This window comes from Dermacentor andersoni, chromosome 3 (genome assembly GCF_023375885.2).
Source record: "Dermacentor andersoni chromosome 3, qqDerAnde1_hic_scaffold, whole genome shotgun sequence".
Lineage (NCBI taxonomy): Eukaryota > Metazoa > Arthropoda > Arachnida > Ixodida > Ixodidae > Dermacentor > Dermacentor andersoni.
The window spans coordinates 128,488,522-128,560,610 of NC_092816.1; the positions used below are offsets into that span (position 1 = coordinate 128,488,522).

Genomic DNA, 72,089 nt, shown 5'->3' on the forward strand with positions numbered 1-72,089 from the left:
ACAATTCGAGTAGTTGCCATCAACTGAAACAAACTGCACTCTGTTGGTTAGATAATCGGCAATCCAGGAAATGAAAATACTGGGAAGGTTATTTTAGTTTTGGTATTAGTTTTAAATGACTAACTTTATCAAACGCTTTGCTAAAGCTCATAAATACGGCGTCAGTTTGACCATTATTATTTAAGTTTTTTGAAAACTGTGGAGTAGTGTAACTAATTGTGTCGCTGTGGAGTAGCCTTTTCTAAAACCATGCTGAAAGTTACTTATTACGGAGTGTTGTTCAAAGAACTCATTTATATATTTCACAATAATATGTTCCAGCATTTTACAGCATGGAGAAGTTAGATATAGCACGGTAGTTTTGTATTAGTAAGCGGTCACCTTTCGTAAAGACGGGAATAACTCGAGCGGTCTTCCAGTCCGATGGAAGTTTTGATGACAACAGTAATTTACGAAAGAGCGCAACAAGATACTTCGCAATGATTTCAGCATACCGCCGAAGAAAGACATTCGGTAAATTCTCAGGCCCAAGTGATTTTTTAGTGTTCAATTCCAGAAGCAGACAGAGCACACCATTGTAGCTAATAAAGTTAGTGGTTGAGGGTTGAAAATGCGTAGTGTTTCTTGTCGTCTCCTTAATTTGGTTCAGAGAATACACTGTGGAAATAGTCATTGAATTTCTGCGCAATAACTTCCGTACCGGTAACTATGTTTCCATCAACCGATGTTTCTGTAATAGATTTATTTGCCCTCACTCATGTAATTCCAAAACTTGCTGGGGTCACTTTTCGGCAACGTCTTGTTAAATTAGTAGTCTTTTGATTCATGTACCGCAAATTCAAGTTCCTTTTTTAGCGTTTCGATAAGACAAAAGTGGCGGTTAACATATCGAAAAATCAATGGGCACTTGAGGCACGCCCAGCGCAATTAAATTATTTTAATGGACCTTATTATTATCATTCGAAGGAAAAAAAATACACTGGAAAATAAGGTGAAGTAATAACCTTCGGTACTCAAAAATTGGCACAGGTTAACGCTGCTGGAATTGAAGCAATTCGTTCTCGAGTCTCTGAAACCCATGTCCCTCGTTACCTCTTCGCCATATACTGTTATAATATTTTTTATAGAGCAATCATATAAGCAAAAGAAACACTTCATGCAATAGAAGTTTGCTTCTTTAAATGATAAGAAGTTTTATGTAACTGAAAATAAATAATAATTGTGTTAACGTTAGCGGTCTTTTATAGCGTGCGCGTATATGCAGAAACGGCCATGACCGCACAAGTATGCAAGAACATAACAGCGTGGCTTGCCCAGTTTGAAGTTCTTTGAGATTCACCAACAGTTCTCGAAGCAGATACTAAATACAGATGCACGAGAAGTGCCGCGTAGTTTGTGATCATGGACCTTTGGGTTATTTCGTAGTGGCATCCGCCATACAACGGGCAATATTAACATCACACCCTGATGCATCTACGACGTTCATATCTTAACGACGTCCATAAATCTATCACTTTAAGGCTTCCTTTTGGCGTCATTGGCAAAATGTATTTCGAACGGTTCAAATTAGCGCTTGACGGGCCAAGATTAAACGACTTCGACACACCGCGAGTTAGCAGGTGATGCCATTTGAGAATGCAGTTCTGAAGCCCAGACCACGGACGCTTGCGGACGCTTGCAAGCGTGCGTTCAAGCGCCCGTGCGTGCGTAGACGGAGCGGCATGGCTCGTAGGCGTCGAAACGTGGCGTGATATCAGGCATCAGCTCCTCTCTGTTATTGCGCGCTTGGGTTGCCTCGCGTCGGCGCTTCTGGCTACGCAGCTACTGCGCGGAACATTCAAATCTCAGTAAAGCAGATTTATATCATGCAAGAAAGTGGTTATTCTTTCCATATTGCGCTGATCTAAGAGCTCTAAAAATGTAACAATTACGTTTATAAATATCGAAGCATTTTCAAACACTGTCGATAACGAACTAGGAAGCGGCGCCTGCCAAGGTGTCTGTGAGTGAGCCCAGTGAGTGCGCGCTCTCGCGCGTCTTTGTGGATGAAAACCGCCATTACTCGCAATTAACCGCCAATTACTCGGGAGGAGCGGCAGGCGCTAAGCGCGCGGACGCGAGCTTGTGCGCGTCCGCAAGCGTACGTTTGGTCTCGGCTTTAGGCGCCCATTCCTGTGGCGAGCGTCGGCGTAACCGAGCAAACGAGCACAGTGAGAGATGAAAACGAACGGGGCGCGCGGCGGGGGATGAAAAAAGCAGTGAGAGTGAAGAGGCACGGGGATGGAAGCGGAGAGGAGGGTGCAGAGCAGCAATGAGGCGGAAAGCGGAGGAGGGTATCACGAGAGGGTGAGGAGGAAAGCGGAATGCCAGAGGTGACCAGGCATGCGGCCAGCGCGTCAACAACGCGCTGGCTTGGGCCTGGGACCCACGTCGCTACTTCGCTTGGGGCACCGCCGCCGCTAGAGAACGCGCTCCGCGCGAGCCACGCCTTCCTCGCGTTCCTGCTTTCTTTCTGAACAATGAGCGACCGGCGGAAATGCTACGTCTTCCGCTGCTGCTATCCGAGCTGCCCGAGAAGAAGCTCAGCACCGCAGCCGAGTGTTCCCTGTCGTTCACAATCAAATTCTTTGTCACATTATATTGCGAAATCGAAACATCTAAGCAGCTGCGGCCAACATTCACGTTATAGAGTGTCGTAATCGTGAGTGAACTTTTTGGTAATTAACTGAAGTAACCAAAATTTTACCATTGGCAAACTTTGATTTGTCAGGAGGCTACGTGTTTGATTCAACCAACTAATCAGTGTGGCCAAGGAATTGATAGAATTAAAATTGTCAAATTCTGATTTGCGCATTACTCAAGGTTCGGCATTTTCACTTTCCTGCTGTCATGCACATCTCCATTGTTGGAAAGTAGAAAAATGCTTTTGGCAGCAGCACCACCGAAAGCGTGACCAATAAGAATAAAACATGCTGTGTTGAGAGTCTTTCTTGGCTCACATTTACCATGGCATCTAGAGACTGCCGAAATGCGTCTGTTTAGAGGTGCTCTTTTTTTATTGAAATGAATAATAGGGGAGATTGGCGCCTTTATGGCTACTCCTTGTCGCTTTGAATATGAAATAAATATGCTCGATAACAGTGAATGATGTCGCAAATATTGCCCTCATAAGAACACCAGATGTATAAAACCAATAGGTTCCAACATTGCATGAATCCCAGCTTTGTGCATGAGTTTAGCACGCATCTACATATATCATCAAATATTTTGAATGTCCAAAACACATAACAAAAGTAAATGCACTACAAAATGCAAGTAATTATACAAAGTAATTACGTAATTAGTAATTACACATAGCAAATACATGTAATTACACATAGCGTAAAAACACTATCACCAGATAAATCAATTTTGAATTTATTTATATCAGTGATTTAGTTTATCGCTATAAACTGAACGTTATTATTTCCCCGAGATGGTTGCCTCTTCGAAAAACTTTTAAAAGCAAGAAATTCTGTTTTCTCAAGACCCGCTGTTGGTGATGCAACAAGGAACTTCTTTAGAGGGAATGGTCCTCTATCGAAAAGCAGCAAATGCGCTTGCAATACCCTACGTGGTGAATCATATTTATTTTAGTCGAGAAGCAAATTATTCACACCTTTGTCTTAATGGCCCCAAAAACACTGCGGACTAGAGGCACGCTTTATCATGTACAAGAAGTGTAGACTTAAAGCAGTGCCAAGCCGCAGGCGGAGAACTAATGTTTCGACGTTTATGTTCTTTCTCAGACTTGACGGACATGACAGGCTTATGCATGGGTCTATCAAGTATAACTCCGAGTTCTTAGATTTCTGATCAAACCAGGTAGTTTTTCTGAGAAGACAGGATATCTGTCTCAGGAGCAGAAAGAATTTCACTGCGCAAAAGAGGAAGATTAATTGTTCCTGCGTTATTGTGCGCCCGAATCACAGATGCGTCCGCTGCAGTGTTACAAGCAATACTGCAGTGTCCGGGTATCCACTGCAATACAATTACGTGATTCATTGCGCCTGCGTTTGTGTGTTATTTGAGCGTCTTATGCAATAGCAAAGTGCTCAAAGAAATTATCGTGTTGCTTTGTAGCAATGCGAGAGCGGCTTGCGAATCGCTGAATATAATCCATTTTTCAGCATTTTGTTACAGATGGTATGAAACGCAAAGCACACACAATTGCAAACACTTAGGTCACGGTGGATGATGTCTCTCGTAATAACCTAAGTGTTTACTCTAGTGGCAAATGTCGAATGACCGATGCTGAAGCCGAGGTACTCTTATGACACGATCCGTCTGTATACACGTGCATGTACTGAGGATATAATGAGTAAATTTGGCATAGTGCCAGTTGCAGTGCAGCTACCATGAACCTTTATCTTAGATAAGATCCCTTTGTGCGACAGTTCTATTTTAGGGCTTTTTAACTTCCGAGTAAGGTAACTAACGTCCACTTTGCATAATGCAAATCTTGGTAATATAGCTTTCTGGTCTTGAACAACATCGTGAATTTTGTTTTCATTTCGTTCGCTAAGCGTGAGGTTTAATGGATGCTTGTCGTGTTGTGTTAGGATGCGATAAATATATCGGCATATTTCAACCGTTCGTGTGGCTGAATATGGCGTGTAGCGAGCTTCAGCAATTACTAGAGAACTCGAGCTAGGCGGCGGAACCCTGAAACATTCTCGCAGCCTCCTTGCCAGTAGACGCTCAAGACGTTCATCAGATGCTTGCGATTAAACTTAGACAATAGGTGCCAAATAAGCATTTTTTTGTTTTATGAAGTACGTTATGAACTAGTAATAGTGAAGAGACTGGCTCCCTCATGTTGTGCCAGCGAGTCTGCGAAGTACGTTTATTAAAGTATTGGTGTGCTTTTCAATTGCGCCGGTGCGTGGTGCCCATCACAACTGGCGGTCAAGAATAACTCCAAGGAATTTATGCTCTTTCACAAACATCAACATTTTCACATTAATCGTAAGTTTGAAATTATTCAGCTGTCGTCTAGTGAAAGGAAGTAGGGCTGTCTTTTCCTACGAGAGACTCGTGCATTTTTCTTTTAAAAACGGTGTTGATATTATCGAGACCTTCATGCAGCCTTGTTTGAATGTCTTGCAAATGAGATCCAGAGGCACATATGCAGATGTTATCTGCGTACAGAGAATACTGCAGGCCAGACGGTAGTTCTTGTGGTAAGGCTGCCATGACACAGTGGAATAAAAACGGACTGAGCACACGGTCCTGCGGAACACACGGCGTGATGATGTGATAATTACTCTCACCGTACTCTTTCTGTATTTACTCTTTTCATAAATATTTTTCATTCGTTTAAGAAATTTGAAATTCATCACCGTGTTCGGTCATGTAAGCCAAGCTTTGATATACTAGCAAGGGCGTGAATGCGACTTACAGTGTCGACTGTTCTCTGAATGTTTAAAAATACTCATATTGTCACATTCCCCACATATGTTCATGTTCGATGCAAGTGACAAAGTTATAACATTTATAAGTGATAAGTGATAATATTGCATCCATTGCACACCTCTTTTTTCGAAAACCTGTCATGTAGTTAGGAAGCCAATTTTTGTGTTCACCATCATTGCAATCGAGTGTCTACCATCTTCTAGATTAGTTTACAAAAACAGCTTGTGAGACCGACGGGTCGGTAGGAGTGAAGACAGTAGAGCCCTTCCTGGTTTCAGTACTGGAATTACACGAGCTAATTTTCATAAATCTGGAACAGTCTACCTTGCAGATTTTACGCAGATACTATGCAGATATCACTAAATACCTCCAGAAGAGCCCTTCTACGGGCTGGACCGAGATTGTCTAACATCACATACGTAACGCCGTCTTTTTCTGTAGTGTCTTTGTACGATATAACGTAAGGGCACATTTCAATTCATCTGAGCTAAACTTACAGTCAAGTTGAGTGTGTTGTAACATAAACCACGCTCTTCTGTTCTGCTAGTGCTGTGGAACTAACGTACTGTAGGCAAGTAAACGGAATTCCGGGTCTCGTTATAAGTTGACAGAATTCGTCAGCGACAGAGGTTTGCAGAGCGTCGCAAGCTATGGCAAGCCCTTGGAAAGGTTGGCTCTGGGTAACGGATCACTAAAGGATCGGACAGCTGACCATATTCTAGGAACTGGTGCGAAAGGAGACAAGAACGTGCCCTGTTGTCGCCATTGAGTGGTACCTAATTTCTGTAAGCGTCTGCGCGAACATGATTGAACTTATCCAGTTTCCGCTGCGAAGGTAGGCACGTTCTGCTTGTCTTCTAATTGCTCTTAGACATTCTTATTCCCCGTCAACTGCAGCATGTTCATTTGGGACAATGACTTGCTTGGTGCAGATCTTCTAAGACTCGCACAATGTATCTGCAAAACTATGAAAATTCGGAATTTCGCCCAATCATTTACTTAAATAGTGACGAAAATTTTACTAATTCGTATATATTTAGTAGCGCCGGGTCACTTCACTCCGTATGAGACGATGTTTTATCAGGACCGGAAAATAATCCCTGTCGTGCGTTTCTATGTCCATGGACCATTCAACGCCGTTAAGAAGGTCTTGTGGGCATAGCGTAACATCGATGCAGTTGGAGGGACGAATCACTCCAGGGGTTCGTTACTTCGTTACATTCTGTTACCGCCTGTCATGGCATTCTTACCTCGGAAACTGCCGTCTTGCCAGAAGTATTTTCTGCACACGGGCCTCTGGATCTCATATAGAAATGTTTCGCATGGTGGCTGGGATGAAAAGCGTAGGTGGAGCGAACGTGGAGGTAATCGCTGAGATGTTATACAAGGTCGCTGTGTCAATGATAGGGGTCATTGCTGAGAAGGTCGACACTTTTGGATCTTGTTGCTTGCTGTCGGAACGGTATCGACCTTATTGCTTTAGAGCTGCAGGATAGTTCCACTTGTATGCTTGCTCCTGCTCTTTCTTGGGAGTTGGAGGCGCATATCTTACGGTATCATGGTTAGGGGGGGCGCATTATGAGGAGGCAGCCTTCCATATATCAACTGGTGTCCACGTAGCTTTAAGGCAGTTCTGAGGACACCAGGAGTAGGACACTATATAGTTTGTGCCACAGTTGGCGCATTTTAGCTGACACATAGACTTGCACTCTGAGTAGTTGTCCTCTTCTGAACATATCTTGCAGCGACGTGGACTTCAGCAGTTCTTCGCTAAGTGTCGAAATCTCTGGCAGTTCTACCATCTCAGTACAAGGGCAAAGTATTGTTCTACAGGATGACTTGTGAATCCCAAATTTATTGCTTACGTATGTTGCAGCGACGTGGACTGGAAGAGTTCCTCGCTAAATTCCCCCAATGTCTGGAAGTTATGGCATATCAGTACAAGACTAAGGTGTTCTTCTACAGGGTGAATTGTGAATCCCAAGTGCACTCTTTACAGAATAGTGTTTGCCTGAGGCCGTTGGTTGCACATAGCAAGCTTGGTTTCCAACAGGACGGTGTGACACGGATAGGAAGAGACGACGAATCTACTCTTTACGGGCTACTGCGCAAGGACGATATCTCAACTTAAGGAATCAGATAATTGGCACGGCAGATAAAAAATAGGGATTGCCTCTCTTGTGCTATAAAATGCGTAGAAAATCAATAATAAACATCCAATTGATAGTCGAGCGTGTGCCGTCGTCTCTTGCTGTACTGTCAGAACGTTCTGCAGGAAACCAATTGGGCTGTATACTCTTTACATATCTTGCAGCGACGTGGACTGCCGCCTATCTTCGCTAAGTGTTCAAATCTCTGGAAGTTGTAGCATCTGAGTGCAACACAAAGGCATTATTCTACAGGGCGACTTGTGAATCCCAAGGGCACTCTTTGCGTATCTTGCAGTGGCGTGGCCTGCGGCAGTTCTTCGCTAAATGTCCAAATCTCTGGCAGGTGTAGCATCTCATTGTAATACTAAGGTATTCTTCTACAGGATGACTTGTGAATCCCAAGTGTGCCCTTTGCGTATCTGGCAAGGACATGGACTGCGGTAGTTCTTCGCTAAATGTCCAAATCTCTGGCAGTTGTAGCATTTCAGTGCAAGTCTAAGGTATGCTTCTACAGGATGACTTGTGAATTCCAAGTGCACTCTTTACGTATCTGCAGCGATGTTCACTGCGGCAGTTCTTCACTAAACGTCGATATCTCTGGAAGTTGAAGCATTTCAGTGCAAGACTAAGGCATTCTTCTACAGGCTCACTTGTGAATACCATGTACACTCTACGTATCTCGCAGCGACGTTGACTGCGGCAGTTCTTCTCTAAATGTCGAAATCTCTGGAAGTTGAAGCATCTCAGAGCAAGACTAAATTATTCTTCTACAGGGTGAATTGTGAATCCCAAGTGCACTCTTTACGTATCCTGCAGCGGCGTGGCCTGCGGTAGTTCTTCGCTAAATGTCCAAATTTCTTTGAAGTTGCAGCATCTCAGCGCAAGACTAAGGTATTCTTCCACAGGATGACTTCAGAATGCCAAGTGCACTCTTTCCGGCATTGCTTTGTCTCGTCTGGAATGAAGAATAACGCTTCCAATAGGGTGTGATTCTCTCACCTTTAGTGATTGTAGCGTGCCTTACGACGGGCAATCAAGCAGTTGTTTTTCCGTATATTGAACTTGAACATGGCGTATCTTTCCAGCATTCTTTTTCAATAAGATGCCGGAATAAATGGCTTGACTTCCAGACCATCCATTTCACACATCAAAAGTATATTTCTTGCAGATGAGACGGAAGTAAGGTTTACCGAGAAACTTCCATCTTTCCGCGGAATGACTGCGCCTTTTCCTTTACCGCGGAAACAATTTCTGAGCAGCGCGGTTCAGATACACTTGCCATAAGTTGCAGCCTTCCTTTGAGTGTCGAAAAACAATTAGAATTCCCTCAGGTAACTTCTGTTTATACAAAGAAAACGGTGTATCGTCACCGTCTATGTCTTCTCTTCGCTCATAGGTGGACGTCCTGTCTTAGTCAACCTGCGGTTTCTTGGCTTCATTTTCGTATGTATCGGCACATTCATTGAAGGTGCGCTGGAACGCACTGCAGCGTTGAAAACTAGCGCCGCCAGCTTGATAACATCAGTCTTGTCTGATGGCACTTCCGAATATGGAGCCATTTCTGCGGCACTCATGGGCGTTGGAGCGCGCTGTAGGACATATGGCTCGTGCCAGTGTTCTCTGTTACCTAACCGCCGGGGTGGCCGGAGATACGCTGTAGAGCGTAGCAAAACTGCACGATAATGCGCATGAACTTTAACCCATAGGTATCCCACAGGATGTCCGTTCACTCTGGTCTTCAGAACAATGTCTCAAAGCAGCACTGATTCTTTGGAGAGAACAAAAACTGATATCTAACCGACGAAGCAGCGCCCACTCTTTCAGCTTCCCTCAACGTGAAAGCGCATTTTAACGATACTTCCCCTTTGCAGCAGCTCGTTATTTCTAAGTGCTGTAACGATTACAAACTTCTCATGGCTTTTTGGTTTCATCGGTATTATGCTACAATGAAAGTTGGCGCAGGACAGGGCTTTTAAGTAAATTAGGTAAACTTAAGTAAATTAGGTTATTTCATACGAAACCATAATTACTTCTCTAATTAATTATTTACGTCTAAGATGCGGGACGTCACAAATTGGCGCGCTTTTTTTACATCTCTATCTTAATCCACTCTGATGCACCTTGTGCTAATTTCTAACAACGTTAACCCACCTCACTCAACTTCAATCCACCTTAATTCACTTTAGTGCACCTTAATCCACCTTTCTTAATTTGTACTAACCTTAATCCACATTGTCTTACTTTAATTCATCTTCATTCACTCCACTTCCCCTTAATTCACTTTACTCCACATTAAGCCACCTTGCTCTAACTTGTTCTGACTTTAATCCACTTCACTCTAATTTACCGTGGGATTTCGCAGTGCCAACCGCAGCAGGTCCAGCGCCGGGAACGTGGCGTCATCACTTGGTCACGTGGGTTTTGGTACCATCGGATGTGAGCGCCAGACGCTGGCAAGATTTTTGTCTTCTTGGGGCATATAATGCTGTCGTATGAAAATAGAAGAAATGCCACGAGGCGTTCCACATGGCTTTATGTTGGGCCAAGACGGGGATGGACAAGAGAGCCACTTTTTCGCGCTTCCGGGAAAATGAAATGCGAGCAGGGTTTCTACGCAGTCTTTATGTAGCAAATAGCTGCTTACTTTATAGTAACGGCTAGATGACGAAAAGAGGGGTCTTCCGTATTCAGTATGTTTGTTTGGGTTGTGCGACTACATTCAAGCTACCTATTGACAGCAGCTCTTGCGTCTAGTAAGTGATAGGTAACTCGCTGACCAATCGCGCTTCCTTATATCTCGGCGACGGCTGTTTGTTTCCTTGGGGAATAAAATACCTGATGATTTATCTTTGCGGAAGAGGTATAAATAGGTGCTGCATGGAAGAAGTCGTTAGTTTCGAGAGCACTGTGCGTGCCTGTGGTTCTTGGTTGGACATTGAAAGCCACCTGAAGCTTCGCAAAGTTCGAAAACCAATTGATGGAACTCTGAGCAGGCGCAAACACTGCAAGCAGTGTTTTCTTCGCGTTGTCAGCCACTGCGCGGGGCGCATTTTGCGTTGCAAAACGAAATTTTTTAAATGTTGCCAGAAAAGCAGCCTGATTGTCGGTTCTTCTTTATCGAATATAAATCAGCGATGTGCCGGGTTCACTCTTGCTAGCTGAGAAGCAAGCACACGAGCAGATTTTGTTGCGAACGAGCGAATGAACATTCGTGGCAAGTCGCGCTGCAGCGCAACGAGTACGAACGCGCTTACGTCGATGCTTAGCGAGCCACACGCTCGCTAAGATGTTGCGGCAAATTTTTCTTCCCCGTGTGCAACAGAAATTCTTCTAGAGTAGGAATTGGTCACAGACAGTGGAGCAGTGCCTTAGAAATTTCGCTAGCCGGTGTTCCAGCAATTGGCATTCGGCCGAACGAGGAATACAACGAGGAAAGTAAAGGTTGAGCGAACTAACCTGCATGTGCCTTATACATTAGTGAATAAAAAAATTCATAGATACAGATAATTTAGCAGTCAGAAACTAATCTGTATTTATAGAAAATTATTTCCATAGCGGCAATAATAATCTTGTTACTTTAGTATAGTAGCACATCAAATATGAATTTGCCATGCAAAATTTTTGTGCCATGCTTTCAGTATAAATCCGACAACGATTTGCGGTAACAGTAATGAAATTTTTTTCCAGCAATTGTGCTGTGTGTAAGCATACAACTTACTACCTCCATTGCTATTCATATCACAGCTCCAGCACGGAGAGCACCACCTTCCCTGAATCTCTCTTTCATCTGTGTCTGGGCATGCGAAGCTTGTTGTCTTAAGCTTTTCAGATGGTCTTGCTGACTGATAATATTTTCTATAGGTAATCACAAATAAGTGTTGGGAAAAACGACTTTATTTTTTTAAGATTGCCAAATGCAAAGGTTATTAAAGTGACTTTGCTATTCAGAAATTGTAAGAAGCATTGTTATGTACAGATCGGCCTATAGGGCGTAAATTTTTAGAGTTTAGCTTCATGGCGCCTGTTCCTGCGTTTCGCGGTGCCGTCGTCCCTCGCCGTAACCAAGGTCATCAACCGCGCTCTGCTGTAGCTGCGCGCGTTCCTGCTGCCTTATCTCGCGCGCGGTGCGAGTCTTGCTCTGCCCTTATCATCCGAAGTCGGTCGGTCCCAGTATTCTCGCTTATCCTCTAGCCCCCTTCCTCTGCGCAGCGCCGTGTCGCTGACTCTCGCCACTACCATCCACTCCGCCATCGGCGGCCCTTCTCCCGCTATCACGGCACTTCCATACTGCCAGCAGTAGGCACTCCTTGCAGCCTCGCACGTGATCCACGGCTCTCCGCTCCTCCGTGTCCGCGTCGCTTGGCTGTACGGCTCTCAGCCGTGTTTCTGGTTTTCCCGTTTGCGGGGCGCGTTCCTCAGTGGCGTTTGTCGCCTCTGGCAGTGCTTACGCCTGGTTGTCTTTCTTCCGCCTCCGCTCTGGCCCTATACCTTCCCTTACCTGGCGCAGTGCCGTTGCGATGACTTGAAAGACAATTATAGTGTTTCGTCGCCTTACTTCCACTTGCCGCACCAACTTTGTGCGACCACATTGAGGCTTTTTTAGGAGTGAACGAGTGTGTGACCTCTATTCAATACCCCTGTTCTCCACCCGTTTCGTCAATCCACTTTAGAAGAAACATTAAATAATAATTTCCAATCTCCCCCCACCCTCATCGCGGCGGTGACGCACTATAAGATGGCGCGTCGACGGAGTGCCGGCTTGATAACGGCGGGTCGCGCTCTGGGCTGGCGAATCGGAAACGCAGAACCACCTCCGTTCGGCATTGCGTCTTCTGTATGCGGTTGCCTATTGTTGAAATAAGGCAGCACCTGTGCTCAAAGATCGCATTACCAAGAAGCGTAATCGTCGGCCAGCTTCCTTACTGTGTAGCTATGTATTATTGCTTTGTGTAATGTAGCTGTTGCTGTGCGAAATTTGCTAATCGAAATGCAAAAAAGAGCAAATTTCTCTGCCTTTTAATGTCCTGCCAAAAGGAAGTAGCCGCTTGCTATGAGCGTCGTGGCTCTCGTACTTTGAACACAATAGGGTAAACTTTTAAGCAGCACGGTTGCGATGCTGGCACCTAATTAACACGCGAATCCACATACACAAAGAAATTGTAATTAAGAGAAAGAAGAAGCTGAAAATGACAGCTGTTCAAAAAAAAAAAAAAACGCCTCCATTCCATTGTGTGAAATCGGATATACAGCGAAGCTGTTGCCGACGTTAGGCAAGCCCAGCCGACGTCAGACACCGTTACACGAGCACCAGCACCACATTCGACGTACGTATTGAGCTTGTCCTTTGTGAAAGGTATGCTGTTCTGTGTGTTGTACGCGTGATTCGTATGAATGTATGCACTCTTCGCTACACTTTGCTGAGCGCTTGTAGCCTCTGCCTTCATGTTGCTTGCTTCCGCGTGTATGATCCATTGCTTAGGGGGTATGAGCCATTGCTGACGATGAGAGATGCGCGTTATGAGCTTGCTCTTTTCGAAACGCAGGCTGTTCAGTACGTTGTATGCATGATTCCAATAGATGTATGCGCTGTTCGCTTCAATGTGTAGAGTGATCGTAGCCTCGGCATTACGAAAGAGACGAGCCATTGCATGTTTGCTTGATTAGGGGGTATGTGCCATTGTTCTGGATGACAACTTTTGTTGACGGACGGACACAAAGTGCAGACCAGCGTGAGGATAACTGCTTCACTGTAAAAGCCGCCTGCTTTTGCCGCCACCGCCGTACAAACTGCTTGCTGACTTCAAACCTGAAGCAGGTTAGAAAAGACGCGAGAAAGAAAAATGACGGACTACTGATAAAAAAGAAGAAAAATACAAAAAAAACTGCAGTACATCTAACGAGTTGGAATCAATATGCAATGAAGCTTTGTGTCGCTGCATAAAGAGTCTAAACACGAGTAGACACCTACATACCACACACAGACACGTACACACATACACGCAGGCACACCCACACATACACACACGAACAAACACAAAACGCTTCCTTTTCTGTCTGTGTTTTGTGTCCTTTTGTGTCTTCCTTTTGTGTGTGTTCAATTGCGGCAAAAAACATGTCTTTTACACAAACGCTCGCGCGCACTAATTATACGAATCCTTTTGTTCAACTGAATTGCTGATTACTAGCGAGTATGATGGACGTTTTGGAGGTATCATAGTTTCAGAGGAAGGATGAGCATACGTACGTAGCGCAATTCAAATATCTTCTATCCACAAGAAGCGCTTACTTCCTCATTACCATGCCGCCGCGGATGCGCGAAGGTGAGCTTTCTGGTTCTTTTTGTTGTTTCCCCCGCCCGACAGGCGCCGCCACTGCCGCGTATGGATGGATGAGTAAGCGTCCCGGACGTATGAATGTCCCACCTATATTTAAAAGGAAGGCGGGGGGGGGGGGGCAAATAAAAAGGCAAAAATAAAAGAGGATTGCCAGCATCACGTTTTCTTACTTGCTTTCTTAGAAGCCTGTTTAGAAGGTGAGCGCCATCTGATGTTGCTGCAAGCAATGCAGCTGCGCCCACGGCGCGCGTGCTGCACTGCTATTAGTTGGCCTGTTGGGCAGGGGAATAGCAAGGCCGCGGTCGCGAAACCCGGTGAGGTTTGCAAAAAATGCATTGCTAAAAAAAAACGTACAAGTAATTGCTGTCTATCTGAATGAGCTATACGCAAGGGAAATTTGAACCTGTGACTGTTCATTGACGAAACTCCTATACCGCGCGCGCCGTCGCACGCCGTCCTTCACCGCTGAACAAAAAAGGCTGTGGATCTCCACTGAACTGCTTCACTGCAAAAGGTAATAATGATGTGTAGTCCAGAGTAGCGGAATTATACCCCGCAGCTACTGGTGGTCCGCGAACACTTCGTAAAGCCTCAAATAGGCCCGTCACTTATTTTATGAGAATTAGCTGTTCTAGGCTAAAGCGGTGCACGTTCACTGCGACTGACCTGCGTAGCGCAGGAGTGTCGCAAGCTGGCGTTTGTTTGGTAAGCCGGAGCAAAGTGACTATTCATAAAAAGTTTATTTTGGGTCCGCCCACCAAATAAAAACGTGCGCGACGTCAGCAAAGGCCACCATAGAGATTGGACCCTTTTATTATATTGTTACCGGTAACGGCTGTCACGACTGCGCATGCGTGAAATTTACCGGGCTCCGTTAAATTTACCGCACACTTACCCTAGGTTACGTTGACTCTGAAGCTACGCGGTAACGTTCAGGCTGCCCGCATTGATCCAAGTGCATTGGGGATACTTGCTCTCTATCGCGCAGAAAAAAAAGTAAATTATAAATTCAGTCATCTCTTTGTACCATTTCACGCCGAGGACGAAGTATAAGCGTTGTTTTGTGATCATTCTCTAGAAAGGTTGCTTGTTTTGTTGCTGCTGAACTTATAGGCTTGGCACTAAGGCTGAACGATATGTGGATGTTCATTATAACAGATGGTGCCGCGTCACTACACAGCTTTGACTCTGTGCACTACTGATGGGCTGTGCGCCTGTTCAGCAATTAAGTTCTTTTATCCTTCATGAACCTAATCGTTCGGGCGGCCTATTGTGCAGTTGCTTCTATTATTCGCTGTAATTCTATGCGTATTTCTATCCGTTCATCTCTATGTATGTTTCTCTATGTGCCTGTATCTTTGTGTCTGTTTATTTATCTATCTGTATTTTTCTAGCTCTTCGCAACCATGCTCCTATCTTCACTCATGTATCAAAACGTATCTTTGCGCAGTAAGGGTTGTGAGGAGTTCCATGACTGCGGAAATATCATGAAAGAAAAGTATCACGAAAGTTGTCACAACTGACCAGCAGAAAAGAAGGTAGCAACCTTAATTTAGGATACTAAGCCGAATCAAGTCACGCAGAAATAAAACACATAAACAATCGCCAATTCTAACGGGCCTGTCTCATTGCTGCAGAAGTATACTTTTCCACACTATTGCGCCGCATGCCATTCTGCCAAGATCTTTACGTTCATTTACTTCAAAGGGCACCAGAGTGCAAAGAGGACTTTCGTAGGCTGCGCACGCTAGGACCATTATGCAATGTGCAGGCAGCTGGGGTATCTCTTTTGTTGAGCTTTATTTAGAATGTCGAATTGCCTATAAGCGTTCTAGAGCTGCATCGATGTTGCGCACTGCGTATCAGCCAAACCCAGAGCCCCTCACTACTGAAAAGAAGTAAACTTCTACAAAACCAGTCCCGTCTCACTATGAGAAAGCAAACACGCAGAGCGGTGAGCTCCAGTGTTCGACGATAAAAGCAAAAGAAGTGCTTCCACGCAGAGAGCTCGTGTTTGCAGAGGCCTCTATGAAGAGGCGTTGCTTCTACAAAATGCAGCCTGGCAAGTGCACAGCTTCGATGACCCAAGAGCTGAATGATTTTTCTTACCTTCCAACCATTGTCGTCGAGAATGCTGCTCTCCCCACCATTGTTCCCATTGTGTCAAGCGACGGTGGCGTCATCCTCCAAGAGGCACGAGAAATCCCAAAGGTGCGTATGGCAGGTGCATACAACTAAAAGTAAATGGGAGCTTCAAAATGTGTACATACTTTAACAAAATTATCTACACTGCTGCTTTCACCGCGTGGAAGCCTGAATGCAGCGTAAAAATTTAACCATGCCCTGCCGCATCTATCACAAACCTGATTTGTAAAGCAACTTGAGTTTACAGGAGATTTCAATACAATGTGGATTGAAATTGTGTGCAGGCTAGTTAACAGAAAATACATAGCAACATATAAACGGGAGCTTAGGTTTCTAGCCTCGACCACGCAACGTCTAAATGCTCGTCTGAATGTCTGAACGTATGCTCGGTGGTGGCCTGTTTCAGAGGTTCCGTATTTGTTGCACTTGCACCAATCCCGGGACAATTGTATAAGTTAGATGAACACGATACTATAGAATTCTGTGTTATTTGAAATTAGAATAAGCTTCACAAATCTGCTAATTATTTAGAAAGGCCACGAAACATTCCTACAGGGTTTGTACTGAAAAAAAGACATCTTGCATGAACCTGTCCTTGCGCACTATAGACACCTGTATGTTTTCTACCCAAATTTCTGTAGTGAACAGCATAAAATGCACACTTAGTTCGATAAAAAAAGGACATGCTTTATCAAGCGCCTTCATCAAATTGCGCAGTTACCCTCTCTATAGAGTATCTTTCCGTCCTCTTAAAGTCATGCTTTGCGCTTTACGTCCCCGGTGCTGCTGGCTACTTAATTTTACCAAGCATTCCTTATGTTTGTCTTCTGCCTCCATCCCTGTACAGAGTAATTCGCGTGTCCAGACATGAAATGCAAAGGAGAATATCTGTCAAATCAGCTGGCGCCAGTGTTTTAATAAATGATTTTCATTTCAAACATGTGCCTACAATATAAACCCAAAAACACTTTCAGCAGCTCTCAATAATTACTACTCTAGCACCTTTTATGAGAAAGTTCACATGACACGTGACATTTGTGTACACCTGCACTGTAACACAACGAAATTAAAGTATAATTTGCTAGGTGCTAAGCTAGCTTACAACTGAGTCATTTAAAGTCCATGCAGGAAAATCTGCAAAGCAACCGGCAACGATCCTAGTGGTGTCAATTATACGTTTCCCATTTCTTACCGTTGTACTTTACACCCTAGCATATACCTCACCAGATAGGCCAAGCGATCAACTTGGAAGAAATAGCCGTAGAATTGCCGGTCCGGGGTTCCAGCGGCCTTCCTGTGGTTGGGTCATAAGGGGTGGGCTGGTATACAGCCCCCCCCATAACAACACCCCCTCGCCACGCCCACACTCCGCATCTACTCCACAGAATTCATTACCCATACGTCATACCGAATCGAATAGAAAATTGAAGATAAGATCAAACGCTTACACGAATAAAATAAAAAAAAATCGCACACACATTCCAGAAATATGCGCCAGTTGTGCCGCCAGTAGGAGTCCAAATCAAAAAGCAGACCCTCACTGCCATCATTATCGGAAAGCTCTGAACCCGCCTACACAACCGACAAAAATCGCACATGTCGAGGCGAAAATCGATCCACCGCATCAGAAAATGCTAGCCATACAACAAAGCACCATGCAGCTGGCAAATACGATAGAGAAAAGACGGCTCGCATGAGATTAGTGACACGAGGTTTTGGAAGGAATTGTGCAACAGCAAGTACAGCAGAGGCGCCATGCCGATCCACCCGTACTCCATAATGACTAGCAAAAGGAACAACAGGAACAAAAACCCAGTGCTCACCTAGCCATGGAGTTGTCGCAGCTACAAAGGCAAGTACAGATATTGCGGCAGCATATCTGTAAGGCCATCACAACACCGAGAATCATCGCATTGCATTAAACAAACACACACCCAAGTCAAACTGGCCACTAAACACATACCACAACCCTCTAAAGCCGCGTGGCCGCACCATCAACTAAAACGCTCACTTCAACAAAACGCATTATAGGCGGCAGTGATGTCGACCCCAACGTGATTGAGACCCTACCGCTGTAACAAGGCCGAGAGAGGTTCTCATACAGAATGTCTACAGCCCACCTAAGCAGAAGCAGGCAAATTTCGATGACTTGATCATCAAAGCGCTTACTATAGGCAAAAACAAAATCTCGTTGATAGCAGGAGACTGCTGCGCATCTTCTCAGGCATGGGACAACAGGACAGCCACATCAAAAGGCACTGTTCTCCAGTACATGATACTGCAGCACTGTCTCATCATCCTCACCGATCCCGCATACTCCACACGTCTAACAAACAGTGTCTCCAGAGACAAGTGTCCAATATACGTGCCCCACTTTCTTCAGACATAGACGGACATTCAAATAACATCACACTCACGTCAAACATACCCGCAGTAGACCCGCATCTACTCTACCTCTTGGAGGCCTGTCGAATCCTCCAATGCCCCACCGGGCAAAGGCACACTGAACTACCAGCAACTACAAACCAACACTACAACTACAAACCAACACAACTACAAACCAACACTTACCCCTTTAAGCCGACTACACTCAATACATCCCATACTGTACTCATACAAATTCACCCTTTGCAACTACTAAGCCTCCCTTTACCACACTTCATAGGCATGCTCCAACGTACAGGCAGCGCCGCTAACACCCAACCTAAACCTGAGCGGTGGGAGACCGTGCTGACTATCTCGGACCCTAGTGACAAGCAAAAGCTGGTATGGCTGGCATAGGAGACAGCAAGGGCTACGCTTGCCCAGGACTTAGGGCCCCTCTCCCCACAAGCTGTAAGACACCTACTTGTTATCAGTCCCGAAACACTCTAACAGATTTTCTAGCACCTGCATTGAACGTTGCTTCGGAGTTCGAAAAAATAAATACAAATCAATTTATAGGATTAATTCCCGTGAATTTACTTCGGTTTTTCGGGACGTTACCTTGGTAATTATGACACGGTTCTGCTCAAAGTAGTTGCACAAGTCGCCATCGTATCGGTAGCGAATTCGAACCATTGCTTGCAAAAGGCACAATGCTAAATCCGCCTGCTGCACCACCACTGCACCTCCTCCGAACCACCCCGACCCCGAATGTTCTTTTCCAATCGCCTCAGATAGAACAATCGTTCAAGCCGCTCACCTTGCCAGGTGAGCAATAGCGAGAGCTGATATTTCGCGCGTTTTCTCACTCAGACAGATTCAGCGAGAAAAAAGAGTATCAGCGACAGGTCACCTTCGCTCTTTACGAGACCCACAGTTGCCCTGCCACACCTTATGGATAGCCTGTGGAGCGTGCCTCTGATCACAGCCGCCGCGGCGTTCTTGAGCACAGCGGGCATGTCCACCTACGGATTCTTCTACGTCGTGTACATGAACCACTATGGAGTCACACGCAAGGAAGCGTCCTGGCCCGCTAGCATTCACCTGATTATCTCCCATGTGATAGGTAAGACAAATTGAGCGTTCTTGCGGAACAAAGACCGCACGTGTTCGTTGCTCAAGTGGAATTTTAGATATCTACATTAGTGAGAAGCACAGACGGTCGTTCATCTTTCTGTTAATTGCCAGCAAGGTTCAGATCTTCTTGAGATGTGAAAGCGTCAAATGGCCCAAACGGTTTCTCACATTTCAATAACTGCAACACCACGTCATCAGCGCACCTCGCGCGCTCCTGACGCTGGCTGGCGCTTGCAGGCTCAGGAAGCACGTACCATTATGGAGTCTGAAGCGTCTGCATCGTCGGCGGCCGCAACCTCGGCAGTATCGAAACGTGGCCGTCCACACCAGTACACCGCAGACGAAGTAAGGGAACGGAAGAACGCAGCAAAACCAGCAAAGAGGCAGGCAGCGAAATGTACCATCGTCGTTAACTCTCCCAATACACGGTGGCCGGAATGAGGATTAACGCAAACATTACTCGCAACGCAAAACTCGATGGTCTGCTCAGCGGCGTTCAATTCGACATTGATGCTTTCGTATACATGATTCATAAGTTCTTAGATGTCTTAGGATATTTTTTTGCGTGAGCATGTGTTTGCGAACCCTAGCAACGATTCGTGTTCTCGTCCTTTTGTTCTTATCGATAAGACGATGTGTTCATCTGCTTTCTGTTACATTTTTACGCCCTCTTCCCCATCTTGCACTCCTGAGTCATAAACAGCACAGCGGACTTTGCCTATACCCGACAACCCTGTTCTGATGTCAGGGGATGCTCATTTTTCGCTGCCATTGTGAAGAATAAAGAAGGACAGGCTCTATAGTAGCCGCTTTCTCTCCCCACCGTGTGCATATGTATTGTGCTGTTTCACCACCATGATTTCACGAAATAGCTCGCCGAAGTAGCTTAGTGTCTATGGCGTACTGAGAACGAGATCGCTGGTTTGATCCCAGCCGCGGCGGTCGAATCCGGACAGAAGTGGAATGCAAGTTCGCCTGTTTTGCTTGCTTCGCGACACAATAAAGAAACCAAGGTAGTCGAAATTATTCTGGGATTCCCTACCACGGTGTTCCTCATAATCATATTGTGGTATTGTGTATATCCACTAAATCTAATTTTAATGCAATCAGCATTCTTTGGGAAAGTGACGCACATTTTCTAAGTCCGTATATAGCTCTTTCAAACTTGGGTTACTAGGCATGTACCACTGGGTATGTGCCCCAATACCCAACTTGTTTCACCGGGTATAAGCAAATTGGCATGTGACGCTAGGTATTTGAACATTCGTGGCCAATCTTCTAGAACGTGTATGATCTCTGGGCACTGGTTAGGTGCCCAGAGAGATAAGCAGTACAAGAGGCAAGCAGTCAAGAAGCTGGCAACAGAAATTTGAAGAAATCCATTACAGAGAAGTGCAAAAGTCGGCATTAAAAAGCAGCCGAGTGTTAAGAATAAACGCGTCTACAGTATCGGAAAAGAGCTTGCATTGAGCGAGGATGGTGGACCGCCAGGGCTGCCGTCCCCACAAGGTAGCAGTGGCAGACGATTGGAGGATGAGCCTACACAAACGGGAATAATTTCACAATACGCTGTGTCGTTAAACATCTCCAGTGCTGATCGCCATAAATTGAAATTCACTGCGAGGTGGGTTCTGCTGCAATTTTTTATTCCTTGATTGAAATTCGACATGCGCACCTGTAGCTTTCTGCCGCTATCCAAGATATGAGTAGAGAAAAGAGTGTACAGTTCCGGGCATAAGGCGCCCATGGGTTCGAAGAATTCAATATGGCGTTGCTCCTCCTGGTGACTTGCCCCTTTGGTGGCCGTGCCGACATTGGGAATTTGATGAATAGTGCAACTAACTTTGCATATTTGACTAACTTCGGTGTCTGACAAATTTCTAATGCATAGGAGAATGTGTTGCTATTAATCACTTTTTGTTCTGGCGTTTTGGTTATGTAGTGTACATGGGAAAGTTTGTTTCTTTGCCTGTTTTATTTTCTAGGTCTCATACTCGCAGTTCTACAACGAACCGTATCCATGCACAACCTTACATTGATAGGCGGACTATTCTCTTGGGTGGGCTTTGTACTGTCCGCATTCGCTCCTAATATCCAAGCAATGTCTTTAACCATGGGGGTCATTTACGGTAAGTAATTGTCTTGAACAATAAGTATGCCTGAGCTCATTGTATACCTGCAACATTTCACGGTACTAGAATACACCAAAGCACGGTATTTTTGCAAGTCAGAAGTATCTTCCCGGGAAGCTTCCTTGGAAACCCCCTTTTTATTTTCTCTTTTTTTTTTCACTGAGGTATAAGGTACATGAACTGTTACTGGCAAGCTTGGCGTTTTTCGCAGGGATCATTAAACATTGCTTCAGCTTACGCATAGTGCTATTTGAAGGCAAATTAAGCAGAAACAATAAAGAATGAATAAATTTAGACTGGTAAGATATTGTTTAAGATCTTCGTTCCTCTAACTTAGGCGTTACAACGTTCCTACTTTTATCAGAAAAAGAAAGCGCAACTACCGCTTTCTTATTTTGCGGTGCGATTTTAGTGCCTGTACGCCAGTATACCCCAATATATTTCAATATTTTATTCTCGTATTCGCACTGTTATGGCGAAGCTAAACTTTGAAAGATCAATAAGCTTAGTGTTTGGCTTACTTCGAATTTTTACGCATAGTATGTTATTCAGGTCTCAGCAGACATGGTCCATATTCGAGCTGTCGAGGGGTGCCAGTGTGAAAACTACAGTGTGGCGTCGCCACTGGTCTTGTTCTTGCGTTTGCTTGGACTTAACAAGTTTTATTTCATGATAACAGTGAGTTTATGATATTGTATAAGCGGAATGTACCAATACACCTCACGGCTTCTTTTTCTGGTTAGGGCCCCTTTATGTATTATATGGTTTTTACCAGAAATTGCTGATTCCAGCAAAGGAATTGCCGTGGAAAGAAGATACTGTTACAAAAGGGGGGTACTAATATCCTCGCATAAATCCGTGCCATAGTAATGCATTGCTAAGGAAAAACCTCGCATGCAAACAAGCTCTTGGTTCCAACTTTCCACTTTGTGTTTGTCTACCTTTCTAACGCTGGTTGAGCACTTTTCCCATGCGTAATGCTTTTAACAGAAATTCTGTTTTGTAGCCATAGTATGCAATCTAGATGTTGATAGGAAGCACGTGTTTCTATTTCCGTTGCTCTGCAGCTGCTGATCGCGAACACATAGTGGAAGATCCCTAAGGCCCGTTTCAGTGGTTACCGTTGCGTTGCAAACCTACAGACGGACGTAGTAAGCCAACCTCTCGGTGCAAGTGACAAAGTAGCTGAGTTGTCTAAGCTATGTTTGCGCCTTTAGTTTAAAACTGTGTGCAATAAATGCTTCGCGTATTAAAACTCTACTGAGTATAAGCTTCTTTAACAGGAAGCGCTGAGACATTTGTTCGATTTCGGCTAAGCACACTCGAAAATTGTGAAATATAACATGCAGGTATCATAATTATCAACATGATGAGATTTATCCTCTTGCGGCTACCAAACGTACATAAGGTGAAGCGGTGAGTATCGTACACTCTGTATATACAACGTTCAGCTTTTCAAGTACACACACACACACAAAGAATGCGCCTATACTTCGGCATTTGAGGACCCATGACCTCGGTGCTAGTAATTTTTCATGCGCAAATGGCTGGGAGTCGCTCTATGAAATCCCCTAACTCTAAATTTCCTGGTATCTGACTGCCCTATCGCATAGATGAACTGCGTTATGAGCTGTAAAGAAGGCGCACGTGGGGATTACAACCAAGAAAACTGGTGCCGGCATTCGCCCGTTCATGTCGTCTATATTATTTTTATTTCCTTATACAATAACTACAAAATTCATTTATTCTTATTATCACTACTGATTGACGGGGCGTAACATCACAAGGTAACAGTGAGGTTATTAGAGGTGCCCTATTGGAGGGCTGCCGATTATGCTGTACCACCTATGGTTCTTTACGTGGCTCTGAAGATAAAACTGCGCAAGCGTTTTTGCATTTCGCGCTCACGTTAACACGGCCACCGCGGCAGAGGAACGCACCCGTGACCTCAGGCTTAACAGCAAACCTCAAGCATTATTGTATTCGTCGTGCTAAAGTCCTATGCTTGCAACTACTAATATCAGTACGATGGTTACTTGAGCCCCGCACAATTCTAATAACGAAAATTTTTATCCTACTAGGTATTGGCTCCGGAATCATGGTGATTATGCTGTCTGTTTACAATGCTACATTCTTCATGAAGTATCGAGGAGTCGCCACTGGTTCCAAGTTTGTAGGCTGGTCCCTTTCAGGTTTAGTATTTCCTCCTATACTGACTTTCCTCTTCAAATCCTACGGCTTCCAAGGTGGCATGCTGTTGCTCGGCGGAATAGTTATGAACGTCATGGTCTTCATCATGCTGCTGAGAAATCCGAGACCCATCAACTGTTGCACCACTGGCAGAAAGGAAGCAAGGGGACAGCAGCTACCTTCAGTGGTAGGTTCTGGCGGATTCCTACGGACTTCCTTCTTCCAGTAGAAATTCATGGACAGAGGTTAACAAGCTGAGAAAGCCTTAAAATGATCGAAAGGGGTCAACTAAGGAATCTATCAGACTTGGAGCCAAGGTTCCGACATGGGCACTAGACTTTTTCTGGACCTTGACCACGACAAAGCTCCCTTGTCGAAAAGACGACTCCAACAGGACATCCCTCATCCGACCATTGTTACTGAATTTTTGCAGCGGCTATTTCGATTCGCGTTTGATGGCATAAGTACTGTCACTTGGGCAAAGAAAAACATGTTTGGATGCGTAACATGAGGGTATAGTGGGGAGACGAAAAAAAGCAACTTTCAGGCTGAAACTTAAGAGATGGCTTTATCGACAGCACAAGCAGTAGTGAACAAGACAAATGTGACACACTGCATATGGATTCTCTGAGCTAAACTGTTCAAAATGCTGCTGCAGCGTTGTGCCCTATCACTAGCAAAGTACAATAGTGACTCGAACACGCCTTGTCATTTTACGTTATCCACACCAGATAGCCTGCCACCGTGCACCCAAAGGGCGTATTCCGAAAATGTACAAAAGGAAACTGGGAACATCAGAACATTAAACGGTACGTCAAAATACATGCGTGGTAGTAAGAGACATTTTATTAATAGGTGGAGAGGTTAGCTGAGTGAAAGGCTTGGCATCCTGTGAAGATTCAATATATTACAAAAGGTCGCAGGACGAGAGAAAGAAAAAAGAGAGACGCACACGCTTCCACTCGCACACAAACTCTGGAAGGAGCAGCAATAAGCACCATAATGGGAACAAAGTGTAAAGTTGATCTTTATGGCACTGTCAATAATCAAAATGTTGTCCTTATCTGCGCGTTTGACTGCGCCACCGAAATAGATAACATTTTGTTTATCTATGGTTCCACGAAGCTTCACCTGAAACAATGTTTATCTCATGGAGCTCGCGAGTGCTCATTTCCGGGTTTGTGTGCCAGTGGACGCGTGTGTGTATTTTTCTTTCTTTTCTCTAATCTTTTCACCTATTGTTATATATTATTCTTGCAGTGGTATACCAAGCCATTCGTTGGAGTAACTTCCCAACCCATTATTAAAACTTTTGTTTCAGCAGCGCCCACGTATTTCGACACACAGGTTGATGTATATTGCTTACTTGTAATACATTCTTGAAATACTGGCAGAACGGAAAACAGAGGGTTCTTGATTTTTGCGCATCACGACCATATATTGCCTGCAGACAATGAAGCTACAGAAAACACACGGGGTAACTGGCTGTTGTTGAATTGAAATGTAGAAAAGCAATGAACAAAAGGAGTGGGATGAAAGTAGACCGAATGCCGACGGCGGGCACCGAACCTACAACCTTCGCGTTACGATTTCGTCCCCAGTGGTGGCCAGTATTTCTTCCGCCCAGTTTCCTTTCCTCTTTTCATCATTACTAGCTCTTCTACATTTCAATTTCAACCGCAGCTGAAAAACTCGTATGCATTCATTGGCTTCATGCTTGGTGCTTTATTTGTTCTTGGAAAAGGCAACTTCTGTACAAGCTAGGCGGTTATACGGTGCGAATTACATAACATGGTAGAGCTTGTTGAAGGCACTGCTGCCTTAGACTAGCGCCGGGCATAATGCAGCAGTGACAATCTGAAGAGTTTAGCTCAGAGGTTTTAAATGCAAAATATCATATTTTTCTCTTCACAACTGTATTTCGGCGCTCCTCGAATTGCTTGACACTTTGCTTTCCACAAAATAATTCATGGCGCATAAAATCTTGTCATCACGTTATTGTGCCCGATACGCTCAGTGCAGGGACCTAAACTAATGGGCTTAAGCTAATGATCGGAGTAGAAGAACAACGGCAGCACCATGTATGCTAATAACGGTATGTAATACTAAAATACTCATTGAAACTTACAAGAATATAAAATTGGGCAAGTTGAGAAAGAGCAAACGGGGTTGTATTGTAACCTCTAATCTCGTGGAACATTCATGCTTATCCACCACAAAGATCCCAACTTAATTGTCATTTAATTTTTGTATTTACGCATTCCATCGCTCAATAGCCTTGCCGAAATGCAAATATCAAATTGTGTGAATGAAGTGCTACACATATCCGCGGCGATGCACAACGACCAAGGCAATATGTTGCTAGGTGCTATTCTCAGGAGATGGCGTGGACACTCAGATTTAGTGGGTCATACCCATGAGCTGCCTCTGGTCGTTCAGAGGGCGACTACGTGCCTTGCTTGATCTTGGCTGGCTTCCGTGTTGACCAATACTTGCAGCCCCTTATAGATACGCCGTGTAAATAGTTAACCTACTTTGCTTCCACGTAACAATATGTTGCTTGTAGAGGAAGTTTACTGCACGGGACAAAAAGTTACTGTGTCACCTACGACTAAGAGGTTCTTTCACAACCGCCTATCACTCCTAATTGCAATGGCGGGTGGCGCCAATTGCAGCACATGCAGTGCATTAAAATGATGAAACATGTGTTGTGTGACGGCCCAGCATCCGAAGGAGACAGCATAGTCTTTCGGGCAGCTTCAGGGCAATTAGTTGTCAGGGCTTTCCCAGAAGAAAAGGCCTTGGGACCGCGGCCTAATACGTCTGCTGTGTAAAAAGACGCAAAAGTGCTGGCACACTTCTTGGTATGCCCGAGCCTATATGTCCGCTTGTGATTGACTCAGCGATAAACACTTGATTGTGCGAGTGTCAATGCAAAGTGGGATTGTCACTGTTATTTCACAGATTTCTATCCCCTTCTCCCTCTCACGAGTGCAGCGTGGCCTACCGGGCTCAGCCTGGTTGGCCTCGCTGCATTTCCCTTATGACTTTTCTCTCTTGTCTGGGGAAGATGGGTGATAACAGGTGTATCCACAGAAAAGTACACGTATCGATTAACATTTAACGATTGTTTAGCTCTTGTGTTACAGCGGCGCGTACCCATTCTGGAGGATTGGGCAAGAACGGGCAGACTTCCATTGGAATAGCCGAATGTATATATCTAGGAATATGAATTGAATCAAAGAACCTGTAAAATATGTTTCACGATATTGATAACAGCTAGGTGTCCTTTTTAGTTGTGTGTGAGCCGACACGCTCAGTTATGGCTTTATCTAGGCATCATAGTGGGATGCTTTTCTGTACAATTCGCCAAGAGCAGGCGCTTACCCAGTGGGACCCAGTGAGCGGGTAAATCTAATAAAATAAACTAAATCAATATATGTGTTATATCTAACTCACCATTCTTAACGATTCGATGAGCATTAGTGTAGAATATTTTATGTTGGAAGTTATAAGTTTTTGGTTCAGAAATGAATAACTACATTTTGTTGCATGTACTTGATCAGCATAGAAGAGGTATATTGCCTTTACATATATAGTTGAAAAGAAACACGAAGGAGTAGGGTCGCCATTGGCCCTTATCCTTTCGAGTTCATTTGCAGTTGCGCCATCGCTGGTGATGACTCGTTCGGGCAAAACCACTGGTTTCGTGGCCGTGGTGGCCACAATCCGATGCGTTCGTTCGGCAAGCGTGAACGTCATTTTATTTTGTGGGGTGGCGGCCAGTGTAACCGCCACGCGCTGTCTAGACATTGAACGGCAAGGGGTAATATTGCTTTATTAGCTTTTCATTATTCGTATCATTAATTTAGTCCACTTTAGGGATTGTTCACAGATTGGAGGGTTAAAAGAAATCGTCTACATAACAGCAGTTGCTACCACTGCGTAGTAGATGTAACTGGAACGCCTGAGCCTACACTGTGCCACGCGCAATAAACGTCTCATATATAGATCTTCTTCATTGTTTTTTTGTTCAACTTCAACGGCAACGGCTGGCACTTGCGACGACGGCAATTCAAGGAGCGTTAGCGGAAGAGTGGTCGTATTATGACATCTAATCCACCGGGCTCTCAAATTAGTATCACGAAAGTTGTCTGACCACTGTATATTGCGATAAAAATAATTCTTTTCACTGCCTCAATTCATTGCGCCGCTAACTTCGCTGACATTGGCAATTGGACGAAAGCGGCATCGTCGTGACCAGCACCGTTCGTACAAACAAACAGTTGACATGACAGCCAAAATGCCCCTAGATAGTCTTCTTAGCCTGTTACAATCTCTAGAGAACTGAAGTCGCAGGTGTAGACAAATTACCATCTGCGGAAGCAGACAACGGTGACAGCATTTGAAGTTCACGCTGTAGGATGTGTACAGCAAACATCGCCTGTCGTCGAAGAGACACGATGACGAACTGCCTGAGGGCTCGTTGACGTCTCCTATAATCGCTCCGCGCAATCGCAAGGTGCGGAGCAACTGAAAGCATTGTCTCAATTGATGAAACTGTGTGATCATTGACTGCGGGGTTGAGTCTCCCCAAGAGGACTGTTTTGTTCAATCAAAAAACCACTTAACCTTCACCCTAATAACCGGAGTTTCATCGATACGTATTTCTGGCTATGCTTCAGGCAATAAGTCAACGCAATGGGGAAGTTGAGCGGTCACCAAAGATTGTGCGGTGACTTACTGCAATTCAGAGCTTTCCATTATAGTCCTTTTTATCTGATAATTCCTACAACATGACTCTGTTACAGGCACTGTCTGTCCACAACGCAGAAAACGTGCGTCCACTGGCCGTCGAAATCGATCTCAAGGCGAGTGGCGAATCGCAAGCGGAGCCGTGCAAGACGCAGAGTTTATGCACAGAGTCACTCTGCGCCGTTTTCGCGCCACTGAAGGCCCCGATATTTTACGCCTTCCTTCCGGCGTTTGTGCTGTGCGACTACGGCGACATGCTTCTGTCGACGATCATCGTGGACTATGCCATAGACAAAGGATGGACGATTACCCAAGCCAAGCACATGATCACGTGCATCTCGCTGGCGGGGCTCATCGGGAAACTATTATTGCCACTGGCCGCGGACCGGGGCTACCTGAGCCGCAGCGCACTGGTGGCACTGTGCCACGTGGTCACAGCGCTTGCATGCATGGTCTTGCCTCACGTACACTCGGTGGTAGGCGTGTGGTTGGTCAGCTTCGTGGCTGCGGCGGAACTCGGTTGCCTCGTGACCATGAAGGGCGTCCTCGTGGCAGACTACCTTGGCATCGAGCACATTGCGGCCGCCATGGGCGTCACTGGGGTGGCGATGCTTCCTCTGCTGTTGGGAACCCCGGCCATCGTAGGTAGGTTAAACGTTGCTGTGGTGTCTTAAACACTACATGGTTGCCAAGTTAGTTCTCTTTGGCACACCCATATTGAAAGCAGCGCTATCAAACGTGCACGTATGTTCCAGTCTATTGCTGCAAGATTGGCTGTTAGAAACAAGCATAGCCTAATATTATCAATAATGAGCCCTTCAACACAGACAATAGTTTAAGGTATATTGGCCGAATATTTGCTTTCCGAAATACCAATTATTTCAAACACTTAACATTTGTGGTGAAAACAGTAACATGTTTACTGCGTGCATGCCTTCTATCCCTGTAGCCCTTCTAGCTGTCATTAGCCTAAGGAAGCGAAAAAAGAACAAAAACATGCAGTGCACGGATACTGCGTTAGAAATCGCGCTGTGGGTATGTGCACTTCTCACCGCGTGTCTCGTGAATTTATGTAATTAATTCACTGTGCGTAGTGCATCTTGAAATTCTGAAAGGGCTCAATAACGAAGATATCTAGGATAAGAACACATGGCCTCAGGAAACTTAATTGACGATTCATGGTTCTAGACTTGGGATAACACGCGGGAAAGAAATGCATTCTGGGCATTTGTAAGAATTTTATTTTCTAACTTCTATTCATTGCTCTTGATCCGTCAAGCATGATTCTAGCGATAGCGTGAATGTGGCTTCCTGGAAGTCGGCGACGATGTGCCGGAAGTGTAAGAAATACAAATTATTGCAAGCAAAATGCTGCCTTTTTGAGAGGTGTGCAAGGAGCCGGGAAGTAGACCGATTCTCGAGCATGCAGAGATTTTGCATTAATGTGATTCGAACAAATGTGCGCGCAATCGAGAATATAATAATCCTGCAAATACTAAGCTAACATGAAACCATAGAACGCTCGGCACCGATAGGTTAACACATCTAACAAGTATTGAAGAGGCTGTAGAAGTGTTCAGGGCCGCGAACGCCGTCCCCCAATCATCGTTGCACGTGTGAACCACTATTTGCTCGCGGACCATGCAAGTCAAGCTTTGTCAACGACCCATGAGATGACGCCTTGGTGATTTTTAGCTAATGAAACAAGGAAAGCCCGTGATCATATTTCGTATTTTGGTTACATAAGTTCATTCCCGATAGGCGGTCAGCACAAGGCGAAAGAAACCAAGTTTAGCCCGCCTGACACTTTCTAAATCGCCCTCCTGGAGTCGGAGGCGCTGAGGTCGGAAAACGGCTGCAACACAGAACAACAAAAAGTTTGGAAAATTAGTAATCTCGAGGAGTAAGGCGGAAGTTAGCGAAGTCCCTTCCGTTTCTCGCGTGTCCATATCGTTTCTCATTCTACCTTTGCAAAATATTAACGCTAGCAACGCAGAAGGGTTTTTTAAGAAGAGGTGTCAATAAATACAAATATGTACTGTGCTTCGTGCACAAGCGTTACTTATTGTTGTTTCATTTTGCTAGGGTTCATTGACGTCACTAAGTATTCAGTTAGAAGGCCGTCCTTATTATTATCAAACATTGAACCTGCTTTCAAAATTGTAGAGTAGCCGTGAAATTGTAGAGGTACACAGGGGGAGAGGGGGTGTAGAAATGTAGCTTACTGTAATTGTTGACGCTGTTGTCTTCGTTTCCTAGCGTTAGAGAAAGTGTGTTTGCACTCTTGCCATGTATCCGCAGTTTTTCGAATAACAGATAAATTAAGGGTAAACACTTAGGGGAAAATTATTTTCCGTATTTATGATTGTGCTGTGGGTTTATACGAAACAAAAGCTCCGCGAACTAGTGGCTAACAACTTGTTAAGTAATTTGGGTCCACGTTTATGGCGCCTAATTTCGAATGAATAATTTCCCATCAAAACCAGGGAACATGTTCGATGCCATTACGGATATTATGCAACTTGTACATGACAGTAAACACACTAACAAATGTCAGGACGCCAGCCCTAATGAACCGTTCTGTGCGTCTCTTCAATAATTCTATACATTTTCCGTAGGCTTGCCGCGTTACCCTAACGGAATCTAAATCGTTTTCGTTTAAATTCGTTGTAATTTCCCTTACACTCGTACTCAAAACATATGCAATTATTAGCGTGCTTACGGGATGTTCCTTTGGCCATGCTATGGCAGTGTGTCGGAAAGAAACAAAAAATATGATTTATTTTTTACTTTTATTGATTTTGATTATTTATTTATTTAAACATTATTTAAACATTATTTATTATTTTTTTCGTAGTGAAATCGACATATTTTTATCGGTTGTCGGTTCAAGCGGAAAGTCTCCAAAACAACCGACGTCAGGCAACGTCAGCATTAGCGCGTATCTGAGGGGCCCGCACAAGTGCGTATTTCAGGCAAGCATAGTGCGAGTGATAGCCCGTCAAGCGTTCAACCAATCTAAGCCAGCCTCACCATGCACGAGCAGATCGGTATCGTAGGAAAACACAGGCCCTGCGCGCTGAAGAGCTGACCATTTCGTTTTTCTAAGGGTACAATATTAAAAAAAATTAAATTATGGGGTTTTACGTGCCAAAACCACTTTCTGATTACGAGGCACGCCGTAGTGGAGGACTCCGCAAATTTAGACCACCTGGGGATCTTTAACGTGCACCTAAATCTAAGTACATGGGTGGTTTCGCATTTCGCCCCCATCGAAATGCGGCCGCCGTGGCAGGGACTCGATCTCGCGACCTCGTGCTTAGCAGCCCAACACCATAGCGTGCAATATTTTGTTTGTGAAGTTCTATCTTCCGTTTAGGCTCGCTTAACTTCGTTTAATCGGAACAGCGGTCCCCTATTTCGGCGAGTACAATCGATGACGTGCTGCTTCTGATATGCTAAGTGCCTTGACTCAAGGCAGGGAGCATGATCTGAGAATTTATAATTTACCTATTGTGAAAAATAATTACTGTCTTCATCGTTACCTTGCTCCGAAATTCTTGCAGGCGAATCAAAGCCGTCGGAAATCGTTACAGATCGCCTTTTTTTTTCGTTCCGCAGCAGAGCCGGAACGGAACTTTTTTTCAGTGGGACAAAACAAAAACCACCACGAAAAACATTTCGTTCCGACACCCGGGGCTAAGCTGCATGGGTACGTTTATTCTGTCCAAGCAATGTGCAGCTTATTAAATCATTTAACCTTTTACATCGACGCTGTTGATGGCCAAGGTTCCGTGTATTTTTGTTCTGCGTGTACAAGAACCCTGGGCCGATCGCGGTGATAGTGAAATACCGGGCAGACCCGCGGCGGAGGTGAAGCAGGCTTCAATGGCTCCGCCAACTTGCAAAAATAAGCTTAATATCTTGGGTCCAAATAGAACCCTTATCAGATATTGAGCTGAGAAGAACAGATAGTACACTATGACTCGCGTTGGCCATTTGTACATTTGCACTACCCTTTCTTTCCCGGCGTTTCAAGCACCCTTCCGTATATACTTTCCTTTCCTTCCGTTCTCCCGTGTTGGCGGTACCGTCGGAAGTCATGCGTGTATAGTTTCCTCCAGCTCCTCGGGGCGGCAGTTCAATCGTCGACGCGAATGTACATAACAATCAGGGTAACTAAGTTCGGGCTCGTCTTCAAAATTCTGTGTCATGTGCCAAAGAGGTTTGCTGGCCATGCATCTTCGCAGAGTCGAATGGCTAATGACTTTTTTTTCTTTTTTCTTTAGAATACGCTTTTAGGTTTTACGTGTGAATACTGACATGTCAATTCTCGCAGGATTCTTTCGAGACAAAATGGGCTCGTACGACAACCTCTTCCGGTCCCTTGCAGCCTTGGCCTTCCTCGTGGCGGTGATGCTTCTAGGTCTCGTGTGCCGCGAAAGGGCAGACAGCCGGATCCGGTGTCGGAATGGTCGCTCCGGCTCCATTAGCAACCAGGCAGTCGCCATATAGCGGCAGTCTTCCTGCACCCACCCAGTTCCCATGTTAGTGAGCTGACTTCGGTGCACCTTAATGTACCTAAGTGGTGTCGCGGATGGCAAGACGCTCACCGAAGCGTATGTACGGGGTTCACCTTGTGTTCTCACTGTTTAGTTGAACGCCATCATCATCCGGACCATAAACTCCTACGAAGGAAGGCGACCCAAGTAAGGTTCTTGCAGAACTCTCCATATGTTTTCGCATCCTTCACATATCGCAACCATAGCCTTGCGCTTATAAAATGGCAGCGCCTGCCACATGCCCCACAGTGGGCTGTGTTCGTGGCTGTCAGGTATAGAAAGAGGAATGGTGCGAAAAACAACGCCGCCAATGACCAACGACCATCAATGTCAGCAGTGATGATTCCTCTGACGATGGCTTCGTGGTTGTCATAGACACAATGCAAATGTAAAACGTTCAGCACCGTACTCCGTTTAAGTACTTCATTTGTATATGGAAGGCAGGCTCCTGCGGCATTCACCACAATTTTCATCCCTGTACATCATCAACGTCATCAGAGATCTCAACACGTAAACTGTATATACGCATCTCGAGCCGATGATTCAAAGGCGGTGGTAAAGCCCGGGTCAACAGCTGCAATTATTTTCCAGCAGCAGGTATTCTTGCACTCGGCGTAGGCCTTCTGAAAGATCACCTATTTTGCTGGTACGAAAGTCTGCTCTCCTTTATCGCCAGACAAACCAATTGCCATTGGTGTTGTCCACGGCATTGGCGACACAATTGCCAACGATTATTGACAGCTTACTAAGGTAGTTACAGAAGGAGCTGTTATTGCACATGTTTATCGTATTGGCAAGTCCTGTTGCGTGAAGGTTGCAATGGTGAACACTCTCCTTCGCATGCTGTTTCGCGTATTCAATTTCACTTTTTATTTTCAGATATTGCACTGCCAAATATGCATAGAGCATGGAGACGTGAGAAATGAGTTGTTGCAGTGAGACGTGAGTTGTTGCAGGAATCACACCAGAACGGCTGCCGACGTTCTTTCGACTAGTATTGAAGCAATGCAGTAAAACGCTATATTGCGATAGGCGCAATGTGTTATGTATTAGGCACGTACTTCAGCAGAATTCGTCTCTCGCGCATTCCTCTGGACATGCTGAGCCATCTAGCTACGCAGCCACAAAGGACGCGCATGACGCTTGCATGAATAAATATTCTCAGAATATATAAGACGTGCATTCTATTCCACCCAGCAGCGGGTAAATTTGGGAGAGAAGCAAAATAACCTTTATTTAAAGTGCGGACGATTATCCTGTTCGCCAAGTGTGTAGAATCCCCAGTCCAGGACGCCGTGGTCCCTTGCCGCCTGTCGTGCTCTATCCACATGTCGAAGCTAGTCCTCGAGTCAAGAGTTGGTCAGAAGGTCCTCCCGCTGCTCCGGGGTAGGGTTTTGGGTGAATCGGGGCAGTGTCCTGCTGTGCGCGCTCTCCCATACCTTACGATAGTAAGTGCATGGCGCTGTGCATTTCTTGCGGACATAGTCATCCCTTGCGGGCGTAGTCGAATACTTCACGTGGAAAAGTTCTTGCTTTTAGCGTTCTTCATGAAATGGCGTACTCTCTCGTCAACTTGTGGAGTAATGGAGGATAAAACTTGTGCCGAGTGTGTATTCAGCCATGATTTTGGTGTATCGTCTGGTTACACCTTCGTCCAGGGCCTCATGGCGCGGACACCCATCGGGTTAGCCCGGAGAGTCTTGTCGGGCTGCGGCATGTGCCGTTATGTTCTCCGCCAGGGACTTGAGCCCTTGAGTAGACACTTGTATATATCGGGGATGCCCTTAGTCCTTTTAAGCAGGTCCAAAGCCACATCACATATCCTTCCAAGTTTCCGGTGACTACACGCCGCATGGGAGCCCGTTATAACGACTACTTGCTCTCTTCCCCTCGCGGTGAAAGGGGCGACCACGGTTCGTCGTCTCTACAGTAGAAGATTTTTTTTTTTTGCCGTGGCGTCGCATACCGAGCGGTAAATACCCTGTAGTCAAAGTTCGTCGAGAAAAAAATCATTGAAGAGCCGCACATATCCTGTGATGCACACCCAGTGATCTAGCGTGGCGTGAAATTGGCTTATTGAAGAACGGCGTATACCATATAGCCCATACCTAGTCACCTAAGTTGAGGCGAGATTGACAGAAGAGCGTCAGATACGCAGTAGCGAGGGTGGCCCGACGCTAGATTCCGAATTCAGATTCGTCAACGCAGCTTCCCGATGCTTTACCCATTAGATCATGTACTATCCGATGACCCAAATTGACGGGAAAGATGTCTGATACCAACCGACAAAATACTCGCAAAGAAAACAATGTTCGCAAAGAATGCTAATCACTCAAAAAAATGCCCACGTGCTCCAGCGATGGCGACCTCCACATTACCGACACCTAAGTTACCACTGTGCCAAAGTTCTCCAGAACTATGTGACCAGGAATACTCTTCCACGGAATACCGTTACATTGAGAACGAGAGTCGTCTTGCAGCACAGTATGAGGAATAACCAGTCACAAAAAGGAGGTGCCAATATTTATTTAATTTAACTGTCTTAGGCCAGCTGGCAAATCTTTCTTTAACCATTTCAGTGTCACCGATATACCGATGCGTTTCCATTTCTGTCCAGCCATGTGAATGACGCACCCGCACGTTAACCACTCTCTCTAGTAGGACGGGCGCAGTAACACGAAGTTGGTGAGCTTCGAAGTACTTCCGCCATTTGCTGTATATTTCTAGAAGCACATTTTCTTATCTCTGTCGGTTTGCTCAGTTTGGGATATTGCTAGCGCGCTTCGGAACACGCCCCTTCATGGGCGTGGTTACGCCGTGCGGAGCGCACATCTGCATATACGAAGGGTGGCTCCCTGTCTTCGAGCACCGCTACCGCGGCAATCCTACGTTAAAATGTCGTACCTTAGCACACGCCTGCCACTATTACGTGTTTCTGCCATCTGCCGTACGTTCCAAGAAGGTGTTCTTTAAACGCGAAGCATTCCCTTGCAAACCTTACCGGGTTTCGTGACCGTGGTCGCTGAAGCCGGGATGTTCCTTCGCCGAATATACTAACCAATCACAGCTGACCACGCGCGGAGCTGGGTTTCTCGCAGCATCACCAGATGGCACTCTCCTCCACGAAAACGCGGTAGCGGCGTTGCCAGCGTTCCGGGGGAAAGACAATAAGCAGCAGAAAGGTCGCCTTCGCGCAACCGTGGCTGCACGGTAATGAAGAAAACACTTCGGAATAGAATGGCTAGCTCTACGTACGTATGCGCATGTGCCTCTGAAACCATGATGCGTACAAGGCATCCGTCGGACTTGCTAGTAGTTAGTAGTAGTAACCGAACAGAAGGTTCTGTATAATTGCTGTGGCGGCACGCTTGTGTGTGTGCATGTGCGTGCGTGCGTGTTGTCGTGTTTGGACTTATTATGCACTTGCAGAAAGCTTCGCTGTATACACATTATAACTCGTTGGACCTGCTGTAGTTAATTTTTTCCCTTTTTTGTTTATTTGATCCTGACAAGGCGGGTTAAAAATCGGGACAACGCTTAAGGTTCGCCTTTAAGGGTGGAACGCGACAGCTTTCAAAGATCCCTGACTACTTCTCACGCTTCTCGGTAACTGCAGCTTATGCAACCGTAATGCTTACCGGGAAACGCTGGTGCCGAACGCTATGGAGTAAGGAGAGCGTTCTTGTAGAAACGGCAGGCGATAAGGAGGAGGTGATCACCATCTGGAGGTGTTGCAGGGAAACGGGCGCGTCACTACATGGCCTCTGAGGTAGGCGCGCGCAAATCGGCCAAGGCTACCCTATGAATGGTGCAAATGCTGGAAAATAGGTTTGTGTTTGAGTTTTTGGGTAAAAGAATTGCTTTCTCCTATACTCACATTGGCGATTGTGTCTAGATTGTACTTTACAATTCTTCTGAAGCATGTTACGTTGAGGAATTCAAATATTACAATAACGCCTCTGTGCCACTTGGTTGGCTTGCCTGGTTGTAGTTCGGAATAATTTTTCACCAAGCGACCTCGAACGCCGACATCGAATTTTCGCGACAGGGGTGCCTTAACCCTATCCCGTAAAATCGCGGAAGTGTGGGCGTAAGAAAGAAACTAAATAGGAGATACAAAAGGAAGATAGCAAGGTAAAGACCGTGCTAGTAATGCCTTCGAAGTTCTGAATGCTGGACATGTTGGTATTCCATACTCAAGAAAGAATAGCGCGAATAAAACAGGACAAGAAAGAAAAACACGAACAAGCGCAGGCTAGCGACATTGGTTTATTAAAGAAAAACACCTGTGTATGCAATCTGGCAAACACGTGTATAAGCTTAAAAGATTAGTGGTTAAAGAATCAATCTCTGTTTCATGCCCACTGCAACCGCACATGTCACCGCAGGTGTGAATAAAGACTCATTCAGCAAGTTCCATCACTACCCTATATTTGTCTCTTGATAACTCCTTGGTTCTCCTTCCGCTATGGTTTGTACTTGCATTCTTTGCGAAGTAAGCACAATTTCGACGACGACTGTCATTTCAAAGAGTCTTTGTGATCCATTAATCTGTAATTCAAACATCGTCCACTCCGGCCGGTGTACTAAAATATTTATTTATTTTTACATACTGCAGCCCATCTTGGGCTATAGCAACAGTCCTGATAACATCGTATGTTAATTGCAGACAAAAAGTCGGTCAGGGGCAATGTACGAAAATTTCCGGACAATGCATTCCCACGTTCAATAGGTGAGGCGAAAAACCTATGTATACACATGTCAGTTCTTGTTTGCAGCGGAAAAATGTTTACGTAGTGAGAGCAACGGGTGGGGGAACGTTCGACAAACCTAGAGCATTTATCTAAGCTGGTAAAGCGTGGCGAGATAATGAAAGTGTGGAGGAATTTAGGCTTTCGTTGTGGTGACGTGTTGCCAGAGCGGTTAAGTTGAGATTAGAGAGGTTAGGAAAAGGTGATAAATCGGTGTTGTAGCGACGGCAGATAAAAAGAACAGCTTTATTTTGTGCGGACTAAATCTTGTTGATATCGTTTATATGAAAAGTGTTCCAAACCATCGAAAAGAATTGTGCAGGTTAGTGCTTTACATTTTACCAGCTTAGTTTCTTGAGGAGTCACACGAAGTGTGTGTTGCAGATAGCCGAGATTTTTTAATGATTTAGTGCATATTACTTCACTATGCTTGCTCCAAAATAAGTTGAGTGAATAAAAGTCCGAGGTACTCATATTCGTGTGCTTTTAGTAGAAAGGAGTAATTGACAGCTGATGAGAAAACTAAAGGAGTCAAACGACTAGCGAACGTGTTTTAAATGGTTTTGCTGAAGTTCATACTAATCTGCCAAGTGTTACACCATGAGCAGAAGTGTGACAATGCGTCGTTAAGAACAGTATGGTCGTCAGTGGAGTTAATATTGTGGTAGAGCACGCAATGATCATCATACAGACGTATGTTAGTAATTATATTCCATGGCAAGCCGTTATTGTAAAGTTCCCGCAGCACAGGGAAATGTGATACACTACACCCACTCAACACTCAGCCAACCTGTCACCGCTTTTTCTGACTTAGAAGGCTTTGGGCGCCAGCTGGTTGGTACGTATCATTCATGTTAAATAGCACCAAAAAAGAAACACACGCACGAGGAAGAGAACAGATACCAGCCCTGACTGTCAACAAGATCTTTATTGAAGCCTGCACAAATATATACTATTCGCAACAGGCTTAAAGAGTGAAAGGAAGAAAGGGTTGGCGAGTAATCTAACTCTTGCTACGTATACGTCACAAACGTAAAACTGTACAAACGTAAAATACACAATATGGACACAATGGAAACGCATTACCTTCTAAGGAACTTAAGTTCGTTATCGCAAAGAGCTATAGAAGGGGCTCTTACGTACGCTCCTAACTCGCAAATTGGAAAGGCCTCGAAGGTGCCCCTGTCCATCTGATCCCTGCACCTACTCAACAGACGTCTATCTTCTAGACGCGGTGAAGAGCCACACCTTACACAATGAACATCAAGATTACTACACGTCTTAGTCTTGACACTGTGAGCATGCTCACGCAAACGCTCATTAAGGCACTTTTGGTCGGCGTCTAGAATGTTCGAGCAGTAAAGATACGGTTGTTCTACGCAAAATATGGAAATCACGTGGCAGTCTACACGCCAAAAACAGATGAGAGGATCGCTATGGATCGCTATCCATACAGGGTGAACAGATATACAATCAGTGGGAATTCGTACATGCGCAAATACAAAAGTCAAGAGCAGACATCAGGGCATTATAGTACTTTGCAGCATCTGTGTCCTTGACGATAGGAGGTGGTTGCGCATGGCAATCTTTCAGGTATTGTGTCACTGCTACATCATAGCTGGTCAGAACGTCTTTGTTTCGAGAAAGACAATGAACGGTCCAGCGAGGCCATTTTATGGCCATCACACTTTATTATCCAGGTCTGCGTTTAAGACTTTCAAGTCGGCAAACTTCTTACGTGGGCTATATTGCATTACGCCTCATTATCTTTATTCGCCATCTAACCATCATTCAATGACTTTCACCAAAAACATTGCCCTCGGCTGCCTTGGAACGCGATTCCGTCAGCACAGCAACCCGATGTTCTACCCAATCAAACAGTCACGCATGTATACAAATGCCACGTAGCACACTTACCAGTGAAGTAACACGCTATGCGTAGACGCAACCACATACAAAACTCAAAATGGAGTCGTAACTAGCGTACTAGATAGGCAACTAAGGGAAGCAAACAGGACGACGATACGCGGGGATGCAGCTCAATACTCTATCTCAGTAGTTCCTTGTAGCACTTTAGAAGCTACACAAATTCTTCACCAATAGGAAGGCCGAATGTCAATCCAGATATGTTCACCTGCGCCACGTCGTCTGCTCAGTCTCTGCTTGCCATCCTGTTGGTACATGCTCCATGGTTGGTGAGTTGACAAAAAATATTTTGACGCCATAACCACAAGGTTCGTTTACACGGGCGCAACTGCGGGGCTTCGCTTCCGTTGTACGCTTTCCCTACACTTATCTCGCAGCCTCTTTAGCAACTAGTAACCGCGAACGCCCTAAATGTTCACCTGTGGCACAACCTCAGCTTGGCGTCTACTTTGCGTCTGATCGCTGCCGTCATGGCGTACCAGGTTAGAGCGGGGTCGTAAATTAATGATGCAGTAAATAATTAGGCCTTTATAGCATTCAGCATCGTCAAAGTATCACCAGTGTTAATGGTGTGGCGCCATCTGCTGAGTAGAAATCAAACCTATTTTACAGCTCGGCGCCGTGTCTGTAGTCCTAGCAGCGTGAAAGCAACAAGCCGATCTGAATAATTATGGCAAAACTTACCTCATGCTTTGACCTCAGCTTGAGATGAGACTAAGCGATGACGGATTTCGCCACTTGTTTCTTGCTGACAGGGCTGAGAGCCAGTAACAACGCAAATCCAGATCGAAGCGGGTAGTCGACGCTGTAAGAGCACTGCCATGTTGCTGGTTAGGGAGGCTACTATGGTTACCTGCGGCAACTGCCGCAGCAACTCTCGGTATACAACGGTTATGAGCCAAGACCCTGACATGTCACGTTTCGTTGTACCCTCTCATGTAGCGAGCAAAAAATAAAACTCCCTAGTGCAGCCAATAATCAGCCAGTTATGTCTGGAGATATAGACCGCTGTGCAAGGATATTGTCTGTGTGCGCCTCGTACCTCCGGTAGTGCTTCAAGGTAGTTGTGAGATGGAGTACAGAAGCCGAAGAGGTGGTAATTGCAATAGCCCTTTCAGAGGGCAACGTGAAGAGAACGCATTTAGAAATCCTCACACACTCTCACGAAGCATGAAGAATAAACTGCGAAGGCCCCCCCTCCAAGAGCGCGGCTGGGGTACTATTAGCAAGCCGAAAGCCCGTCCTCTCGAAATAGCTCGTTATGGACGCTTGCACACGAAGACGCCCTGGGTAACGTCAAGGGAGATGCTATCGTATGAGATGCTGTCGTTTGAACCGAGCGGGGGATGAAGCCGAGACCACCGGGAACGTCCCTTGCAGCTACAGGGACATACATATCACTGCAGGATCGCAAGGAGGCGATACTCTTCTCCACACAATAACCTGAATTGCGAGCAGTCAGCAGCCTGGAGAAAGCTGTGGAGAAACACACAGCTAACCTACACATACTAAGTAAAATCAACTAATTAGTATATGAGGACCCATGTCATTAAAAAGGGGAAAATTCCACCCTCTATACACCACATGAGCCTGACAAAAGCAAACGGCAGTAGTAAACATCACGAATACAAACACCCCGCAGGGGCGTCTGCGTAAGCAGGCGTTTGGTGTGTTGCGCCACCACGTACCCGAGCACACGAGGGTTGGACCCTCCCGCGTGTAGCCGTGCGCGGCTTAGCCGTGTCCGGGGAAAGGGGGATCCTGGAGGTTGAGCCGATGCCGGGTGTTCGGACCTTTAAGGCCCCCCGGCGGAGGCAACACACCTCTTTGGCCTCTGCTTCACGTAGACGGCACCCCCGGACTGACCCACCCGGGGGAAATCGGCAGTCGCCTTTTCCTGTCTCTCTCTTCCTACAACCTTCGTCTTTCCCTTGCTTTCCACCTTTCCTGTCTCCTTCTCTCTTCTATTTACTTCCTTCTGCTTGGTGGCAAGGGTTAACCCTGTGTGGCTATCCAACCTTGGGTACACCATATTTGGTTATAGTGGCGGCGTACGACTGGCGTCGTGCAGACTTGTATGCAAGCTCTGCCGCGTCCCCGCGTTGGGCTCCGTGGTGGGCGGTCGGCGCTGTTGCCGAATGTTTATATATCTTCATGGAAACTGGTTTCCCCAAACTTCCTGATCGCCCTCAGAAGCGAGGGTGCACCGAAGATGTCTTTAAGTTTTTTGGCAATCGTACACAGAACTTTCCCCGCTTTCATGTCATCCATTCCCATAAGCCTGAGAAGACTGTAAGAATGATCTCACCTTTCATTGTCTCGAAATCTCTGACAGAAGTTTTTGGTCCCGGATACAAAGCATCGAAAATGGCTAGCGGTGATCTTCTCCTAGAGCTCCGAGATCAGAAACAATTTGAAAAACTGTCCAAACTTGTATCTTTTGGGGGTGTTCCAGTCACAGTGACCCCACACCGTACCATGAATACTACCCGTGGCGTTGTATCGGATGCTGATCTGCTTGAATTGTCTGAAGCTGAACTTCTAGAGGGTTGGAATGATCAGAACGTGATCAATGTTAAGAGAATTAAAATAAGACGCGAAGGAAAAGAAATCAATACCATGCACCTAATACTTACATTTGGCTCAAGCAACCTACCAGACACTATCGAGACAGGCTATGTGAAAATCCGAGTGAGACCGTACATTCCGAATCCCCTACGATGCTTTAAGTGCCAGTGATTCGGCCACAGCTCACAGAACTGCCGAGGCCGCCAGACATGTGCAAAATGTAGTTCCCGTGACCATGCCTCTGAAACGTGCGAAAACGCTCCACATTGCGTGAACTGTGATGGCGAGCATGCCGCATACTCGCGGTCATGCCCGTCTTGGAAAAAAGAAAAAGAAATAGTCACTATCAAAGTAAAATAAAACATATCATTCAAAGAGGCACGCAGGCGGGTTGCATACCTTCCTAAGGCCAGCTTTGCCGAAGTGGCGCGTCAGGGGGCAGCGTCACAACGGCCTCCGGCGGCTGTCCGACCCACAAGCAGTGAGTCGGCAGTCACGCCATCTGCCCCCGCGGCGGTTGCAGCTAGCGCTGCTCCGTCAACCGAGGAGAAGGGACCATCCACCCCGAAGGTGGGTGCAGCCGAGGCTGCCCCAACCTCCGAGGCCCCTTCCAGCGCTGGCAACGGCCAGCGCAGCCAAATCCCTCAGGGAGTCCCATCGACCTCCGGGCTGGTGGGCGCAGGGGTCTTGCCCTCCAAGGCGGGACTCCCTCTGAAAACCTCTCGCTCGCAAGAGCTCTTGTCCGGCGTCTCACACGAGGCAATGGACACTACACCTGTCCCCAAGGCGCACCAAACGCCTAAGGAGCGTCGAGAATCGCTTGAACGCTTCAAAAAGAACAAAACACCTATTACAGGGCCTCGAAAGGGCTCTGTAATCTAAGGCATCTTTCCGTTTCCGTACACACAGCACTAATTTACATTAAATATGGATACACAAATCATACAATGGAACGTCAGAGGTCTCGTTAGAAACCTTGATGATTTGCAAGAACTCATCCACACACATAATCCAAAAGTGCTGTGTTTACAGGAAACACACTCAAAATCAAAGTACACAAACTTTCTTCGACAATATGTTACTTTTCGGAAAGATCGCGATGATGCTGTCGCATCATCGGGCGGTGTCGCAATTATAATTCAAAAAAGCGTAGCGTGCCAACGTTTACAGCTACGAACGGCCCTTGAGGCAGTGGCGGTTCGAGCTGTTTTCCTTAATAAACTCGTCACCATTTGCTCGCTTTACCTACCCCCACACTACAAATTAAACAAACATGAATTTCAGTCATTTATAGACGAATTGCCAGAGCCTTATGTTGTTCTTGGCGATTTCAATGCGCACAGCTGCCTGTGGGGCGACTCTCGTACAGACGCGCGAGGTCGTCTCGTTGAACAGTTCCTTTTCTCTTCTGGTGCTTGTCTTCTGAATAAGAAGGAAGCGACATACTATTCTCTCGCAAACAAAACATTTTCTTCAATAGATCTTAGCCTAGTCTCCCCGTCACTACTGTCTGAACTTGAATGGGAAGTAAACGACAATCCTTACGGAAGCGACCACTTCCCTATACTACTAAGAACATATAAAGAACACGAATGTCTACCACAGGCTCCCAGGTGGAAAATCGATACAGCCGACTGGGAGAAATTCCGAACTCTCACCAGGATCTCATGGGATGAAATGTCCTCTTTAGAAATTGATGCTGCCGTTCAGTATTTTACAGCCTTCATTATAGATGCCGCGTCTAAATGCATATCTGAAGTAAGTGGTTTCGCATGCAAACGGCGCGTCCCGTGGTGGAACGACGAGTGTAGGACCGCCCGTAAGAAACAAAACAAAGCGTGGGGGTTGCTACGCACCTCTCCCACTGCGGAGAATCTTATTAACTTTAAAAAAGCAAAATCTGAAGGAAGGAGAACGCGCCGACAGGCCAGAAGAGAGAGCTGGCAGAAGTTTTTATCGGGTATCAACTCTTATACTGAGGAGGGGAAAGTCTGGAACAGGGTTAACAGGATAAAAGGACGACAAACTTATTCACTCCCTCTAGTAAATACACAGGGCGGTACACTGAAAGATCAGGCCGACTCACTTGGGGAGCACTTTGAGAGTGTATCAAGCTCAAAACATTATTCGCAATCCTTCCTAAAATATAAACAAATAGAAGAATGCAAGCCACTCGTCAATAAATGCCGACAGAATGAACCGTACAATTGCCCTTTTAGTGCTGCTGAGTTGAAAGCTGCCTTGAGCGCATGCAAGATCTCTGCACCGGGATCCGATAGAATCATGTATGAAATGCTCAAAAACTTACACAATGACACGCAAGTAACACTACTTACACTTTTCAACACTATCTGGGACGCAGGGTACCTTCCAACGGCATGGAAAGAAGCCATTGTGGTCCCTGTTTTGAAAGAAGGGAAAGACCCTTCTTCAGTGGCAAGTTACCGCCCGATAGCCCTCACAAGCTGCATGTGTGAGGTATTTGAAAAAATGATAAATCGGCGACTCATCCATTTTCTTGAACAAAACAAAATGCTTGATCCCCTTCAGTGTGGCTTCCGAGAAGGGCGCTGCACAACCGACCATCTTGTACGTATTGAAGGACATATTCGTGACGCGCTTGTACACAAACAGTTCTTCGTATCGATATTCCTCGATATGGAGAAGGCGTACGATACGACCTGGCGCTACGGAATCTTGAGAGATTTGTCAGAAATGGGCATTCATGGTAATATGCTAAACGTAATAAAAAGCTACTTGTCCAGTCGTACCTTCCGGGTGAAAGTCGGCAATGTGCTGTCACGTCCTTTTACACAAGAAACTGGTGTACCCCAGGGAGGCGTGCTCAGTTGCACACTTTTTATTGTTAAAATCACAACGCTTCGTGCGTCCTTACCACCAGCCATCTTGTATTCCGTCTATGTGGACGACATTCAAATAGGCTTCAAATCCTGTAACCTCGCAGTATGCGAGAGACAGGTACAGCATGGCTTGAACAAGGTGTCAGGGTGGGCAGAGAAAAATGGTTTTAAAATCAATCCTCAAAAAAGTTCTTGTGTGCTGTTTACAAGGAAGAGAGGCCTAGTTCCGGATCCTTGCTTACAAATGTGTGGACAACAGATTCCTGTAAACAAAGAGCACAAATTTCTAGGTATTATACTCGACAATAGACTCACTTTCGTCCCACACATTAAACAACTCAAAGAAAAGTGTCTGAAAACAATGAACCTAATGAAACTTCTATCCCAGACTACGTGGGGTAGTGACAGGAAGTGCCTAATGAATCTGTATAAGAGCCTCATCCGGTCACGATTAGATTATGGTGCCGTGGTATATAACTCTGCCGCCCCAAGCGCGCTAAAGATGCTAGACCCGGTTCACCATCTAGGCATCCGTTTAGCCACGGGCGCTTTCAGAACAAGCCCAATTGAAAGCTTATATGCCGAATCGAATGAATGGTCTCTCCACCTACAGAGATCATACAACAGCTTTACATATTTCCTTAAAGTACGCTCTAATCCTGAACATCCATGTTTTGATACCGTTACCGATATGACGTGCGCTACACTTTTCAGCAACCGTCCCTCCATAAGACAGCCTTTTTCGCTGCGTGTGAAGGAGCTTAGCAATGAAATGCATGTCCCACTCCTCGAGCATCGCCTAATGCACACAATCAAGCTCTTACCTCCCTGGGAGTGGCAGGTGATACAATGTGACATATCCTTTATAAAAGTCACAAAGCACGCTCCTGAGGCTGAAATCAGAATGCATTTCCTAGAACTACAGCACAAGCACTCCTGTGCAGATTTCTACACAGACGCTTCGAAGTCAAATGCCGGGGTATCCTATGCAGCAGTCGGCCCATCCTTCTCGCAATCCGACGTACTGCATCCCGAAACAAGCATCTTTACGGCCGAGGCCTACGCATTACTCTCTGCCGTGAAACATATAAGAAGATCAAAACTTTCAAAAGCAGCGATCTATACAGACTCCCTAAGCGTCGTGAAGGCCTTGATGTCAGTCTATACACACAAAAATCCTGTACTTAGTGAACTCTACACCGTCTTGTGTAAAGCGTACATATCTAACCAGCGTATCATTATATGCTGGGTGCCTGGCCACAGGAGCATTGAGGGTAATGTTCTGGCGGACGAGATGGCCACGTCAATCGCATCGCAAACTGTTAACCCTACCGCTGCGGTGCCTGTCACAGATCTGAGGCCTTTCTTGCGAAGGAGATTGCGGGACCACTGGCAACGCATGTGGGACGCGGAAACGAATAATAAGCTCCACCTGATAAAACCACAGTTAGGATTCTGGCCCTCTACTACAAAATCGCGCCGAACAGATGTCCTATTCTGTCGGCTCAGAATAGGACACACGTTTGGCACCCATAATTTTCTACTAACCGGAAGTGAGCCTCCAACCTGTGGTAGATGCGGGGAGAGGCTGACCGTGCTCCACGTCCTTCTGGAGTGTCGCGAAGCCGAATTTGAAAGAACTAAACATTTTTCCTTAGCTTACAGACAGCACATCCCTCTCCATCCAGTAATGTTCCTCGGCCCAGAACCGCTTTTTAACACAGACACAGTCCTAGGTTTTCTGAGAGATGTGGTCCTACATGTTATTAGCCCCATGCATTCCTAGCGCTTCCTCTCTTTAGAGGATGCCGCTGGGATAGTTATACGGTATAGCACATGCCTCCAGACCCTTGTGTTTCAAGGGCTCTAAGGAGGCAGTAGTGCTCTAGCATTTATTATAATCTGATATATTTTACCTATTGTATCATTCTTTTTAAATGCATCGAAATGCTCATAGTACAGGTCATATGTCATCGCCATAATTTTATTACGCAGATTTTACGCAATGTAGAGCGTATATTTTAAGGCCCCTTTACAGCCACGTCACACCAATTTCATAGTAATCATAGTTACACTGCACACCCACTACCACAGACATGGCGCTCTTTGGCCATTCCTGGCCCTTGCGCCATAAAACCCCATACATCATCAACGAATACAAACACGTGGTTGCGCTGACCAGCCCTGAAGTGAACTAAAAGCTCGAATTGTTAGGTTGAGCTCGCCACGCAGCAGAACCCGCTGGCGCCTTGGACCGCTGGCGCCATTGGCACTCTGCCAACCATGAATCCTCCGAGAATATTCATTTACCTTTTCAGCAATAAATGTTTTTTCAATAAATGAATCGGTGACAGCGGTGTCTCATTGTCTTTTACTTGAGCTAGGCCAATATAACATAAAGCTATTTCAATCTGACTTTATTCGAAATCCGCCATTAGCCCTCCGGAACAGCTCAGAAACATTGGAGTCCAGCCCATATGCGCGGTCGCCATGCCTATATGGGCAGAGCCCGAGCCATTTTTGCCTATCAAGGAGAGCTAATGGTCGATTTAGAATAAAAGCAGATTAGAATAGTCTTACGTGTTAGCGGCCCTAGTTGAGCTAGCTGGTAGGGATTCCTCGTGAATGCCTTACCTTCTTTCACGACGAAGCCTGCAGCCTTCCATTGATCCGTGATGACCCATTTCACATAAACATATTCGTTGAAGGCCTTCCGAATGGCATTGATTGTCCCGTCGAAGGCCACCAAGTGCAGCTTGACATCCATTTCTGGCCTGGTGGGATCTATAACAAAATAAATCTTATCGTTAACAATTATTGTCCCGGCCTCAAAAAGGTTGCCTCTAAAGCTACCTTTGTTGCTTCGCCACTTGGCACGTTCACAAGTCAATCATGCCGAGTTTTGATTTGCACATGTGGCACTTCTCGAATGGCTCCCAGTTTCTACAAAGGGTCCCAAAAATGTTCTATTTGGTACGGACGATCGCAAGTCTCATGGTGCCAAATGACTACACTATTCATTGGTTCACAGAACGCAGAGTTGGCAGAAATACTCGTTAATCACTTGGTACAAAAGACAAAGGGTTACCGTGGCCACACGCAGCCGCTGTGAAATTTTGCATGCAGCCCACCATCCTGCATCTGCAGGCCTCGGTAACCAGAAGCAGAAAAAATAGCTCACACAAAGGACAGCACTGATGCACGGATCGGCTTTTATGCTGCGCAGTCTGTACTACTCCTACACACGCAGTGCGTGCTGACGCACGCGTCAATGATGGCGGCCACGCAAATGCACTTAACAAAGGAAGTAGGCGTCCGATGCAGTTTTCTGAATCACTTCTTGTGCATATCTGTTTGTTTTTCATTTTTGGAGCCAAAATGCAACTCCCGTCGTACATGTGCGGTGGTAAAACGTTCAAGGCATGTGGAAGAGCAATGTTGCGCGGTTGCGTGCTGAATTACCTGCAAAAGCTTGCGGTTGACCAGCTACTGATCATTCCAGTTCAGATCTAATGAGCCGGAGCAACGGCAGCAATGTATTGGCGCCGCTGGGCGGGAACGTTATCATGTTAATAATAAGAATAGTAATATTAACGCTTATTGTGCATTTCCTTCTGCATTAAGTAAACTCTGTTATCAATCTTTATTTTGTCAACTAGGTATTTGCCACACTTTATATCATGTTTACACGGGTAAGTGACGAGTGCCCATATAACATATCTACTTACTTATCTGAGCTAAGTGACATCGGTTGTGGACAAAGAAACTATGATTACGCCCGCTCTTTCCTGACCTCTCGCATCGCGGCAATAGGCATTGGCACTACGCACTCAGACCCTTTTCCCATGCCCAATAGAGGTACGCCGCAAGGGGCGATACTCTCCCCCCTTCTTTTCAATATCGGCATGAGACGCTTAGCCAAAACACTCGACGTCATACCTGGGCTAGGGTACGCGATATATGCAGACGATATTACCCTATGGGCAACCAGCGGCTCGTTAGGACAAAAAGAAGAAATCCTGCAAGAAGCAGCGACCGTTGTTGAAACCTTCGCTCGCAGCAGTGGAATGAGCTGCGCTCCCGATAAATCAGAATTTATCAGAATACGAGGTCGAGGCCGTCAAACTCACGAGCCGGTGTACCTCGTTCTAGGAGACAACCAGATAAAGGAGGTCCAGAAAATTCGAGTCCTTGGACTGTGGCTGCAAAGCAACAAACGAGTAGACCACACCATTAAAACCCTTATGACTACGGTGAAACAGGTCTCCCGTATGATTTGTAGAGTAACTTATCACCGAAAAGGTTTCAAGGAAACAGAGACGATCCGGCTCGTTCAGGCTTTTGTGCGAAGTCGTCTCACATACAGCCTCCCTTTCTAGGACCCCACGAAAACAGAACTAAAGGCCCTAGATGTGTTGATTAGAACGTCGTACAAAGCGGCTCTCGGCCTACCACAGGGAAATTCTACTGAACGCCTGCTGGCCCTCGGGATTCACAATAACTACGAGGAGCTACGGGCAGCGACGCGCATATCTCAACGGGAGCGGCAACGCGTCGCAAATAGAACGTTCCCGCCCTGTGTTCGGGGTCTAGGCTTGCTTCGTGACGCCAGAGTAAAACCGCTCAAGCGAAGGCTTGACGCCGTGAATGCGTGTGCACTTTTACACCGACAGATACTAGTGGTCAGTCCATCAAGTAAGTCTTGTAGTTGCTACTAGACATTTCAGCACCTGATGCTGGAGCGTCTTGATTTGATTGCGCAGCGCACGAAGCTAGTGAGGGACTATCTCCTGCTTAGCCTGCGGCGTGCGAGACTCGACGAGTGTTTGTACCCCAGTGGTTGTGGATCTGGACGCGGTCAGGCGCATCACGCTTTGCTTACTTTTTTTTAAAAGAAACTAACTTAGGTTCACGTTTGTAGCCTATTTATGGTTTCGGTGGACGGGACCTCAAACACTATTTCTTCTATTTCGACATTATTTAGTGGCTTGCCCTGCAGTGGCCGGCCCTACTGTGTGCGACCTGTGCTGCGTGTTTTGAGCTTAATACATTGAGATTTGGCTTCTTGATCTTTCTTTCCTCTTCCCTCTCCTTCTTCATATCTTCCATTTCTATTGGCACCTTCGGCTGACAGCACTCGTGCCGTTTTCAGTGCAGTCGCGCGGTGCCGCACATTCGTCTGGGCGCCACGCGTGTGGTGGCGCAGGTTTGGCTGGGGCAAACACGACACGAGTGCGTGCCACCGGGCCACCGAGGAGATCGACAGTGGAGCGCAGTGCGATCCCGTCGAGCAGAGCGCGCCAGCACGAAGAGCGGGCCGTTCCATTCAGGAGCCATCTTGTGGCAGGCGGTGACGATGGAAGCCACGTCTCTGCGCATCCAGCACAAAACTACTTTTGCTGCTAGAATACAGTCGCTCATTGCTCACCAAGAGCGCGCCATCGTCGCTAACCAAGGGCCCTGACAAGAGGAGCCGTGGAAGCTGAACAATTTTTTCACGGATGTATCGGCGTCATACGATGGTGAGTTATGAAGCTGCAGCAACGGTTTCTGTGTTTGAGGCTGTAACTATCGTTTCCGTTGTCTTTGTTTGTCACTTTCGAGAACACTTCAGGCCAAGTCAGAGTAGGTGTCAGTTGTTGGCAGCGCAGTTCCCCAAGAATCATTATACTGGCAAGAATCCTTCATGATTTCATATTTCATCCATTGTCGTCAATAAAATGCTGCACCTCTTTCACGTTTCTGTCAATCACAGCGAGTGTAAGTGATAAGTGGACTATGTATTAAAGTGTAGTCTGCTTAAGTTGGACTACAGCGTGAATTTAGCAAAGGCGCTGCAGCAAAAAAGTGCGCTTTGGTGGCTCGTACGTTCGTCTGGCACGTAGCAAAACGTGAAACTCATTCGGTGTGTGGCGTAACTTCTCCTGCACTGTCATGGTGCCAGCGTGGCTCAGCCGAATGTGCCATATGTTTTTGTCACCTACTTTCTAAAGAGCGGTGACAGTTGCCAGCTAGTTAATCCTTACCCTTGCATGTTTAGTGTATCTATGTTTTCAAAATAAATAATGCCAATAATTAGTTAGTGTGGACTACACTAAGCGAGACGTATTTGCTTGAGATATTGTCGTGCCTAATTGATCCTAGACTACGAGAAGGTTAGTACTGTCATTGCCTCACACGGCAATGACATGACTCAATGGCCGTTGCCATTGAGGGAGGCTGAAAGAAAAGCGAAAAAAAATTGCTCCGCAAGCGTTCGAGCTCCCTTTACAGGGCCGTTCAGATACCCGGAAGACTAGGTTGAATTTATAATTGACATAACACGCAATTGAGCGGTATAGGCACTTGTAATAGATCGCTTAGCGCAGCATTATCGTTGAAATAATTATTCACATGGGATATGCGCAATATAGAAGCAGAAATGCAGAGAAACACATAATATACTGACCGTTACGCAAAAACAAATAAATCGCACAACCACTGCAGAAGATGGAAAAGAGACACAAAGGATGTAGCGTAACCAGAATAACGTGCCTATACGGTCAATCAAGGCTTACAAAGAAAATTTTAATTTAGCGTAGCTTAAATTTTCAATTTCAATTTTACTTGCTTGTAGTTGGTTTAGTAAAACTGGAAGAGAATGCCTGATCAATTGGTCTTCATAGATTGTGAAAGAGAATGGAACATTCGACCCTAGAGATCGTCTCGAAGGATATTCATATATATCTTTTCTTTTAACTTTACGATTGGGTGCTATATGTCGCCAGCGCTACGAATTCCCTGTATACGGGGTGATCATTTCTATGCTTTCCGGAATTTCGAAAAAGCATAATTGTGGCCTTTGTTTTTGATTATACACAGAGGGAGAATTCACATGCACGAGAAGTCGAAACACATATCCAAGTAATAAAAAATGTCCTGATTACCTTACTAATTAATTCCTTTACGCACATATTGCAATTTAGGAATTGTAGCCAGTGAGCTCACAAGGCGCATCCATCTGTGAGGAATGGATACGCCTTGCAAGGGATGGAGAAGCCCATGGCGGACTTTCGTCGAGGTCGCTCGTCCATCGATGACTTCATTAACATCGTAACGTGGGTCCAAGAACAAAAAAAGCCTCAAGTGCCTGTCAGTGGCACGTTTCTATATATCAAATGGGAATATGACTACGTCGCCCATGAGGTCATAGTGAGCTCACTTGAGGGTGTGGGCGTTGGTGGCCGGATGTATCAATGGATTCGGGATTATTTGACTGAGAGGTGCTTTTTCTTACAGACCGAAGACGGCCCAACCTCCGAACATTACATCTGCCGTGGTGTGCCGCAGCGTGGAGTGCAGAGCCCTGTATTGTCCAACCTCGTCCTGCTAGGACTAGCGAAGTGCTTAACGCGGACAGTTTATATGTCAATACACGCCGACGGGATTTGCATGTGGGCCTCTGCGGTGACTCGCCCTCATGTACGAGCCAGGCTTCAGCGGGCGGCAACCATGACGGCATCTCATCTCCGAGGACAAAGCCTCAGTGTGTCTACCGAAAAGTGCGCAATGGTTGGCTTTACGTGCAAACAAATGTCATTGTATCCCGTTTGTATCAATGGTCAATCTGTGTCCTATGTTAAGATGCATCGCTTTCCGAGACTCATCACTGACCGCAACCTCTCGTGGAGCTCTTGCTGCGTCTATCTGATGAAAAAGTAAGTTGCTATTGCTCAGGTCTTCAAATTTCACTGCGGGAAAATCTGGGGTACACCAATCCATTCAATGTTGCAGCTGTATAGGGTACTGTTTCTCGGACTCCTACGTTAAAGTCTACCAGTTTTTTTTAAATACATGTAAGACGAACATTCGCCCTTTAGAGAGCATACAAGGTAAAATCCTACGCACGTCTTTATGGCTGCCTCGGTGCACCTCAGCAGCAGCAACAATTGCCATCGCGGCAGACTTTATAATCTTAACACACGTAGCTGTCTACTCTCTCAGAGCGTACATTCGCCATCTGTTAAGGATCCCCGACCATCACTTAGCCTCCCTACCATCCGAGAGACCTCAAGCGACCTTCTCGAAAGTGATTAGCGCTCACCAAGAGGACATACCGTCATCTTTTACACCGGCGGCGAAGCCTTCACCTACCCTGTTGTGCATGCGACACCTTCAAGCGAATTTTGCTATTCCGGGGATTACAAAGGAGGTCAATCATCCATCGCCGTCTCTGAAGCAACTAACGCTCCTATTACTGCACCAGGCGTATCAAGACCGTACACACATATATACCGAAGGTTCGACCTCACCAAATAGCACAACTGCCACATTCGTTGTTCCAGCTAAGCAGGTTACCGTTAAATTCAAATTGTCACACATGACTCGATCTACGTCGGCAGAACTTGCAGCTCTGAATGGCGCTATGACGTACGTCCCCGAAGAGTCGACAGAGAAATCGGTGGTATTTTGTGGCTCTAAGGCAGCTCTTCACAGCATCAAGTCTGCATTACATCACATAACTTACGAGTAGATCATATCTGAAATCAGGGGAGTAAGTGCACCATCATCCTCTGGAAACAGAGCACAACATTATATTTCAATGGATTCCTGCGCACTGCGGGATCGTCGGCAACGACTTTGCTTACAGAGCTGTCCGGTCCGCTCACGAAGACACCCAGAGGTGTCCAATGCCTTTGGCGAGGTTGGACGCGGCCAGGGAACTAAGCTTACTTGCACGCAAAAAGTCCCAAGATTTCTGGAGTTCAAGTGCCTTCAATTGACGATTGCATAAACTAGACCCAATGCTACCGCAACAACTGGCATCTAGGCTTTACCGCAGCGAAACAACCCTGCTGTGCTGCTTGTGCCTGGGAGTAGCGCTCACGAAGGCCTAATCCTATCGTATCGGAATGGCGAAGAGTGCGATGTGCGACTCCTGTAGGTGCGAGGAAATCATCGAACATCTATTGTGTTCCTGCCCTTGCTACGACGTGCAACGCCTATCTCTGAGGACAACTTGAAAGAGATTGGACTCAAGACCGTTCTCCGAGTCAAAGATACTCGGACCGTAGCCACACCCATTACTGGCACGAAAAGCGATTCGTGCACTAGTACACCACTTGAAGTGCACCGGCTTATGAGACCGTTTATAGTGTCCCTGTGCATCCTCCCACACCCTCTCAGTTTTCACTCTCTCGTTTTGTTTTCTTTATATTCCCCTTTCCCCCACCCCCAGTGTAGGGTAGCAACCCGGTGCTCGTCTGGTCGACCCTCCCTGCCTTTCCTGTCCTTGCTCTTTCTCTCTCTCTCTCTCCACAATGACACCAGTTTGGAGATATGCAGCACCGAACTGCCGTAAGAATTCATTGTTCTTCCGCTTACTTTTTTTAACAAAATGCTCGTACATGAACTGAAGCACAAAAGTAACTGGAACGCCTATCTATTTCGACCAACATTTTGGCAAAGAATATGTCGAAACTGGTGTCATCGTGGAGACTAATGCCAAACGGATACCTCTTCCAAACTCAATGGGGATAATTAGTTAATTTTGATATGTTCCGAAAAGAAATTAATTATAAAGATAATTAGCAAGTGTTTTGTTAATGAGTTCAGTGTGTATAGATCTCTCGCGGTAGCAATCTCCGCCTTTTCCAATAATCCAACTCAAGGACAAAAATTAGGCTATCTGTCGCAGGCGATTTCTAAAAGTTCTGCAAATCTTAAAAGTCATGCCCCTAGTAAAGGTTAGCCAAGGTGAAGGAGTGCATCTTATAGTTTGAAACTAGCGGTAACTTGTTAACAATGTCCTGTGCGCATGCATCTGCTTTCAGGTTAGCTATATGGCAAACAGCTTTCCGCTGGAGTATATGTATCTTGCTTAGGTTTGTTAGGGCTTGTTGTTCCCCAAATAACAAAATAGTAATTAATATGAAATAAGAACAATACATGTATACATGTAGCTTAACTGCTGTTCGTAAGAGGAATTCGAATTTACCTGCCATACCCGCACTTTTTGAAAATCCGGTGAATTCATTTGTGACTTGAATATTATAGGACATATATTACTGTGCCAAGTGTCACGCCAAGTGTCATAACCAAATTTGCAATTGCTGTGGTAGACTGACCAAGTGTAAATGTGTACATAGGCCGAATGATGTAATTTTAGAAAATTGCACTGGGCAGACAGCACTTTTACTTTGAGCAAATACGTCAACCCGGCTAAAAATAGCCTTGCCGCTTATCCAGGGTCATGACGAGCGCAGAGAACACGCAGCTGCAGTGGTCGAGGGATTGCTGTCGTGTGGGCCGTTCACTTGGATGGGGGAAGCAGTGGGTGAAAAAAAAAAAAAACACGTGGCCTGTAGATAGAAAACACCGGTGACGTGGCCTCTATTTCGAACAGCTGCCAATGACCGTGGCAGGTGGGTACACGTACACTGCAGAGAGTTTCCAAGTCCTGCGTACAGCTAGCTCCACTAACAAGGAGTAACGCAACGTGTGTTTTGAATTGTCTACCGAGACTCACCTACTGCGTTGCTACTAACTGATTGTTCACTAAAACAAGTTCGAGTGCTTGTGAATTGTAGAAGACTTGCAATACTTATACAAATAGTATGAATATTGGTAACACGCAAGAACATCATGAGAAATAATGCTTTGTGGTACGAAGACTGATTTGAATCAAGAACGAGATAAAATGCTGGCATCGAGGCTGTCCTTGAAACGAGCGGGCGTTGCAGCTGTGTTCTACCTTATTTACAAACGATAATTCGAAAGTTCATGCGGCGACACATACAGTACAAAAAAGAGAAGAGGTATCATCATCATCGTCATCATTATCATCATCATCAGCCCAATTTTATGCCCGCTGTAGAAGGAAGACCTCTCCCAGCGATCTCCACTACCCCTGTCTTGATCTAGCTGATTAAAACTCGCGCCTTCAGATATCCTCATTTCATCACCGCACCTAACGTTCTGCCGTCTTCGACGGCGCTTCTTTCCACTTAGCACCCGCTCTGTAACTGTAATGGCCCACCAGTTATTTGCCTTGCGTATTACATGGCCGGCCCAGCATGGAATAGTAGAATAGTAGAATAAGATTTGTTTGTCAGCTGAACGAACAAACACAACGGACAACGAAATGAAACAATAACCTTCAGGGCTCACCCGCTGGCACAGGTGAAGTCAACAGGAATTGAAAGAATCTGTGGTGTACCGTCGTCAGGATGTCTGCAAAATCAAATGGTACACTACACAGGCGGAAAAAGGACATGACAAGGCATTGGCTCGAAATACCGGCTCGCAGCTGAGATATTGCTTTTCTGCGGGTCCCTTGGTGGATAATTATGCGGTGAGACTTGCAGGAAAGCCGCAGGCCTGCATGAGGGTGGTCACACACACACAGATATATATATATATATATTAACACGTGACTTCGAGGGGTCCAGTCCCGGCCACGGTGGCCGCATTTCGATGGCTGCGAAATGCAAAAACACCCTCGTACATAGACTTAGGCGCACGTTAAAGAACCCTACGTGGTCAAAATTTCCGGACTCCCACACTACGACGTGGCTTTTAATCACACCGTGCTTTTGGCACGTAAAATCCTGTAATTCAATTCAATACATGGGTGAAAATTATTTTCACCATTTCGCGGTAATTTTTGGCTGTAGTGGCCAACAGTATCGCTTGGTGGATGAGCCGACGTTCGCTTTGACTCCAACACCTGACTAGGGACAGTCCATCAAACTAAACTGTTGTGTAATACAGCAAAGGTTACCGCAAAGTTGTGAACATCATTTTCATACATTTATTGTCTGGCAGCTTGTCGAACCACACACGCACACACACTCGCGCGCGCGCACACACACAGATATATATATATATATATATATATATATATATATATATATATATATACATATATATATGTATATATATATACGTACATACATACATACATACATACATACATACATACATACATACATACGAACGAGAGGAAACGAAACAGATCAGGGGCTTAGTCATATCATAAGAAACATAAGAAACAAAGACACCAACAACAGCATAAAGGAAATTGGTTGTACTTATTAACTGCAGTAAATGTATGATGAACAATGAAAATGAAAGTGGATAAAATACAACTGGCCGCCGGTGGGCAACGATTCCACGTCTTAGCATTACGCGTCGGGTGCTCTTACCATCTGAGCTACCGCGGTGCTGTTTTCCCATCGACTTTCTGGGATATTTACGTTTATCTTCGAGAACTAACACACTTGGAGTGTTAGCCAGTGCCACCACTCACAAGCCTTGGCGGCGAGTGTGAAACACCCTTTCTGTCGCAGGCGTCACGTACACGTGAACTTTTTTACTGAAGCCAACAGGTCAATAAAACCACAAATGCTACCTGAAGGTATCAATGCTGCCGGATTCAAAAGCGATAGAATCTCGCAGGATTGATGCCTTTAAGTAACATGCGTGCGTTTAATTTCGATTAATTTCAATTCCATAACTTCTTTAATTGAATTTACAAGTGCAATTAATTTCCCCTGTGCTGTCCTTGGTGTCCTTCTTGGCTGCATAAGATTATATATATATATATATACATACGTACACATATACGCGCTCGTCTACGCGCTCCCAGCTTACTGTACCTCTATCCCGTGCCCGGCTTCAAACGCATGCACTATTTTCCGCTTTCATAACGCTGCGACAATATTCAGCCAGAACCCACCTGTGCCTCAGTTATCAGGGAGCATAGTTAAGGCATGCGTACTTTATTTCCCTTTTATTAGGGTCGATTTAGCGGAACGAGAAGGTTGCGTCCTGCGGGCTTCGTCGATTTTGCTGCCAAACGCATCAAACATCTCTGGCGATTTTATAACCCTTTACGCGAGAGCCGCCCACGCCGTGACCGTTGATTGGGGGGAGGGGGGGGGGAGCGTGATGTCGTCTCTATTTCCTCCACACGCGAGCCGCGCAAGCGCGTCGACATCGTGGCAGCACGACGACGGCGGCGGTTGTTTTCACGCTACCGTCGCACGTATTTCGCACTCCTTCCTAACTTTTTTTGCAACAGTGCCGACAAGCCTTTGCGCACGCTGGTTTCCCGCCTACCGTGTGAAAGAAAGAAAGATGGCCGCGCTGCGCCAGCGCTCTCGTACAGGCATAGTCGAGTTTGCTGCGGTCTGCTGTCATACGCGTGGTGTTGGTGGCATAACAGAGCCTTGCAAATGCGTACTTCGTTCCTCGCAACGGAACGGTCGAATGTAATGGCACGCTACTGACTTCTGCAAAAGAGCAGCTGTGATGATGAGAGGACTCGGCTGCAGTAATGGCAGCTTTCGCCGAGTCTTACGTCATTCTGGACTCTGTCAGAGTGAAGTGCACGAAAGGGAGAGAAACAGACGAAGAAGCTCGGCAGGCTGCCTTCCTCACGTACTATTGGAGCAATTTCCGGCTGTCATCTAGCGCGGCCGAAGGCTGGCCTCGCTAACGCTAGAGTATTCGGCCATACGCTTGGATCAGCTCGTCGTAGCCACTATTGCATAGCGTCTCATCCTTGGCTCGAAAAGCCTGGCTACTGTCGCATATGTGGCCTTAGGCAAGTGACATAGATCAATACGACTGTTTAGGGTTGATAATGTCAATGAACGTGCCGCAAAGGTATACGGCAAAACGAGTAATCTTCATCGATGTCAATCTTTCATTTGCTGGACTTAATCGGTTGGACTTGTTCGATTAATCGTTTTTGAGAGTTTGCAGGAGGTGGAGCAAAATTTGAAATCGTACTAGAATGGCGCAGCAAGAGCAGTGGCTATGCGGCTCTTGGTAAAGCGACTGTCAACTGTTTTTCCGAGTACCAGTGATACCGAGCCTAGCGCTCCCCTTTCTCCCCCACACCGCACACGCCACCACGCTGCCCGAAGCCGGAAGCTTGAAATGCCCTCTAAATTCAAGGTATGCTATTAGCCCCGAGATCACAGAGTTACAACACTGACTCTAGAGGACAAGCTACCCATAGGGTCCATTCATTGAAATCGGGAATCACAACAGCGCCGCCATGTTAATACGCGCTGAGGCTGCCAGCTTCTGAGACGCCTCATAAATTTGGCGACAGTCATCAGTTTTAACCTGGCTACCGAAAGCTTCTGTCTGGCAGTTAGCAGCGTAGCCCACGTAGCAGCGTCACGCTTGTAGTGTGGTGATGTGGTGTGCGTGCAGCTGTGTGTTTGTTCTTTATAAGTTGATTGTTTATTCTATGTTGCAGGATGGTGTGGGTTTGGTGGATGTTGGCCGTGCAGCTGGCAGTTATGCAACCGAAGGATGAACCTGTTGAAATTTCCGGCGGTATGCGGTTTTCAGCGGTCACGCCTGTTGCAAGAGTGTCACTCGACGAGGTTACGAGTTAGGCGCTCGAAGTGGTGCTCAGATTACTCGTTGGTGTTCCGTAATTCTCTTCGCATGGGCGGATTATGTAGCGGAACTCAAGGGCACCCAGGGGACAGAGGGGGGGGGGGGGGGGTGTCAAAGCTTGAAGCAGAAAGGTACGTAGGTTGGGGCCGCCGAGGCAGGTGTGTGCCAGGGAGTGTTCGCACGGACAGCTTCCCTGACACGCACAGCGGTGCTTCGCAAGGTCGAGATACTTTAAAGACACCTGCGCCCATGATCGTTCTTTTGCATCGGTGCAGTGAGCAAGATTAACCAGAATAATATGGAGCTCATCCGGTGCAGTCATGTATACGAGTCATGGCTTATGTATATTATGTAGTAATATCAGAGTTAGTTGTATGAACTTTTTGCATAGTACGCTTTGTTACGATACCTTAAAGAATGGGTCTAGAGGACGGTGTTGGTACGTTTTTTTGTACCGCCCTAATCCTATAGCCCCCCCCCTACGAACACACACACACAAACCCTCTTTTTTTTCAATACGTATACATACAATTCCATCCCATGACGGATTGACGAGTTGAAGTTGTAAACTTGTCAATAACTGTCACAGGAATTACTGTAATAAACACAATTCCTCAATCGGATTGTTTACTTTTTTGTTTATTGTAACACAGAACAACATGAACTGCAGTATTGAGGGCCACACAACACATACGTAATTAAAGGTGAAAAATATAGAGGGAAGCTTCAAAATAAGCTCCGTAGCATTTCAAAGTATAACATACATTGTATGTGTACACTAAATGTTCAAAAATACAATGGATCAATGTGCCATTTGCCTTCAAAATTATTATCAAATTCAAGTTTACTGAAGCTTATTATGAGCATATGTACAACAGGAATGTGCTGACACACCCGCAGTCAAGGTGGCTGTTCGAACTGTGCTGGCAGCCTTAGCCTAAGAAAAAGAATGAAATTGGGTGAATGTCAACACCAGTGCCACTGCTTCTTGCCTCTGACCTACACGTGCCTCCACGGCATCTTTGTTGGTAGAGTCTGCACAGGTGAGCTGGCATGGCGAGGCGTAGGAGTCACATGAGAGAAATAGTATCGTTTACATGGAGAAGTGGCTGTTTACATTGCCTGTCGCTTTCCCTCAAATGCTTTCTTGACGACTTGGGCGACACACCTACAGTCAATGTGGCTGTTCGAGGTGTGCTGGCTGCCTAAACGAAAAAAAAAAATCAGATGAATGTCCATACCAGTGCTATTGCTTCTTGCCGATTACCTGCACTTGCCTCCAAGGCCTCTTAGCTTGCAGAGTCTTCATGAGGAAGCTGCTTTGGCTAGGCGCTGGCATTTTGTAAGCACAAAGAAAAGGCTTATAAAATGAGGAATTTTAGAAATAAATGCAGTTCTTATGTCTCCTTCTTGCGCTGTTCTTACGTAAAGGTTTTCAAAGATAGTGTCCATAATACACCAGCACTTTGAAGGCTTTTGCTTTTACCCGCAGGGGTTGCTGTGAAATACTTAGTATGGCTGCGTGCAGCATTGTAACACTTGGTGGAGGCAGTTGAAGTGGTAGCCAAAAATATAAGCAATCATCCTTGTCTGCATGAATGCTTTCAATTTCTAAATGCAGGGGTAACTATCACTGTTGGTGAAAGCCCCCCCCCCATCTATGCGGCAAGTGCCATAGCTCCAGATTAAATTTTTGCTTGAGTGTTTCACAAGGTTTCTTTTGTGTCCACATTCGATGTGACCCGTTTCTTTTTATTTATCGCAGTATGCAGAGAGAATCACTAAATTGTTTTTTTATTTTTGCGTGGCTTCTTTTTTGGTTTGTTTCTGAATTTATCAAGCAGCAGTCGCATGATGCTAAAGTGACTCATGTAATGACAATCACCAGCTTTTCTTTTGCAGACAAACAATGCATTTCCTGACCCATTGTTTGATATCCCATTACTTACAGAATTTCACAGGTTATTGTACCTATATTGACTTGCTTCACTTCCACTATAGAGTCCTGCATTTTCAAATGCCATTCTTTCCTTAAAATCATTCGACACTTCTCATAATTTCTGTACCTTGGGCTTCTGATACTATGCATTCGCAATTTTTGCCTGTTGTTTCTGACTAGAAATGACTTCTTTAATTTAGAGCTTAAATTTTACCTTTGGAACACGCAGAAGGGCCTGCCATTGCATATTTGCTTAACAGGGAAACGCGTTTCATTAAACACTTGCAAAATCCAATAGAAGCTTGACGAATGCAGCTTGCAGTGTGATTTGATTGAATGAGCCATAAAATTAACTAATATCACTTGATAAATTAAACCACATATTAGTTTGATGTACAACATATATTACATTAATGTGGTTGGTTCTCTTGCTTATACAGCAAAGTAATCGGTGCGCGAAAGAAACATTTGCTTGGCATACACCATGTACACACTGATTTAAGGAAAATGAGTTGGAGCTGTCCACATAATCTAGTTATTTTACCTGCGAGTATCCTCAACAAAAATGATTCCCAGCTACTTAGTGGTGTTTGAGATTATGGCGGTATTGCATATGTGCGTGTTGCCTAAATCATTGAATTGTGAAAATGCTCGTAGGGATCTCACTTGCATATCTGCAGTTTATGGATACTTGTAAAAGACTCAGCATCAAGTGCAAGTGAATGGTCCCACAGGCCCGGAGTCGATCATGCAAATAGATTGGCTGCACACATTTGTGACCAGAAAATATATGACATATGAATTGCCATGCAAGGAAGTGTTGAAAATATTGCCACATCCAGTTCGCGGCACGTAGAGGAAGACGAAGATCGCGCGCATTACTGAAGAGGAGAGGTCCCTGGGCGATCGTTCTTCAGTTGAGCTGCAATTAAAGTATCCTGCCCCTTTTTACCAGTTCCTGCTGCTTGTGAATCGTGACACTGGTGGTGGCGCTGGGTAAATGTTTGGGACACCTGTCAACAGCCCCACATCAAGCCCAGGACGTTTTCCGCGTGTCGAAACACCCGTTCACTACGCCAGCCGTCACCTACTAGGCCTAAACCCAGAATTTGGTCCCCTACCAGGAAGTCTGCCTGTTACGACGAGTGCCCAAGCCACGGCAGACCCAGGCCTTGCACAGCTGACTCTTTGGCTCCTCGATCTCCCGTGAGCTTCCACGGCAATGCCTACGAGGATGCAGAAGACTTGCTCGAGGAATATGAGCGCGTAGCCAAGTATAAGGAGTGGCATGCTGGACAGGAGATGTGATCCGTTGAAGATGTGATCCTCTGTGTATTTCTCCCTTGAAGACGATGCCCGCACGTAGTTCGTAAATCGCGAAGGAATCTGGCTAAGCTGGGATTAGTTCCGCCGCCAGTTCCCCCATATGTTCGGGAGCACCGAAAGGCGAGACCACGCGCCGCGTCTTCTCTAATCACGCATTCAAAAGCCGAATGAAACTGTTACCATGTTCGCTGAGGACATGGCTCGTCTTTGTCGTCGTGCAGACCCCGATATGCCTGAGGCAAAAGAACTCAGCCACCTCATGCGCGGCGTAAAGGAGCAGCTGTTTGCCGGTCTTGTGCGAGACCCGCCGACGAGCGTCGATGAATGTACCAGCCTGCCAATGTTATCTTGCCGTCTTTTTCCGTCAAGTGCTTCGCAGAGTGCGATGCGGAAGGTATTGCCGAGCAGATAATTGCGCATTTACTCACTCAAGGTATCACCACGCCCAGAAGTCTCGTCAAAGTAATGCATGGGCAAACTGAACTACTGCTGACAACTTCAGCAAGCAACGACGACACATTGCAAAAGGCGCAGCAGTTGCTTTCCTCGACGGGATTGCTGAATTCGGCAAATGGATTGCATTACAACCAGGAGAGCAAGACGCTTCGGCACCGTTCTTGACGTGAGCACGAGCTTATCGCCAGCGGGAAGGCAGCGCCTCGTGGACCTGCTTCACAAGTTTCGCGATAGCTTCTCGTCGACATCCAGAGTTGGTCAGACGCCACTGACGAAGCACCGGCTTATCAAGAAGGAGACAGCGAGACCAATGCGACAAAACCCGTACCCTGTAGCATCAACAGAACGTGAAGCGATCTGAGAGCAAGTGAAGAAAATGCTCGGCGACGACGTTATCCAACCATCAAAAAGCCCTTGGGCATCACCGGTAGTGATGGTCAAAAAGAAAGACGGCAGTCTACAATTTTGTGTCGACTACCGTAAGCTGAACCGGGTGACAAAGAATGACCTATACCTATTACCGCGTATTGACGATGCTCTCGACAGGCTGAGGCATGCCCGCTACTTCTCTTCGATGGACCTCAAAAGTGGCAATTAGCAAATCGAGGCTGATGAGAGAGACAGGGAAAAGACTGCTTTCATAATGCCTGATGGTATTTACGATTTCAAGGTCCTGCCTTTCGGTTTATGCTCAGCTCCAGCAACTTTTCAGCGACTCACAGATATGGTTCTGTCAGGCCTGAAGTGGCAGACATGCCTAGTATACATTGACGACGTCCTAGTTTTTTTTTCGGAAACGTTCGAGGAACACCTGAGACGGCTGCTGGCGGTTTTAGAAACGATCCAGTCCGCCGGCTTAATACTGACAGTAGGAAAATGTCAGTTTAGTTTCGAGGAACTCCAGTACTTAGGTCATGTTGTGAGTAATCAAGGCGTCCATCCTGACCCCGACAAAATCACGGCCGTCGCAAAATTTAATATAAGGTATGCAGGCGTTTTCTAGGTCTCTGCTCGTATTACCGAAGGCTTATAGCAATTTTCACTTATAGCTTCACCTTTAACGCACCTTACAAGAGAGAGAGAAAGAGAAACTTTTATTGACGAACGATTTACGTGCAGTGGTCGGAGACCCTTTAGTCCAAGGCCCCGCTGGACTCGGCCGCCCGCTTGACCTGTCGTATGAAGGACTGTTGTCCCGCCAGGTCTGAGCTGGTTAGCTGTGCCTCCCATTGCTCCATTGTGTGGTGTGTTTTATCAAACGGGTGTGATTCACAATCCCAAGTAATGTGTTGTAGTGTTGGTATGCCTCCGCACCACGGGCAGTCGGGCCTGTAGCGAGTGGGGAACATGGCATTCTGTAATTTAAGGTGGGGGAATACCCCAGTCTGAATTCTGCGCCAGCTGGCGGCTTCCTCTCCACTGAATTGTGAGTGAGGGGGAGGGTATTTTTTTCTGGTTGCACGCTGATGAGCGAGAATCTCCCGGGCATTCGTTGGATTGGGGTCATTACAGTGGCTACCTGGGACCGTCCCAGTCGAGTCGGCCCGGTTAAAAATACCTCGGGCTAGCAAATCGGCCAGTTCATTCCCCTCAAGGCCTGTATGACCTGGACACCATAGGATCCGGTGATGATGGGCGAATTTCGTCGGTATTATTGAGTGGCATGTTTTGGTCACGTGGCCCCTGAGAAAAACGCGACATGCTTCTTGAGAGTCTGTTATTATGGTGACGCTCTTTTGCGTGCGTTCCGCGTGAGCGAGGGCCATTGCCACGGCGAAAGTCTCGGCTGCCGCCGGAGTACCTGCCTTGACGGATGCCGTAAATTGTTGCTGTGCTTTCGTGTCGACGATTGCCACTGCGTACCTCCTGATGTTCTTTTGGGCATCACTGGCGTTCGAGTGTACGTTCGGATACGCTGCTGCGTCCGTGTATATTGTGTTGGACGTGGGATTATTTTCATACATTGCTCTAATATGTTGTGCGCGTGCTTTTCGCCTTGCTTTATTGTATTCAGGGTGCATGTTTTTGGGTATGGGGGCCACTGTTATTCGAGCTCGTGTTGAGGTTGGTAGTGGTAATACGTGTTCGCTGATAAATTGTGGGTGTGGGGAAGTACGTGCCCTTGTCAGTAGGGCCCGTCCTGCGTGAGTGTAGCTCAAGCGTTCCCTCTGGGAGATTAGTGTGGCTTGTTTTAGTTCTTCGAATGTGTTGTGTACTCCTAAGGCTAGCAGGCGATTTGTGGACGTCCCCTTGGGTAGACCGAGCGCCGCTTTGTATGCTGATCTTATAATGATGTCGACCTGCCTTTCCTCCTCGCGACTAAGGAAGTGGTAGGGCAGGCCGTACGTGACTCGGCTTATTACTAGTGCTTGGACGAGCCTCAGCGTGTCGTGTTCTTGCATGCCCACTTTCCTATAAGTTACGCGACGAATCATTTGCGCAATGTTATTTGCGCTAGTTTTCGATGTTTCGATGGTGTGGGATGCGTTCCCGCTACTTTGGAGCCAGAAGCCCAAGATGCGCATCACCTTAACTTCTTGGACCGTGTATCCTTCCACAACGATGTTGACAGGTCCGTTGGATATGTAGCAACTCGAGTGTACCCGAATGATCTGCGATTTTTCGGTGGCACATTTCAGGCCACTGCTCCTCGAGAATTTGTCTACTTCCTCGGCTGCTTGTTGTTGTACTTGTTCTTTGTGTCCCAGAGAGCCCCTTGCTGCCAACAGCGTTATGTCGTCCGCGTACAGTGTGTAACCCAAATCGGGGATTTGATCCAGCTGTCGCGCCAGGCGACACATCGCTATATTGAACAGCAAAGGTGATATTATTGCCCCTTGGGGTGTTCCTCTACTGGGAATATTGAACCTTTGGGAAGCGATCTGACCGATTCCTATTGTGGCGGTGCGGTTGACGAGGAAGACCCGCACGTAGTTGTACGTTCTTTCTCCGCATCCCGTCAATTCGAGTTCCTGCAATATTGTCTTGTGCGAAACGTTATCAAATGCTTCCTTGAGGTCTAGTGCGAGCACTAGTCTTTCCTCTCCGCGGGCGATGTTAGCTATAACTTCTTCTCTGATCAGTAAGAATGCGTCTTGACAGGATAGCCCCGTACGGAACCCTATCATGGTGTTTGGAAAACATCTTATTTCCTCAAGGTACCGCTGCAGTCTTATTTGTACTACTCGTTCGTACAGTTTACCCAGGCAGGACGTGAGAGAAATGGGCCTCAGAGCGTCTATTGAGGGGGTCTTTTTAGGTTTGGGGATCATAATAATTTTAGCATGTTTCCATTCCGGGGGCAATTGGCCTTTGAACCAGCTCTCGCCATTGAACAGTTCTGTGATTTTAGTCAGGACTCTAGCGTCCAGGTTCCGCAGCATCGCGTTCGTGATGGCATCAAGGCCAGGAGCCGTTTTTGGCGGCTGCTTGAGCTGCCTCAAAGACTTCTGCATAGGTGAAAGGTTCATCTAATTTGGAATTCGCCTTTTCAAGGTATGGTCGCGTCTCGTTTGGGGCGTCTGTGTTTAGTGGTGGTCCTATGTATCGTTCTTTCAGTTTGACTAGTAGTTCCGCGTCTGTGCCTGGGAAACTGTCCGAGATGATTTGGAGTCGTTTGTTGTTTTCCGTGCGTGTGCTATCCGGGTCAAGCATTCCACGAAGGATGCGCCACGTGCCAGCCGTTCCCAAGGTCCCCGAGAGGGACCCGCAGAACGTACGCACTCATTTTTCGCTAATTCGTCAGCGTGTCGTTGCGCTTCCTCCGCCAGAAGTGTTATGCGGGCACTTAGCTGTTTGTTGATGCGTTGCTTTTTCCAACGCTTAACTAATCTGTGTCTTTCGTCCCACAAGTTTACTAGGTGGGAATCTACCACGGGGGAATCCGACGTGCGCTCTATGGTTTTGGTAGTGTCCTTGTGTGTTGACTGGATGAGTTTTGTCCATTCTTGTATGTTGTCGGGAGTCTTTGCTGTGTCGAGGTTCCGTTGGAGCTGCCTGTATTTTGACCAGTCGGTTAATTTCGTTGTGCCAATCGTTCTACGTAATTTGGGGGTCGAAAGTGAAATACGAATCAAATCATGATCCCTCCCCAAGTTTTCGTTTAGTGATGCCCACTGTGCGCCTTTGATGTTTAGCGTGTACGCGCGATCGGGTGTTGTGTCTCTGCTCACGCTGTTTACCTGTGTGTGTGGGCGTGCCTATGTGGTTTGCTGTCTGCATGCCGAGGTTCTCAACCGATTGCTCAAGTAGGGCGCCTTTAGGGGATTTGGACGCGTAGCCCCACATTGTATGTGGCGCGTTGAAATCGCTCAATATCACCATCCGGTCCTTGGTGCCCGCTATGGTCTTAGTGTCCGATAAAATTTGGGGTAGGTCCAGACCTCTGCTTTTGGGAGGGCTGTAAAAGTTTGTTATGATGCTGTGTGCTTTGCCTCTTTTCCGCGCTAGCACGCTGATCGTTACGGATTTTGGGGGTCGCTCAGAACATAATAGCCCTGTAGTCGGGCCGGTTTGGGCCCAACTCCTGAAGGCATATTATGTCCGGGGCAAGTTGAGAGCTCTTAATAAATTGCTGGAGGGCTGCCGCCTTTCTAGCGAAGGATCGGCAGTTCCATTGCCAGATCTCTAATTGTTCCGGGTTGTTTGGTTTTGTTTTCTCTTTAAGCGTAGTAGCCATGGTTCCCACTCGTTATTTAGGCTTTTGACATCTCGGTGTCCGAGCCTTCCGTATCAATTATGCGGTGGGCCGTCTTGGTCTTGGCCGATCCGGCACCGACTGCTATGGCGCGTTTCTTAGTCGTTGTGGTTTTGGCTGCGGTTTTTAGCTGCTCCGTCACTTGTTGTTTGTGCTTCTCGAATTCTACCAGCACTTGTGATTGGAAATCGAGGAGTTTCTGATTCACGAGGGTTATCATCTCGTGCATTAGTGATTTAGAGGTTTCTGCCAATAATAGTTGGATTTGGGCCATTGCGGGTGGCGCTTCGGTATTTGGTGTTTGTGTTGGTGATTTTGGGTCACTACGTGTGAGAGTGTTCGTATTTGAGGTTATTTGTGTCGGTTCTGTGGCCGATTGTCTACGATCTGATTCTAGCTGTTGTATTTTTCGTGTGAGGCGTTCCCTTAACTCCTTTTCTCGTCGGATCGCTGCAGTTTGCGTTCCTCGTCTCGAAGTTGTGCGCGTAGCTGCGCGTTTTCCTGTTTAAGTATTTCATAACCGGGATCTCGCTGTGTATTTGGTGTGTGTTGCGGAACATTGGGAGATACAAGCGTCGCCCAGCTCACCTGAGGCTTTTGTGACTTCTGGTGCTGCGGGGGCACTGGCGCTTGTGCGGCCCTGGACGGCTCCCTGGATGGGCTCCTACTTCTTTTGCCATTAGGAGATGTGGAAATGTGGCGATGTCTCTCTTCCTCGTCCTCTGAGCTGAACCATCGCAGTTTCTTCTGGCCCACTCGCTCTCGTGAGCGGGACTGACGATTGGTGTTCTTGGAACGAATGTTCTTTAGCTTCTGTGGACATTTGTTGCTTCCAGTCTCGTGGCCTGCCGCCCCGCACACGGCGCATTTGATCACACACTCGTGTCCAAGGGCGGGGGGATCCTTCAAGCCGCATGTTTTGCAGATGTTGATCGGGTAGGGGCACACATCCGGTCCGTGTCCCGCTTGGAAACATTCCGTGCATACTTGAACAGTGGGCTTGTATGGATGGGGTGGCATCTCTCCTCCCATGTAATAAATACATTTGGGAAGGGAGCCCCAGGTGAACGTGATGAGTGCCGTGGATGACTTGCCTAGCATCCGAGCTCGTTCAATTTGAACTCCGTGTGTCCGTACTCGCATGTTGGCTACTAAATATTCCATGGGTGTGTCCGCTGGAATGCCGTGAACCACACCTCGATAGCAGTTGTCGGGGTCAGCTACGTATGTGTTGAATTGGTGCACGCGTCCGTTCAATTCGAGTTGCGTGATGCGGCGGAGTACGTTGGCCACTTCCGTGGTGCTCACCGATAGAATTATAATGTTTGATCCGGGGCGAGTGCGGAGGATGAAATCCACGCCTGCGATTCTCTCTCGCTTCACGCGTCCATCTTGAGTTCGACTGAGATGGTCTTGGATTGGTTGGCTTGCCTTGAGAATGGCACTCGCCAAGGTTGGTATTAGTATGTCTTTGATTGTTAATCCCTTTGTGGGGCGCATGATGATTTTTACATCATCCTTTGGTAGTGCTGGCAGAGGTTTGCGCTTTGGATGGTGGAAGCGATTTCCTTGGTTGTCAGCCACACCATATGGGTGGTTGTCGCGTTCCCCTCTCGGGAAGTTTGCCTGACTAGGAGAGCCGCGTTGCTTCGGAGATTAGGCTTCCTTGCCTTTTTCGTTCTTCTTACGTTGTTGCTTAGCTCTTTGTGATTCAACAATGTGCCAACTACCGCCAGTGCGGTCGACCTCCGTCGGGTCGGTTTCGATGAGGTCCTTGTCGAACTCATGTTCCATCTCGGTGGATGAAGATTGTTCGTTGTAGTCGTTCAGTGAGTGCCCTGAGATGGAGCACATTGGTGCCGGTGCTGTGCCAGTAGCCGTCGTTGGCTCGAGAGGCCTTCTCAGACATATTCTCTATCGTTGAGGCGGCAGCGGTCTCATAGACCACGCCTAGGCGTAGCGAACGCCGTGCGTTTCTGTGAGCGTTCTTGCCGCGTTTGTTACCCGACGCAGCTGAGCCCGCTTCGGAACTTCAAACTTCGACATTGAGGTAAAAATTCGCCTACCGGTTTGAAAATGATGTCCGGGTGTAGATCTCGCCGAGTATAGTCCAGTGGATATCTTGGCTGTTGTCCTACGGTCATTAGAACGGGCGTAAATGGGGTTTAGGTGGAGCCGATGTGAGGTACGTCCGCTCCGTCTAGCCCCCTCTGGCGTCCATCCTTACAAGAGGAGACGTTGCCTTCGTATGGGGCAAACAAGAACAAGCAGCGTTTAATGATCTCCGACAGCACCTGCGAACACCTCCTGTACTGGTTCACTTCGAAGAAGACGCTCCTACCATGATTCATACGGACGCTAGCAACGTAGGTCTAGGCGCTGTGCTCGTGCAGTGGCAAGACTCAGCCGGGAGAGTCATTGACCGTTCTCGCATCTAGCCACCATACAAATGCGGCTGTAGCGGCCAGGGTCCTACCGACACCTCGAGCTTATCAGTGCAACGTTACAGCCCCTGGGCTACCACATCGGGCGGTGATATATTAGATACATTCAATGTAAGACCTTTGTTGTCTTCTTAATGCTGACATTTATAGAACTGGATCTAGAAAAATATACAGGCAGTAATTACGGAGTGCCGCATTACGCGATACGCAGTCCGAGCGCGAGAAAGGCATCAAAATGAAGCTATTCGATAGCCGAAGCTTAGCAGACGACGAAGGCGGGGCGCCTGACTAACGTCACCAGCGCACTTTTCAACATCTCCACCATCGGTTGCGTGCGAGGCTAATAGCAACCCAGTCGTTGATCGCCGTGTCACTCCCAGACCGCTAAAGACGTGGCACGGCATCCGCGCCGGTTTTGGAGTATGTATTTGACGTGGAGATCGAGTCGGTGTCGATCCCAGCAAACCTAAAGCGCCCGAGCATATATTCACGCATGCTGGCTGTGTGGCCATTCAAAGAAGGCGCCGGTATGGTATGGTAAAGCTTTATTGAAGTCCTGCAAATCGTCAGTGGGCCTCTGCCACGTGGGAACCGGAAGGTCAATCCTCCCGGCCGCATCGTGCGACTGCTGGACAGCCCACATATGCTCCGCCAGAACAGGGCTGTGGAGAACCGTCTCCCAACTGGCCGAGCTGCTACCGGTGATCCCGGTGATAGAGCGTTGCCGGGCACACTGGCAGAGCATGTGTTCTAACGTGGAAATTTGAGGCGTTGGTGTCAACCAGACATTCCAGCCAATTGACATTCCTTCGCTCTGTAGAAAAGTGGATGTGGCTTAAGATCCTACACAAGTAATTCACTTCTCCCCTGTGCTTATTGCAATTTTTTTCACATGTTAGTAGGACTTCACTCTTAATCTTGCCATTTTTCTTGTTTCCTGGTTAACTGCACTGTACAGGGATTCACTAGTGCTATTTATCTTGTTTAATGCCACCCTAAGCGCCTTTTTACCACATATATTGTTCATATTTTCAAAGGTCACTAATGCCAACTCTATTTAGTCTTCAACAGGTTATTTATTAGTTTTTATGACTTTGTACACCTGTATCTCTAAGTTAGTTGAAACATTACGTCTCAAACATTAAAATAGGGTCTTACAAAAGTAGATCAGCTTTTTAAAATGCCCGGTAAAAATTTCGATGGTTCAAATAATCAATGAAAAACCCTGCATCAAAGCGTTTAATTCATTAAATGCCAAAATGATGAATGACTAATCGTTACTCGAACAAAAAGAATAATCGACCATACTTAGTGCTGCTTAGCTGCACCTAATGAGCGCTATAACTAGCCGGATAACCTGCCATGTGCGTAATGCAGACATTTTTTAAGTAGAATGAGTGACCAGTGAATGAAAACTGCAGCGCTTAACTGTTAAACTTAGTTTGAAATACTGGCTAACGCTCAGCAAAACGTGAACAAGATGAATGCAGGAGCCAAC

The 72,089-nt window shown here is 46.3% G+C and overlaps 1 protein-coding gene and 1 pseudogene across 1 annotated transcript; one reads left to right on the forward strand and one right to left on the reverse strand.

Moving 5' to 3' along the window:
• Positions 1–23,797: 23,797 nt before the first annotated feature.
• LOC126525287 (monocarboxylate transporter 12-B-like) lies at positions 23,798–33,375 on the forward strand. Its single transcript, XM_055067474.2, has 3 exons — positions 23,798–24,094; positions 28,719–29,307; positions 33,002–33,375. The coding sequence occupies exons 1-3, from the start codon at positions 23,816–23,818 to the stop codon at positions 33,175–33,177; spliced, it is 1,044 nt and encodes a 347-aa protein (XP_054923449.2). The 5' UTR covers positions 23,798–23,815; the 3' UTR covers positions 33,178–33,375.
• Positions 32,482–32,661, reverse strand: LOC126525324 (U2 spliceosomal RNA; annotated as a pseudogene).
• Positions 33,376–72,089: the final 38,714 nt, after the last annotated feature.

Bases quoted from the DNA above. Each gene is read 5' to 3' on its own strand.
- LOC126525287 (XM_055067474.2), top strand. From the start codon at position 23,816: ATGGTGATTATGCTGTCTGTTTACAATGCTACATTCTTCATGAAGTAT. The intron at 24,095-28,718 runs GTAGGTTCTGGC...ACTCTGTTACAG, and splicing joins GACAGCAGCTACCTTCAGTG to GCACTGTCTGTCCACAACGC. The intron at 29,308-33,001 runs GTAGGTTAAACG...CAATTCTCGCAG, and splicing joins GGGAACCCCGGCCATCGTAG to GATTCTTTCGAGACAAAATG.